Consider the following 72,089-nt stretch of genomic DNA (forward strand, 5'->3'; position numbering starts at 1 on the left):
GTCACATAATGATATTGATCAGCAAACCCAATAAGACAAATGGGTTTAATATTTGAACAACTAAATACCTCAATCTTAAGTGATTGATATTAGCATGAACTCAAAACAACACAATAACTTGAATAAAACAAGATTAAAATATTTACTTCTCTGCAATAAAATCAGCTTCTTTTTTCAGCTTGCTCCTTTTCAATTTAGGCTTGCAGGTAAATTATTGTCTATAGACACTTGACTGCACACATTTCTACATGCGCATCTAATAGGTATTTGACATAAACTGCTAATCTATAACTCTGAAGTGGTGCTTTTAAACAAGATCAATAATTTAGTATAAATTAACATTGGTGGCAGGCCATGGGGACTTGAAACAATAGAGTCACGGAAATGTTTGCTAACTGAAGAGGCTTTATGACAGACATAGATTTATGTAAAGTCAATATTACTGGTCTCAGTCATTCTGCTGCTCAGCACTATTATTACGGTGATGCCAGCTTGTTTTATTAATGCTGTAACTCATTCTGAGCCATTCTGATACAAAGTTTTGCTTTTGTTGCAGCCAATCACAACTTTTACGCCTTAGTACAAGAATTCGAGAAAAATAGAATTTTGCCATGACAGCGTCAGTTGCCTTTGACACCTTGTTGACCATTGTGAACTATGAGAGAGAAACAAAAAAATAGGTCAAGTCTTGTATTAAAACTGCAGACCATAGACCATCAATTGCTTATTTAGGTTAACAACAACAATTGTTTCTGACGTTGCTTACTCTGGCCTTCTATGGTAGAGAAAGGAGAATCAGTTCAAAATTTGTGCTATATATGTAGACTATTTTAAAATGTGTTATGTTACTTCCTGTTATAGGATCCTCATTTGGTACTTAATAACTAATTTGTACTGGCTCAGTTTTCACATGTCTACATTTATAAAGCAGAGCAAATGAAACCGTTAAGTACTTCTGTAAGAAAAAGACAAGATTCTTTTTTCCCAATCAGATCTAACATCAGTGATATACTCCATTTGTAACAATTAAATATATTATATTGTTTATCCACCTATAATTGCTTATTTTTATGCAAAGGTAAATAGGGTTCAATTTTTATGATGAGTCGGTCTTACCGCTTAGATCCCTAATTTGTGGCTGAGGTGTTTTAAAAAATTTTTATTTTCAGCCGATTTTGTATAAAATGGTAAAATAATTAAATTTCTTTCTTACTTGTAGCATAAAACATTAATTTTTATACAGCTATTTTGCAGAGTCACTCTAAAAGTAGGTGTGTCATGTTGCACCTTGATTTGATTTGATTTGATTTGATTTTTATTGCGTAATAATAACATGACAATATGAGTAAAAAAATACACAGAGTAGCAATAGGACATGCCAGATAGCCAGAGGCTAGAGTCAAGGCAGCCCCAGCAAGCAGTAGGAAAAGAAACAGAATCAGCGATAAGCGCACACTCCGGAGCACCAGAGTCAGGAAGGACAGTCCCAGGACGCCCACAGGCGCTCTTGTTTGTTGTTGATCCATAGATTAGGAAATACTGTCTCGAAAACCAAAAAAGTGTTCTCTAGAGTTTTGATCCCACCTTTTCTTGGCCTGATTTTATGCTGAAGTTGCATTCATGATATATTTAACCTTAAGCTACACTTTTATTTAAATCTCAATCGCATCCATTTATTTGTGACTGTGCCCTATTTGATAAAGACCATCTTTACAGTTGCAATTGCTCAAAATTTCTGAGCAAGTCTTTGGTGAGAGCATTGTAGTGCATTTAAAAGTTACACAAGGGCATATGATGGCAGCAGGCAACATTCTTGTGAATTCAATATTGGATGAGTTTACTGAGTTTTTCAGTTGTCTTCTCTTTTATGAATTTATTGTTAAATACGCTTACATAACAGCATGTTTGTTTGAAGGCTCGGTTCGAACTTGCTGTTGCATTCAAATCTCTCAGCTTACATCACTCTGTAATCGAGAGTTATCTTCTCTTGATGTAGTTATTTAAAATAAGGACCCAAGTTTTTCTACATTTACCAACATTATATTAGATTACACATTTTTGTTTCAAGCAGTGAAAAATTTGTAGCAAAGAAAAAATTAAAAATTTACCATCATGAGGCTTTGGTGGTAATTTTTGTGATAATTTTTTTGTTACGGTAGTTCTACTGCAAATCAAATTGTTGAAACGACCAATCGGGATTGTGAGTGGTCTGGTTTAGCCAATAGGCCTGCATTGAGGTCTATATATACAGGGAGATAAAACTTATCTAGTTTTTAAACATTGAACTATATACTACGTAATATGTTATACTGTCTCTGGTTTTGAATTTATTGCCTGTGAGAAAAAATATAGCCTAAATAACTAAAAAAACAAATATGTACTTACCTTATGCAGTTGGTCTAATTAACAAAGGAGTAAAAATAGAAGTCTTGGTTATGAATAGACACAGGAAGTGAATTTGAAGTTGTAATACTTTGTGTGAATGGAAATCTCTGCGAAATTTTAAGCTGCCAAACCGTTGCCCTCAGTCAGTTGCTATTGCAAATCATGTGATTTAAAACTTATACCCATTAAAAATGAACTTGCAGAACTTTCTATTGTTTACAACTTTTTTGATGTTTTGACTGTTCTGTCTGCCAGGATGTTAAGATTATAATCGACCAAACTACATGCGGAATGATGTCACTAGTTATTATTGTTGCTATAGTTCATTTTGGCCATCACGATCAACTTGCAGCATTACGCGTCTTTATTATTTTAGTTTTTGGCAACTATTGAAATTATAGTTGCACTTTTGGTTGATTTGAGCATTTCAGCATAATAATAATTAAATTTTTTTTTAAGTAATGATCTTGAAACATTTTAGCAGTCAAATCACCTGAACCAACGTTTTTTGAGAAAATCTACTAAAGTTTTGTGCAGGCTCATCTAAAAATATTCCATGGCGCATATAAGTTTGTTTGAAATACAAAAAAACCACATACTTATAAAATATTTTGAATGTTTATCTTTTGTTGTTTCTGATTACTCCTAACTTAATTTATATAACTTAGAAACTTGGTGTTCATTTTATTGGAATCTCTGAAAGATTGAGTATTATGTTTGCTTAGCATTTGCTAAGTTAGTAAATAATTCTAGCAGAGGTTTTAGTGTTTTTAAAAAGCTTTATTTTGCAAAAATTGACACTGTGGCTTTGGCTTGTCATTTTTGAGCTCAATGAAAAATAAACCTCAATGACTGGAGACATTGTTCTGAGCAATTTTAGGTTGGATGCCATTTCGGTCACTTTCAGTAGCCTTTATAGGATGCTGTTTTAGGTCATGCATTTTAAACCAATAAAATACAGCTTCTCTCAATTGTTTTGAGAAACAGAATAGATTACCAAAAAGGTTTGATATTATAATGGTGAAACTAAGACAGAGCATGACACAGCCAATTCCTAGATCGAAGACGCTGTTGTTCATACATACTTGTATTTTATGTATGTATAGGTGAGGGTCGGGAAACCCAAAATTGTGATCAGAAATGTTGGATTTTTTTGCAGAAAAATTAAAAACAATTATTTAAAATAGATAGCTAGTTTTTATTGCTTCTGACAAACAAAATAACATAGCAAAAATCCCGAATACTAATTATTATTTGGGTTTCAAAAATAATTTTGTTTATAGATTTAGTTATGGCTGAATATAACAAATATGGTATAAACCGCTCAAAATCATGACCAATGCATTAGCATGTTTACTAAATCTTTAAGATTAGCATTTGCTATAGACAGCCAACTACTTGTTATATAGAAAACATAGAATCATTGAAATGTGCCATTAAATATTAAAATGCTCACACTAATTAAGAATCTGAATTTTGATGTTTTCAAATTACTATAGTTTCTCTGTTAATTTTATTTTGTTGCTGAATCAGCAGGGAAAGGCCGATGAGAAAGTACTCAATCTATTCCATGAGAGTGAGAAAACTGGCTCCAGTACGGACTCCAAGGGTACCTCCAACACTCGTTGTAAGACAGTCATATTGTTTATAAGGTTTATATTTCTGAAGCCCAACTATTTCTGAAACTGTTCAGGATGACCTGATAATAGTTGTTGGTAATGTAGTACTTTATTAAACAGACCCTCAGTCAACATAACAACGGTAATTGTAAATCAAAGTAGGCACCTCTATAATAGTAGTGGGCTGAGTATAAGGGCTAATGTTAAGCCAATAGCATGATATTGTTGTTGTAGTGTAGAGTATCCGGATATCATGTTAGACTGAGGTCTTCAAGTAGAAAACAATGAATGCAAAAATCACTTCCTTTTTGCTTCCAATGGATGGAGTTATACTTGAATTTGATTTCCGTTAGTTAATTGTTTAAGTATGCGCTTATAGCACCAGTGGATTTTTGTTTTGTTTTGACCCAGCTGTTTATTTTCTAGGCTATGTTGCTACCTGGCCAGGTAGTGGAGCCATTGTGTAACCTAGCAACCAAAGCGTAAGAAGAAATCTCGATTTTGGTAGGAAAAGTGGAAGTAAAACAAACGAAAGCTTGGCAGGGTTTGTGATATTTACCAAAGTTGAAGTGTACTGTATAAGAGTCGGATTATGGAAGCTCTGGCTTGTGCTCTGAGTTTAAAGGATATTTTCTGGTATTATATTATTAAATATGTTGTATCATCTATTGGCACTGTTTTGTGACAATCGTCGACATGTGCTCTTTCATCTATAATCAGTACATGTTTCTATTATTTTACCAGCGCTATGTATTTATACTAGATAGATAACTTTATTTCAACTTGTTTGAAAATATCACGTAGCGCAATGAGTATAATCAATTGTCCAGCCACCTGCAACCACCTGAAACTTTAGTCTACTGATTATCAGCTTTCAGTTTAGTCTCTCAGATAAATTCTCAAGTCTAGAAGCACCTGCTTGTGTATTTTAAGCGCTATTCAATAACGCAAAGCCTTTCAAGTTTTTGTAAGCTATTTATACTTGCCATTGACAGCCATTTGATTCCCAGGCTACGTTGATGCCTGGTGACTCAGTTGGTAGGGATTTGTATCCACTCAGGCATGTATATGACAGGTTCATTGTTGGATGTATTAGGCATAAATTCTCTTCTTACCTCTTCTGTAGCAAGAAGTACCATTCTGTACCATTTCTGATGAGCTATTTACCGCCATTAGTAACAGACTGAAAGTTGTTTTAAAATTGAATATGTAACAATGGTGAAAAAAATTAGTTCAACTAGCAAATTCTTTGTCATAAAAAGCAGGTAATTGATCAATTTTAGAAATATTTTAAAGCGGAGAGACTATAGTGATTTGATCAAACTTTAGAGAAAAGACAACCCAAACTACTAATCCCTACTATAAGTAGGGATTTGCTCTCGTACACTGCGTTCAAATGAAGCACTGCTAATCAAAAAGCCCAAATTTTCGGCTGGTCATTGTTTGTTCATAGCTAGTCAGAGATTCAAACCAAATTTTTGTCTATCTTCAGGAAGCAAAGGCTCGAAGTATCTGAGATGCAGCATATATTAATCCTTAAAGAATGTATGTCAGTATTGTTCTAGGCAATCAAGTCAGACAAAATTAGCGAACCATTTCTTTTCATACGTTAAATGCAGCCACACACACTTAACGCAATTAACAGCTGAATAGTAATATTTACATCGCTCATCAGTACACAGGAATGCTTCGCTGAGCAATAATTATCAGTAGGTACAAACATAATTAGCTGCACTTGCAAGCACTTGTCTTATGACCTTACAGTCACGTTTTCTAAATTTCATTTTAAAACTTCAATTTTTGTATGAATAAAAACTTTAGCGATAGAGCGAACGACTTCTGGTTATTGTTGAGAATAATTGCCAAAAGCTCTGTTTTGGAGAAATTCACAATGCTTTTTTTACCTTTAGGTATTCGTTATTTCAAAATTAATCAATATAATGCATAGTCATATCAATTACTGTCAGAGTTGATCTTTTAATTAGAAGTGAATGTTTTTAGTTTTTATGAACATTTAAAACTGATTATTTTTAAAAGACGTTGTACACTTCAGTAAATAAAGCGGCAACTGGTTTGGCGGCAACTTTCTTAGTATTTCTAAAAAATGTAGGTAGAGGAATGTAAGTAAAGATGTTTTGTGTAAATAATGTATGTCTGATGAAGGAAGAGTTTGTTTGAAACTAATTACTGTAGCTGATAAGAACTCTTAATCGGTAATACCTGCGCTCTCACTCCAGTAGAATATCCTTGCTTTTGTTACAAGAAAAACTCCAGCTTCTAAGCAACACTTTAGAAAACATTTTCGCCTTTGTTGGCCTTCTGGCTCATGCTAGATTTCAGTGTGAAGACCAAATGTAGTTAGCATCAATGAGCGAACAGAAAACATGTCATGTCATAGCACCATCATTAATGAGGCTGCAGTCTATCACCACAATGTTGTGTGCAACTCATACTACACTTTCCATATCATGAAGAGCGTGGGGCAGTTGCTTTTGAAAGATTTCATAGGAAAATTTTAGACCAAAGGGTATCCTCAGCCATCCGCACCAATCAAACCAAGTATTCATGCAAGTGGGTGCAGCTGATTTATCATCAAGTTGCACACTCCAATATCCAGATTTCAAGTCTACGACTGAAAATAACCAACTATGTTTGAACTTGGGTAAAACATCATCTAACATTGGCATGAGGTAAGATTCTCTTTGCAGTGCTTTGTTCAACTGCTGCAGGTCAATGCAGATTCATAACGTGCCATTGGCTTTCTTAGCCACTACCATACTGCTTTCCCACGGTGTTGGAATGTCCACTGGCGCAATTATTCCTTTATCTATCATTTTACCCAACTCGGTCTTTGCATCAAAGCAAATAGCTTGTGGTACTCTGGGAACTGGTGATGCATGGGACTTTGCAATTGAGGGTATATGCAAATTCTGTATCCCAGGAAGTTCTCCGAGTTCGACGTCAAACACGCTAAGAAAATCGTTATTTATATCTAGAGGAGCACCGGAGGCTACTGTATTGATGTTTTCTTGATTGATAATGATCAAGCCCATAGCAATGGACACTCCCAGGCCAAGTATTTGTGTCCTGTTCTCAGATACTACGTGAAACCACACCTTGTACTTATGGTTGTTGGTGTGGTTTTGTACCATCACTTTAGCTGTGCCCATGGAGGTCTGAGAGTCATTCGTACATGATGTCAGAACTGTTCCATCCTGTACTATTCGTGTACCTCATAGTAGCATGTCATGCCTTAGAGTTTTTACAGTCAAACCACTGTCTACTTGAAACCTGATTTTCAAAGCCGATTTCACTAGTACTAAGTGGGTCATATTCTTCTTAGCACTTGTTGAAGATGTGATTTGGTCAATTGATATGTGGTCACTGTTGCCTGCAGTTATAACATGACTAGATGACTGTCGCTCTTCAGCTATCTTTTTTATACATCCTGATTCGAAATGATTCGTAGCCTTGCAGTAGTTACAGGTCTTCCCAAAAGCTTTGCAAGCTTTCTTTTATAAGGGTGGGTTTTACCACAATATTTGCAGTTCGACAACTTGGGGTTGTCACGCTTTCTTTCTGAGCTTCGTCGAGGGCCTCTGTTAGATACTGCATGTACGCTTGCTGTTTCATCTGCTTGTATTTTCTTAAATGTAGTCGTTGCCCTTTCCTCATTCTTGCACATCTTTGTGATAGCTTCAAGAATCTGTTTTGATAAAGCCAGTAACTTCCGTGTCCTCTCATTGCTTTGGATTCCGAGAACATTTTTGTTTCGGATCATGCGGTCTTTGAAGTCGCCAAAATCGCAAATTGACTCTAGGCTTCTAAGCTTTGCAAAGAAAGTATCAAAATTCTCACTTTCCTTCTGGTCAGCTGTGCCAAATACAAAATCATAATACAGTTCATTATTTGTTCCTATGCAATGAGCTTCCAGGATCTCTAAAATCTGATCTACTTTTGCATGTTCGACTCCACTAGATTTCACTATTTTCACAGCAGGCTCTTGTATTGTGTACAATAACAGCAGTGCTTGATAGACATCATTTTCTTCAGGTAGCTTTGCTACAATTGAATACTTCCCCTACTGTTTTCTGAACACAGGGAACACATATTTTCTATGTTCATCTAGTACCAGGGGACGCGGAGGGTCAAATTTATGAGCCATTCTTATTCAAAAGCAGTGTAAATGGAGTGATATAGGTCGTGATTTTTCTATCAAAGGTAGTTTCATTTAAACTTTAGTAGTCAGGATTCTATGTGTATGCTCTAGTGTTGGCTATGATCAAGTGTTTACTTCTGACACCATGTTTTGGTAGCTCACCTGTGCTATCTTAGTTTCATAGGTCAGTAGTTTATTACCTGTTGTAGCTTTAGAATATTGTTACAAAGTGTTTGCCTGGTCAGGCATAAAAGGCATGTTCTCTAATTGATTGTTCTCCTTGTAAGGATGATCATTGCATGAACTTCTTATGCACATGTGTGATAGCATATTCATAATCTATAATAAAAGTGATTAGTATCTGGCATGATATTGTGTATGTCAAAATAATAAAGAAACCAAAATTCTGTTGGCCAAAATATATTTTCGCAATGAAAAGAGACACAATGACTGATTTCTTTCAGTTTGACAATTCTCGTGTGTAAAATGGTAATATTTTTCATTCAAAACCAGTATCAAAGTGGGAAATGCGATCCCTGCATACAGGTGGTGAGACAACTTCCCTTAATCTGCTAACAAAAATACGCTTGATTATGAAAACAGCATCATTTGGGTTTTTTTGCCAAATTAGGTTAACAATGTTTAAAGTAGACCCGCTAAAGGTTATAGCGAATCCGAAGACCAACACTGCAAGTGATAACAAGTTGAAATTGAGTAAAATAGTTAAAAATACATTTTAAAATTAGGTTATAAATGAGTTTCTTTAGTAAAGTAAATTTATTTGAAGATGAATTCAAAGTTTTTGTTTTAGGTACGTTTGTCTTTAATATAAGAACTGTCTACGGTAGTAGTACTGCTCATAGAAATTGTAACGTTACCTTTTAATGTAAGTCATAACCAATAAATCCACTAAATTTATTAAAGTTACTGTAAGTAACTATAATTACTAAGTTTAACATACTATTTTGTAACTATTTTTTCAATATGTACAGCACTTATTTAAAATTTTGATGATTTTTACCAGGTATGGTTTTTATAATATAAATGCTATGGCTTCTATACTCTTACATATGATTTTTCACCATACGATGCCAACCCTGGAACGGATCAACATTGTATCTTGAGCGAGCACTGTACTTTGAGACTGTATTAAAAATGAAATTACACATTTTGGTAGATTTTATCAAAAAGTACCGACTTTTTTCTATCTTTGTGATAATTTTTGATGCTCACGATGATCCGATTGCCAGGACATTTCAATATATTTCCTTAATCGCTGTTAAAACGCTCAGAAAGAAAACATGTCTGAAATGATTTCACTAGTTGTTATCATTGCTATAGTTGATATCGGTTATTGTGTTCAAGTTGCACAGTTACGTATCTCTACTCTGTCAATCTATTTAGTTGCAACTAAAGGTGTCATAATCACACTTTCACTTTATCTGAGTGCTTCAGCCTTGATCAAGTTTTATCGATTTTAATCTTCAATCAGATCACTTCAAACAATGAAAATAATATCAAATGATAGAGAAACATCAATACTCTTTAATAAAATGTGTTAAACCCTGTGTAAGACCTTTGTTATCACTTTCAACCTCCATCGCTCACATTACAATAATATTGCTGTTTCTATTAGATACTCTTCAATTTTCAAGTCATTTTAAGTGCCTGGTTCATGCATGGAGCATCTGACTATCATAATTGTACTCAACTATTTAAATTGTATTTGATCAGGAATGTTATCGTCATTAAATTCTTTGCTGAACCAGAAATAATTACTGATATCATGTGCACATCGTTGTCGTAATCATTGTGTGAGAGGAGTGTGCTAGCTTTCGTTTGAACAATAAGAGTAAAATCAATATTTCTCTTGAGAAACGAGAAGTTTAGTTACATACAAGTATTCCCTAAGTGGTCCCACCTTTTCTAATGAATAAATGTGACTAAGGAAACCATTTCTAATCTAGTATGTTAGCTGGTGAAACTATAGATTTCATACTCGCGCTTTAACTTGCTCTGAGTGTTTTAGGTGTGATCAAGTTATATCGATTTTAATATTTAATGAGATTCTTACACGAAGTGCTAAACTCAAACTGCGGCTATCGAAAGTAGTTAAGTTAGCGTCTCAATATTATTTTTGTTACACGACTCGCTCTAGTCTTGTTGCCATCTAAAAAACGTATGTGATGAGGGCAGCCATCGCCTGGTCATCTAGAACGCATGGTCTGCATTCAACAGGTTTGGGTTCAATTTCCAAAAAAAAACACTGATTGTGACGGGAATGACATCCAACCTTAAATTGCTTTAGGTATGTCTCCAGCCATTGAGGTTCCCTTGCCACTGGACTCATACATGTACGAGTTCAGCTAAAATCAGGGAGCCATAGTTTGTGCAACAATGCTCTTAAAAACGCACAGTCTCTGTTTGCAGTAAGCTAAGCAGACGCACTTGATCTTCAAGAACTAGCTACCATGTTGTGATCACAATACATCAACTTTCATATAAAATTTGTTGAAATATTATTAATTCTCTTGGCTCAAAATTTGCAGGCCAGTATTTCCAATATTAAAATTAAACCTGCCATTAGATCAATTCAGTGACATTGTATAAAAATCACAATAGCATGCCTTTTATTTTCCATCGTGATGCAGTAAAAGTAGGTAGAAATCTTAGATAGATATCTAAAACAGGATTCAATGTCATATCACATTCCTTAGTCGCACAATATTAGTACTTTTACTATAATAAATCAAAATTACTCATTCATGTGGTTAAGGTGAATGGTTTGCCGGAGAGTTATGGTCATATTAGGAAGACATTACAAGTTATGTGTTTAATGAGAGAATTATGGCCTGAAAATATATTACATTTTTATTCAGATATTTATTTCCTACACAAAAATTTGTAAAAAACGGCAACAATCTACTAAAATGAGAGCTGTGTCCGTCTACCCAAAGCCACGGTTGGAGGTTTAAAAAAGGATTGCATCAAAGAGGATTTGAACTCTCCACATCCAGCTTGGTAGACCGTCACTCTAAAATCTCCGCCCATGTTTGGAATAATTGTGCGCATATGGATTCTTCAAGTTTTATGAACACACTTGATGATTACTTTTTATTGGATGTTTAAAAATTAAGCTAACATATTTATTGTAGATTTGACGGCGTTTCGACTCGAAGATAGAGACTCTTAGATCAGTTAAACATTCCTCGATTCCTCTGAAGTAGATTTGATAATATAATTATTAGATATTAGATGATATTAGATCGCCAATGATACACAAGTATGTTTTTTCTGATTTTCATTCAATGTATATCTTGTTGTTATTATTGTCATTCTGCAACTGTATTTGAAGGGTTGTTGTAGGATAGCCTCAAATGTTTACTAGAAAACACGCTGTCATTGAACGAGCAGGCAACATATATCCAACTTCCTAAAAAATGGCGAACAGAGATGTAGTAACTTGGCATGAGTTCACACAAGAGACATCAATGCACGGAATAAGATATGTCAAGATGCAAAATATATCTTTAGTGAGAAGGTGAGATGTTATTCAGTTCAGGCTCAGTAGAGAATGATGTGTTGAGATTAAGTTTAAAGATGCTCTTGCACAAAATTTTAGTAGATTTTATCGAAAAGTAGAGGAATTTTTTTATCATTTGGAATTATTTTGGATGTTTGCAGTGTCAGGACTGCCAGCATGTTTCACCATTAAATTTGACAAAACTTGATGGCGGTTAAAACGCTCAGGTCAAGTGAAAGTCAGATTATGACATCTATAGCTGCAAAGAGACCAACAATAAAGACGTATAATGCTGCAACTTAAAAGCAATAGCCAATATCAATAACGATAGATACAGGCAGCTGTACAATGAGGAACATTATTTTAGCATGTATTTGTCTTCGCAATATTTTAATCTAAGAACATCCTGGCAGTCAAATCACCGCACACATCAAAAACAAGCATAAAAGATAGAAATACTGACACTCTTTAGTAAAATCTAATATACTTTTGTACAAGTTCATATTCAACTGCTTTTCCACCATACAACCATGGTATGCAGAAAATGAGGGGCGAGACTAAAAGTTTGGATACTATTGACAAGTAACAGCTATTCCATTTTCTCTTCTACTGTATGTGATAACCAGTTGGGATTTACCGCTTCTGGGCTATTTGGTTGCAAGATTGAACACCTACCTACTGCTGAAAATGCACTTTGGTCTCTAATAATGTTTATAACCAAAATAAAGATTATTGTATTTTTTTATTGTTTATTTTTTAAGTGAGTATCTCGTTTAACTTCCCTTAATCTACTTTTTGCCCAATATAATTCTTAAATACTGCTGACTAAAGATTTCTGCTCTCATATAACCGTTTACATCCAAAGTAGTAAAACTTAACTTTAACGGCTGAATTTTAAATGATGTCATGGCATGATAACACCAATAGTAAAGATGGTAACCAGATGGAGTAGACTTACATTGAAATTCATCTTTAGCAAAATGCTTGCTGCCAACAAACTTGGAGGTCATTGTGTTGTTATACGAGCCATACACTTTTTTGAGTGAGCTCACACCCGGTGTAGGCTGGGCAGCATAATATAATTATTTGCTGCTCAAGGTCAAAGAAGTTTAAAAAGAAATTAAGCAGTACAGACTCGGTCTATGGTTTTATCAGAAGAAATAAAATTGGCTTCTGACAAAATGTTATTGAATGCAGTAAGATTCATTCATTGTTCATCATAATTGAGAAGCTATAAAAAATTATTCAACAGGGTTTATTGAAATATCACCTCGTCAGCAATTTTGATTTTTTTTTAGCCGAGAAGTTGAGGGGCTTCTCTGTCAATGATTTTACTTAAGTATTAAACTCATGCAGGCGTACAGATATCTGTTTTGGCCTATTTCAAATGCTAACTTTTTTGTTTCTTCAAAGTTTTGTTTGTTCCAACTTTTGTTACTTTCAAGGCTTAAGCCAATGATTTATGGATAAACCTGTAAATTTAAATAAGGTTATCATTACTTGAGGCTTTTAGTATAAATAGTATTCAAAACAGGTACAACAAATTAATTTGAGCATCAGACTTTTTTGCTAAGACATGATACTAGTAGCCTGTTATAAACGCTCTCAGAAATGTTTTCCTTTTATATCAAACTAGCTGAATTACCCGTGTTCGAGAACAGATTTACTTAAAGCAATAGTTTTGTTGAGAGTTGTCTTTCATACTGTAAAACAACTCCAAATACGCAAACTACTGAAATTGTTGTGCAGATCAGACTGCATACACATATGCAGACATACATGTCAATAATGTTGGAGAGACCAATGGAAATATGCAATGTGTTCTACAGCTAGTCTACAATGCATCAGTCTCGAACCACTCAAATCGGAGTTGTCCTAATTTTGTACACAGAACAGATAATAAAATTGACATTGCTAGGCAAACTGAAATTGTTCAAACTGGCAGTATTGAAAAATTGTTCATGTTTTAAGAAATTCTACAAAATATTTGCTATTGCACTGCTGAGCTATTGCCAGCATTTATTGAATGGAGACATCTACATGCACTATACATGACTTCTACAGTTCTACATCGAATGTATACTTCTAACACTAATCATGGTTCACCAGTTCTTCGCCTATAGCCTGTGTTTTGACATGGTATATACAAACAGTGCTGCAGTAATGTGGTTGTGTTAATAAAATTTATCAGTAAAATTTACATGTGCAACAGGACAGACAGTACGATGTCAAGGCAGATACAGCATTAGCACCTTACAATAATAAAACATAACGCCAACACAATAGCCTTTTTATGAGACACAATAAGCAAAACAAATGCATGAAAATATATATATATATATACTGAAAAATATGCTAGAAAATGCTGCATGTGGATAATAGGTAGGTATAGCAGTACATGAAGAACATAGCATGACATAATAATAACATAATGTTAATTTAATGCAAGCATGACATAACAATAAGACAATGTTAATCAACGCAAAACTTGTGGATAGACAACATTTTTTGTTTTTCTGTCGGGTGTATGAACATACAGTTTTCGGCTTGTGCCTACTCTTGAGCAGGCAACATACAGCTGGCCATGGCTAAAGCAAGGGGACAGTAAGTCGATACCAGCTACTTTGAGGGATTGACCTTGCGACTTGTTGATTGTCATAGCAAAGCAGACTCTGATGGGGAACTGAATCCTTTTAAATTCAAATGGTAGATCGGTTGGAATAATTGGGATCCTTGGAATAAAAACGTATTTTCCTCTACCAGATGCTGAAATGATTTTGGCCTGAATTACGTGCAAAAACATTTGCGTAACAATTAGCCGAGTGCCATTACATAACTTTGGAGGATTGAGGTTGCAAAGAAGCATGATCGCTGTTCCTATCTTTAGCTGCAATTTATGAGCAGGAAGTCCGGGCAAGTCCAGTGAATTTAAGAATTCCACAGGATATTCTACATTAGCGTCATCAGTCAACGATGTATCAACAGAAGTGAAGGTTTTTGAATTGCCAGGTAGTTGGGCTAAAAGCCGTGAGTTTATGGCAGCAGCTGCATCATTCCGGGGGCAAAGAATAGCTCGCTCAGATAACCAATCAACATCTTGGAACCTCTGTCGCAGATTTGGGTAAACGTTCTCCTGAAGTTGCTCGGTTGAATCCACAAAAGTGCTGTAGCCATCAAGTGACACCAAACCATCCTCAGCACTGACTGGCAAACGCCCTTCACCAATACACAGTAGTCCAGCAGCAAAATGTGCACTTGTTTCGTCACCAAGAATAGCGGCACGCTTGTTTCGTGTCAAATGCAGCTGCACAACAGACGGCCACAAAAATGATGATTTGATACATGCATTTATCTCATCAGCAGGTGTGCCTCTTTGTATGACAGGCAATTTTTGGCAAAAATCTCCAGAAAGTAAAAGAGTTATCCCACCGAAAAGTCTATTATTTTCACGCAAGTCCTTTAGGGTAAGGTTTAGAGCTTCAAATGCGAGCTTGTGCGACATTGTGCACTCATCCCACACAATAAGAACGCATCGTTGCAGAAGTTGGGCAGTTCCGCTGTTCTTTTTGATATTGCACACAGGATTCTCAGTTCTGGCCAAATTAAGAGGCAGTTTCAGTGCTGAATGCGCAGTGCGGCCACCAGGGAGTAAGGTAGCTGCAATGCCAGATGAAGCTACAGCTAAAGCAATTTTTCCAGACTCTCGTACTTTCGCCAATATAAGATTAGTGACAAAGGTTTTGCCGGTCCCACTTGGTGCGTGAAGAAACACCATACCGCCACTGTTTTGTTCAATTTTCTCAAAAACTGTGTTATATGCAGCTCTTTGCTCTTCCAGCAGCAGTGGTTCATTGGTTTCAACATGGCGACGGAGCTCTTCACGGTCATATGCTGTTTCGCGTAATATTTCCCTGCAAACAACAGGTTGCTCCACCCTAACAGGCCTGGGAATTCCAAAAACTGAGAGGTTGTGGTTTGTGACCTCAAGCACTTGGTCCTCAATAAATATAAGAGCAATATTGAACATTCTATCTGTGAACTGCAGTTGTTGATCCTGAAGCAATTGTCGCTCATGAAACAAGATGTCTTCAGCCAAATGTTCCTTAAACTCTTGCCACAGCTGAAGAGGGTGAGAAAGCTGGCAGGTGCTCAACATAATAGCAAACAACTTGCGCAGTTGGGCAGGTGACCGTACAGTTGCAGCTTCTTCCAAGGCCTCCCTCCACTGTGTATCATCTTCCAATAGCCCCAAACGTCTGCATGCTTCATGGAAAGTGGCACAGACATGATCTTCAACAGTTCTCAAATGCTGAAAGGACATTCGGCTGACTACGTGGTGCAGCATGATTCGAAGAAAGAAACATTCACGATTGTTGGGGTGAACAGTGTATACCCGTGCTAGGGCATCAGTTTGATATATGCCAGAATGATCACGCACAGCAGCTCCATGAACTCATCTCTTCCAGCATTTTGTGGATGTGTCAAAGGTGTAATAGGCTGGCAATTGGCAGTAGAGAAGCGTCTTGGCAAAATCATCAAGTGTACAAAGCTTGAAAAAGGCGGTAAGGGTAGTGTCACGTGGTTCTTGAAGTTGTTGCTGAAGATTTGCTTCAGTGAAATACACTCTCTGGCCATTCTCAAGATGGACACTCAGATGCTGGACAGTCGGGTGTCGTGCATGAATAGGGAGACTGAAGATGCGCCACATTGCTTCACTTGCACTGATGTACCGGCCACTCTCATAGCGAGCTACTTCATCTACCTGTGCTCCATCTCTTTCCAAGCCGAACACTGCTTGATCACTACCCTTATTGACATATTTGCAAATGTATTTGATAAATTTCACTGAGTTGCAAAATTCGACATTGATGTGTGCATTGAATACTTTGGACAGCAAAGGGAAGTAAGGCACTATCCTTCTATTGTCCAAAGTGATGTCGTAGGCCTCTCCAACAGCTCGCAATGTGTGTTGTTTGGTGAAACCTCCATCATCAGCGGAACGACGATGATACAATGGATACCCATTTATGCCAGTAACTGTGTCTTTAATGAGAGCCTTAAGGTACTTCTTGGTACATGTGCCATCCTTCATGCAGGGTGAACCGGGGTTTAGCTGGCCACATGGACCATGTACCATGTGCTCGGTGACAATTTCGAACAGCTCAGGGTCTTCCACTCGATTTGGTATTTCTGCAGAAATGACACAATCAACCTGTGCTAGCCTGATGCGATTGCATAACCAAATTAGAATGTGTGCATGAGGGAGTCCGCGTTTTTGCCATTCAATGGTGTACATATGGCATCGCACAGCGCCAAATATTGCACCAGTGGTGATGTAATCCATTAGTTGCTTTAGTTTTAGGTGAAACACTCTTGCAACCACATCATGTTTGTCATAGCTTTGCTGACCAGGCAGCAATTCATTGGAAATCTCATCCCATTTGCTGTTGCAGGTAAATGTGATGAAGAGGTCTGGTCTGCCGTAATGTCGCACATATGTCATGGCATCCTGTGTACGCTCATGCATGTAGCGCGGGTCACCAGTAAAAGATGAAGGTAAAATCACCATGTTACCTAGTTGGTTTGCATTGCGATCATCAGCCACTGCATCACGCAGGTGGATGTAGTCATCAGCTCTTAGCCGTGTCTGATGGTGGCGGATAAAGCTAAGTCTTTCAGTTTCAATTTTAGCGTACATATCAACTGCAAACTGCAAAAACAGCTTTCGGCACCTGTGAATGTAGTTAAAGCTACCATCATGAACCATCAGTCTGCTAGCATAAAAATCCATAGCAGAAACCTTTCGTGTACCTGGCTCTCCTGTGCGAATGTCAGTCTGTCACAGCTGAAAGTTGTAGCCATCGTCACCTCGCCAGAAAATGAGTGGATACTGCAGGGCGTCATATGCTCTGTGCGCCTCAGATATCCTCTGCAGTTCATTGCTACGTAACTGCAGAATAATATCCCGCCTTTCAAACTGCTGTCCAACTATTTGAATGGCAACTTCATCTATGACAGGAGCATTGAATCTCCTTTCATGCTCTTCAACAGGGTGTTTGTCAGCATGAATGACAATTCGCAAGTCATCCGTGTTTTCAGGCAGCCTCTCCCGAGCAGTTTTGAAATCACGCACATATTTATTTTGCTCGTGTAGAACATCCTGCAGCTCACGTATTACGTTTAATCGCACTCCTTCAACAATACCACGCCGACGTTCTGCCTCTGCCTGCTGGTCACCCATGAAATAGATTTGCAGGAACTGTGGTTGCTCACCCGGTATCGGAAGCAAGGATCATCCAATCAGATGCTAGACTTGACCGTGAACCTTGAAATTCGGGTTAAATCCAAGCTCATCAATGGTTTTAGCTCCAAATGATGTCATTTGAAAACAGCTGTTATATTTTCGTATATTCCCCAAAAAATGTTCAGAATCAGGATTTGCGCCTTGGAATAGGTGAGTCAATACAGGTAGAATATCCTCAGAGAGTGGTCGTAGGCGAACTTTCCCATTGTTGCAACAAATGCCTGGCCTCTCGTCTTTCCAACTTAAGGCATTACATCTGGAACATTTTTTAGACATTCGTCCCATAAAAAATTTCTGATGGGCCCTATACTGCGTTGCAGGATTGTAGTCAAGTGCAAAGTTTTCTGCCCATGCCCGGCGCCTGGTAGGTTGTGGCGGCCAAGCAGCTGCTGTAGTTAGTGTATCTTGCCGTGGGAGTCGCTGCTGGGTCGGCTCAACCGTCTCTGCACTTCTAGCAGCTGCAGCATTTATTCTAGCATGCTCTCGATGTACCTGTGTTTGTTCAGCGGTTTCTGCTCTTCTAGCAGCTACTATTCTGTTTCATTGTAGGCGTAGCTGTGTTTACTCTGCAGTTTCTGCACTTCTAGCAGATGCAGTAGCTATTATGTCTCGTTGTAGGCGTAGCTGTGTTTGCTCTGCAGTTTCTGCACTTCTAGCAGATGCAGTAGCTATCCTGTCTCGTTGTAGGCGTAGCTGTGTTTACTCTGCAGTTTCTGCACTTCTAGCAGATGCAGTAGCTATTCTGTCTTGTTGTAGGCGTAGCTGTGTTTGCTCTGCAGTTTCTGCACTTCTAGCAGATGCAGTAGCTATTCTTTCTCGTTGTAGGCGTAGCTGTGTTTGCTCTGCAGTTTCTGCACTTCTAGCAGATGCAGTAGCTATTCTGTCTCATTGTAGGCGTAGCTGTGTTTGCTCTGCAGTTTCTGCACTTCTAGCAGATGCAGTAGCTATTCTGTCTCGTTGTAGGCGTAGCTGTGTTTGCTCTGCAGTTTCTGCACTTCTAGCAGATGCAGTAGCTATTCTGTCTCGTTGTAGGCGTAGCTGTGTTTGCTCTGCAGTTTCTGCACTTCTAGCAGATGCAGTAGCTATTCTGTCTCATTGTAGGCGTAGCTGTGTTTGCTCTGCAGTTTCTGCACTTCTAGCAGATGCAGTAGCTATTCTGTCTCGTTGTAGGCGTAGCTGTGTTTGCTCTGCAGTTTCTGCTCGTCTAGCTGCTGCTTTGCAAACTCGGTCTCTTTCTCTACGGAAATCAATCTGTTCTTGCAATTGAGCGGTAGGCTTTTTGGGAGACATTGTACTGATTCAACCGTTTCTAAAAGTGAATAAGATGGTGTGATTTTTTGTAATATATGCTGCTCGCTTTCTTCTCACCGTCGCCTATCGCAACGCTCGGAGTACCCGTGCAAGTTCTGCAGTAGCTGTAGTACTCCTAGCTGAAAAAAAGTAAAAGTAAGTCAGCTGCGGAAGGTAATGAACATGTTTACTATCACAAACAGTGGCAAATCCAACGTTTTCAAGTAGTGGATGTGTGGTAATTCATAGACAATACAACATTGAATGAGAAGTGTTTACCTTTTTGAAGTAGAAATTTAGTAGGTAAAACACAGTTGCAGTACCCGTGCAAGTTCTGTAGTTCTGTGGTAATCGTAGCTGGAAAAAAAAGTAAAAATAACTCAGCTGCGGAAGAAAATGAACATGTTTACTATCAGGAACAGTGGCAAATCCAACGTTCTTAAGTAGTGGATGTGTGGCAATTCACAGACAATACAACATTGAATAAGACGTACTAACCTTTTCGCTGTAGAAATTTAGTAGGTAAAACGCAGTAGCTGTACCCGTGCAAATTCTGTAGTAGCTGGAGTTCTGCAGTACTTGTAGCTGGAAAATAAGTAAAGGTAACTCAGCTGCGGAAGGAAATGTATATGTTTACTATCACAAACAGTGACAAATCCAACGTTTTTAACCCTTTCCCTGAAGTAGACTCATTTATGCGTTTTCTATGGTCGACCGCCATAGACGCTTATTTGCGACTTTCCCAGCAATTGCTAGTAACTGAATTTTATTATTCGTTGATAACATAAACAACGATCTTTAGGACGTTTTATAGTAGTGACAGTGTTGTCCAAAGACTTCTCTATAAAATTAGCCTAAAATTTAATTTTAATATTTTGGTTGAGCACTTACAACTTAAAAGCAAACAGTTTAATTACAGTTTAAAACAAATAATTACTTATGTTGATGTTATTATAGCCGATTCAGATTTTTGTGATTACGCAGAAATAGCAATTAGCAATAGCAATAAAATATCAATAGCAGCACTGACTCTGATGGTGGTGAAAGTATTGGTTTTGTAAGAATAAGGAACATAGTAGGGGGTCGCTTCGTAGCCTCACATCGCTTTATCAATGCACAGAGTATAGATACAATGAATCTTTTGAATAGCAGTGTTTTGTTAACATGTTGGCAAAATCTATGATATTGTTATAGCTCTTTTTACTGCTTTTATAACTAAGGCAATGCTATAACAACACTATATCAAACCTAGCGTAGCTATCTCAATCAATCACATTACTGATAAATGCAATCAATGTAATAATTCAAAGTACCTTGAGTTCAAATTTCCTATAATTCAAATAGCGTTATTGAGTTGATCTCAATCCCAGTGCGTCCACCGCATTGGAAGTCCGAACTCCAAAAGAATACCTTTTTGTCCTCCGAATCTCCCACATCAGGTTAGTTAGAGACGCCCTGCCAGCGTGTAACAATCTTATTGGATCTTTCCTTAAACGCGGAAGTTCTAGCCTGAGACGCAATAGTAGAAAAGATGTTGAGTTAGACTGACGATGTCGTTTGGTAGAATATCAAGATTCTAGACTACCTCCGCTTTCTAACTATAGCTTAGTTCATGTTGACGTGGTTGCAGCCCATAAATCAATGTTATTGACGGTTCCTCTTCCTATGAATGTTGTGAGTCAACCTCCGCAACATTCTATTGTTCAGAGTATATAGACTCTGTCTTATGTTCAATTTCAACTATCTACTATATAGAGAACAGCATTTTTCTAGTGGTTGCAAGAAACAAATGTTCACATGACCTTCCCGGTACACATTGGCAGTAAATATTAATTAGATGTAATTTACTACTCATTAATTTATTTAAAGAGTAGTAAATTTTATTTAATTCACAACTAATATTTACTACTAATTTAATTTTACTACTTTCTCATATTAATTAAGTTTGCTTCGTACGATCGAATTGAAAAAAAAAGACCGCCATATGATTTATTTATATTACTCATATTTAGGAGTTGTCGGTAACTCAATATATCGAGAGGACAACTCATACTATTAGCTTATCAGTATTTATCGTCCATCCCTACGATGAATAGGAGGTTACGTATTATAATAGAGGCGTGTACTAACCGGAGATTCTCTTTAATGCGCCCTAGCGGTGAAAAAAAAACCACAGAATAGACACGCCCTTATATAAAAGTAGCGGCTAATAGTCCGAAAAGTACGGTACTCTATAAAGCGGACAGACAGATAGACAGACAGACAACGATTGTCGTTTATATAGTAGATAACCACACAGTGCGGGATGCATTCTTTCGAGTGCTTTTCTCGCAGCTCAATGAACCCCAATAATCGCATTTCCTTTACCGCTACTTAGTGCTGTATTTTATTTAACTGTTACTATGTACTGTATTGTATTTGACTGTTACTATGTAGTTTACTGTATTTAATTGCTACTGTGTGTTGTATTTTATTTAACTGCTACTATGTACTGTATTGTATTTGACTGTTACTACATGTATGTAGTTTATTGTATTTAATTGCTACTGTGTGTTGTATTTTATTTAACTGTTTCTATGTACCGTATTTTATTTAACTGTTACTATGTGTTGCACTGTATTTAATGGCTTTGGTAGGTTTGACTGCGTAATATATAAATAGAATAGTTTAGTTTATGTATTACTTAAACAGCTGCAGATCTACTGATGCTTCAGTTTTTGCTCTTCAAAAAAAGGTATCTTTCACAGCAATTTATCCCACTTTACTATTCCAACTACCATATTTTTCGCACCATAAGGTGCACTTACATGCCTAAAAAAGTGTTTTTAAATTGAATGTACACACCTTGTATGCTTTTGATAAGTACACTACGGTCCCGTTTGTGGGCCATTTTCTAATAAAACAACAAGAGCTCCCGAGTAAACAGCTGAAGTGCACTGCTAAACGGTATTTACTTGTTAAGACATGTCCCTAAAATGGCATCGGCAAAGTGAGATGCTCATCAGGCATCATTTACACTGGGAGGCAGTAGGGTCAAGTTACACTACTGTATGCAGGTAGCTTGCCAGAGTTTTCAAGAAAGCCAGTGTCGATATAAACCGCAAACAGCCGGCAGGTTTGACTCAGACTCTGATGAGGAGGAACCTGGCATGTTGAACAGAGTGTTAAAAGAAGAGTAAACATTTTATCCATTCGATTTGATTAAGTTCACTGTTTTGCATTTGTTGTCACTTATTTCCGTATTTTTTAAAATGCATATATAGACCACAGAATTGAGACTGATCCCTAATAAGGTGCACCATATATATATTTATATATATATATATTTATATATATTTATATATATATTTATATATATGTATATACAGTAAATACAAAGATGGAAATTTTGTTAACAATAGCCCAAATTTTCCATATTTGTATTTATACAGGTAACTCTTCATTTTGGTGTTCTTAGTGTATTCTTGGTTTAGTGCTTGTGTCCTGCAACTCTTTATTTGACGATTGGTGTAAACTTAACATCCTTTTGCATCATGACATTTTAGGTAATAAACTACCGCTAAAAAATTTTTCCATCTTTGTATTTATACAGGCTCGGTGAACAACTTTGAGCACTATATCAGTGTAGTCTCAACTATCAACTGTGTATATATACATATATGTACATATATATAAATATATATATATACAGGTTCATGTATGCAATTTTGTAAGTAACTGAAATGTTAATTTTGGCAGGCGAAACAAGTTATATGTAAATGTTTGACTATACTGCTGCACTGTTCTGTTGAAGGTTTCTGTGGCGGAACTTTTGTCAGAAGAACTTCTGACATTCACATTAAGAGAATACAAATGTTTTGCTGCCAAAATTTGTAACATACCAGAAGGCTGAGTCTATATGGAACCATATTATAAAGCCATGGCTAACTGGCCTGGAACACCTGACCTGCAAACAACAGGTTAGGGTTTAATTCCCAATAAACCTACTGGTGGTGACAGGGATGACATCCAACCATAAATTGCTCCAGAATTGAGGTTCCCCTGCCACTGGACCCAGACATGTCCAGTTAAGATTACAGACGCATTATTTGTATAACAATGCTCTTACAAACAGCCACATCCTCTGCCTGCACTAAGTTAAGCAGACATCATAATTGATCTTCAAGGAATTTCTCACACAATCGCTCTAAACCTTTGTACCTGTAGGGTGATTTGGAGCCTGTTCATAGGCGGCTGCTTTACCTACTTTGTGATAGCCACCTACCTTTTCCTCAGAGACTATGACAAAAAGTTCCTTAATACAAAGATCACGGTGAAGAATACTTTGAAATTAAAGGTATATTTTAAAGCTTAATCTTTATGGGTTACCAGCTGACCTTGACATTTAGCGCAGCCGTTTGATACTATATAAAGGAAAGAAAGGAAAGCCATCAGTTGTTAGTAGTGTTTATAAAGTTATAACTAGCATGTGCATAACTATTATGTGCCTGTCTATGACTCTCAGACCCTTAGATCTTTTGAATCCATGGCACTGTGCAGGGACCTCCCGGAACCCTCCAGCCACTCTAGTTTTTTAAAAAAGTTTTGGATTCAATATAGAGATGCATTGTTACGTTCTGTTGTTAGGGTTTGATATTTAAATCGACTTGTTTCTCTTATAGGATTGTTTAGATTTCTGTACAAGAAAATAGAAAAGCTCACAACTAATTTATGCAAGGAATAGGAAACATTGTTTCTATTTGCCTAATAAACAAGGGTGCGCAAACAAACGTGTCAAGGTTAGACAACTCCAAAATGCAAACCATGCATTGCAGGTTTCTGCTTACAAATTTGCCAAACTAACTTACATTAAAAGCATGTATCACATTATTATTCATCTTGTTTGTCAAAACTCGATGATATTCATTTGAATATTTCCTGTTACGCTGCTTAGTTTTATTCCTAACATGCAGCACATGAAAGCCGTGATTCAAGGATACATGACTAAATACAGTTACATCAAACACCTTTTTGTATGAAGTGAAAAGTTAACAGGTTGCTGTTTATATGAAGTAGATATATAGCAGGTGCTTGTTTATATGAAGTACATAGCTAGCAGGTGCTTGTTTGTATGACATACATAGATAACAGGTTCTTGTTTGTATGAAGTACATAATTAGCAGGTGCTTGTTTGTATGAAGTACATACATAGATAGCAGGTACTTGTTTATATGAAGTACATAGATAGCAGGTGCTTGTTTGAAAGAAGTGCGTATATAGCAAGAGCTCGTTTGTGTGAAGTACATAAATAGTAAGTACTTGTTTGTATGAAGTACATAGATAGCAGGTGCTTGTCTATATGAAGTACATAGATAGCAGGTGCTTTTTTGTATGAAGTACATAAATAGCAAGTGCTTGTTTGTTTGAAGTGCAGTTATAACAGGTACCTGTTTGTATGAAGTACCTAGATAGCAATACTTGTTTTTATAAAGTACATAGATAGCAGGTACTTGTTTATATGAAGTACATAGACAGCAGGCGATTGTTTGTATAAAGAACATAGAAAGCACTTGTATCTAGGATATGTGTACAAGTAAATGTTTAGATAGATCTTGCGTACAGATAGATCTTTGTATTTAAGAGCTTTTTGTCGCAGTCTCTGAGGAAGAGGTGGGTGGCTATCACAAAGTAGGTAAGGCAGCGGCCTATGAACACGCTCCATATCACCTTACAGGTACAAAGGTTTACAGCTATAATGTGAGCAATTCCTTTAGGATCGATTATGATGCCTGCTTAACTTAGTGCAGGCAGGGGATGTGCCTGTTTGTAAGTGTTGCACAAACAATGGCTTTGTGATATTATCTAGACATGTCTGGGTCCAGTGGCAGGAGAACCTCCATGACTCGAGCAACTTAGGGTTGGATGTCACTCCTGTCACGCCAGTAGGTTCATTGGAAATTAAACCCCAACATGTTGTTTGTAGGTGTTTTAGACCATTAGGCCACTGCTATATAATACGGTTCTATAAGGGTTCCGCCTTCTGGTATGTTACAAATTTTGGCAGAAAAAAATTTGTAACTTTTTAATCTGCATGTTAGAAGTTCTTCTGACAAACGCTTTGTCATAGAAACCTTCAATAGAAAAGTGCAGCAGTATAGTCAAACCTTTACATGTAACTTGCTTCGTTTGCCAAAATTAACATTTCAGTTACTTCAAAAATTGCATATATGAACCTGTATATATTTGTGTGTATTTATTTGGCACCTGTATATATTTGGTGCTTGTTTGTATGAAGTACATAGATAGCAGTTACTTGTTTGAAGTACGATGATAACAGGTACTTGTTTGTTTGAAGTACGATTATAACAAGTACATGTTTGTTTGAAGTACGATGATAATAGGTACCTGTTTGTGTTGAACAATGTTTTTATTATCATCGTGCTCATCTCCTCAATCTTAAAATAGCTACCTTTGTAAATGGGAATACTTAGGAGTTATCTTTCATTCCCCTTCAGTCATCATTTCTCTGTAATTTTACCGATTACTTATTGTAGTTGTTTTTATATCAGTGACAAATAATCAAGGCTCTGAGATCTTCTTTAAAGTACATTGAGATTCGGTTAGCACATTTCCTGTTTATACTAAATTCGATATTAAATGATGTATGAGCAAATCTACGTTCACAGGTAAAATAGTTCAGGCTTGGCGAATGAACATAACATTGGTCTAGATTGTCTTAGATAATTTTTAAAAATTATCTATGGCTGCGTTATTATGGCTGCATTCAGGCATCTTGTTTTTCACAGGAAGTAATTTCTCCTATGTCTATGTGTAAAATTTGATTAATATTCACAAATTAAAGGAGCCGCCAGTTTTTAAAAAGATCAGTTGAAAGATTTGTTTAAATTTTATGGAATATGACTCCAAAGTTTCCCACAGTGACCATCTGTAACCAGAACTACTGGAGGAAGAAGTATAGCACTTCCCCAGACATGCCTGAGGCTCAAGTTTCTATGTTTAGAAAAATTCTCTCTGATCTCTACCTTGGTTATGTGCCTTCTCCAGCTTGAAATGACAAGTGAGTCATAGCCTGCTTCGCTTAATTACATTTCATTCTAGAACATTCTTAGATTGTAAACAGCTCACAATAATATACTATCAGGGAGTTCTATTCTATCTCTCGCCAGTCGCTTTCAGCCTTCAATCATAATATCACTGTCTTATATTTATCAGATTTGACTTCTATCAAATCTTTGAAATCATTCTAAGCAAAACATATTGTAAACCTCAAACAAAACTCATCATCTCTGATACTCCAAAAATTATTTAATTGTAGAAATTGACGATACAGACAATCCTCATTTGTGCAGACTGCACCATGTCTGAACATTGCAAAATGTTCGGACATCTCAAAAAGTCTTGACATTGAAAGTTAAGTACTGTACAGTACTGTGCATTACACACCCTGTATTGCCTCTGTACACATACTCCTAGGCTACAATATACACATACAGTATACATGAGAGTGAAACATGGTTTTACTTGCATTAGGATGCGGTGCAAAATTTATATCAGCAATAACAAACAAAAATTACAATACAACACTGGCGGCGAACTCACATATGGCGCTAGGGCTACCAATTAGTCAAATTTGTCATTCGTTGAATGGACGCGACTGCATCAGACAATGGCTCGAACATCGAATTTTGACAACATAATCGTAGGTCTTGGGAAGTGAAGTATGAAAAAGTGTGAATCGACTGTAATTGTGCATGGAGTCAACTATATTTTAATGTTTTCAAATGCTGAATTCCCGCTAAGGAGATATCTGGTTGACACTGAAGATGGTCAGCAGTCAGCATGGTTTAAACCCCTGAAGATAAACTTACACAAAACTTTAGTAAATTTTATCAAAAACTATTGGCATTTTTCTATCATTTGTGATTGTTTTTGATGCTTGAGGCGATCTGACCATCAGGATGTTTTAAGAATAAAATCAATAAAACTTGAGCGCGGATAAAATGCTCAGAAGTTTTATACACGTGAAATGATGTCACTAGTTGCTATCACTGCTATAGTTGATATCGACTATTGCGCTCAAGTGGCTGTATTACGTGTATTTTTTCTGTTGGTCTGTTTCCAACTATAGATGTCATAATCATGTTTTCATTTGACCCTAGCGTTTTAACCGCTATCAAGTTTTTGGCGATTTTAATCTTGCAACATTCTGGCCATCAAATCACCTCAAACATCAAAAGTGATTGCAAAGGATAAGAAATACCGATACTTTATGCCCAAATCAGCTAAAACTTTGTGTGAGCTCATCTTAATTTGACTCACCAAGCATAATTTGGAATTTTTGGTTTTGAACTATTGGCCTATCGATGAAATATAAACGAATTTTTTACCAAGTGAAAATAAAACTACCATGATAGGTTTTGACATTTTCCACATTTCAAATCAAACAAACTTTAGATACCTTAAGCTAAAACAAAACTAATTCCGCATTACCAACAATTGGAAAAAAATTTCATGTTCTTAAAATACTGATCTTGTTTCCTATTAAGTGATATTTCTCTGTAACAACTGCATAAACTATGTAATTTGCTTAAATTGTGATCATTTCCCGTATCAAAAAACTAAGTCCTCTATGTGGATTAATATAACCTATCAAAAGCCAAGTGTTGAACCAGAGAAACCAATGAGTGATTGCCATCAGTATTGGCAATCAATATTATACACATTTGTAAATAGCTGTAAAAGCAGATTGTCAGTATGTGCTCAACACCACATTACCTGACAAGTATGTTTATAGTTGGCATGGCCAACTATAAACATACTTGTCACCTTTTTGGTAAACAATATTTTACCAAAAAGGTGGTTCTATTGCATAATAAACATGTATGTTTGCTTTTGTGAGTATCATTTCTATGGAGTACCAACCCCAGCTTCAGTAATCTGCTTTCAACGCCCTGGAGATCCAGGAATAGCTGACGAAGTGCTTTTATTAAAATGCATGTTTTAGTTAAAGAGATTGCGATTTGACAAGTTTTAATTTTCTTGGTAAAACTTAGACTAAATACCAAAGAATATCATTTTTATATTTTTGTGTTTAAACGTGTTTATCCCTTTTGCTGCCAAAGACGGAATTATGCGTTTTGTAAGGTCAAGTGCCACAGACACATTTTGCGACTTTCCCAGCAGTTGCATAGTAACTTCATTTTATTATTCGTTGACAACATTGCCCACGGCCTTTAAGACTTTTATGATATTGACAGCGCCGTTTAAAAATATCTCTATAAAACTAGCCTAAAATAACGAAGCAATTTTAAAGTTTTGTTCGAAAACTACTAAACTAAAAACAAACAAACAAATTTTTGTGTAAGTTTTGCTAAGCACCGCAGGTCAGAAAACAGGTCATTACTTATGTTGATGATGTTACAGATAATTCAGATTTAGATTTTTGTGATTATACAGACAATTAAAATAGCAAAAGTGACTCTGATAGTGGTGAAAGTAATAGTTTTGTAAGAATAAGGAAACATTGTGGAGGATTGTCTTAGCTTCGTAGCGATCACTTCAAATAGCTTTATCATTGCACAAATTATAGACACATTGAATTTTTTGCATAGCAGAGTTAGTGAAAATGTTGGCAAAATAAAATATCTTACAAAAATGTTCTAGATTGAGTTTTAAATTGAAAAAATATTGTATACATATCCTGAAGCGATATCGGCAACATTCAGTAAAATGGCTGGCACTTGGCCAATAGCCGAATTCGTACATGGTTGGCAGTGAAAGGGTTATATTTGATTTTCAATGACATAATAGTACCCGGCAGTTTATTGGGCCGTCAGAGAGATTGTCATGTGTAATAACTATACACACAATTATTCTGGAATGCTAATAGGTGGTTTGGTTGGCACTGTTGCTAGAGAGTTGGTTATGAGGCTAACATTCAAAAGTTTGAATCCCCTTTGCAGTCTTTATTTCAGCATTTATTCAGAGCAGAGAAACCAATCCTCCAATAGGATAATTCCTTGTGGTGATAGGTTTTTAAATAAAGTGTTTATTCCAATAACTATTTGAGTATGATTCAATGATTGTGTGCTAAAAAATTGACATCATTAGCTTTAGTCTTGACATTATGAGACTCTTACTACATGACTTAAAACCAGAATTTAGTGTTTTAGTAGGATAACTCCAAAATCACTGACAATTTCGTAGCTCATAGCTCATAAGATTTGTGATAAATATGGTCTTAACCAATCCGCTTTCAACTGCCAGATATCCAAGAATAGCTGACGAATTGCTTTTATTTACAAATATGTTTTAGTTGAAGAGATTGTGATTTTTCTAGCATTTGTCATCTTGGTAAAACTTAGACTAACTACCAAAGATAACATCTTTTTTATATTCATGAGTTTATACATGTTTATATTTGATTTGCTCTGACATGTTAGTACCTGGCAGTCTAGTAGGCAGTGAGAGAGATTGTCATGTGTAATAACTATACATACAATTATTCTGGAATGCTAATAAGTGGTTGATTGACACTGTTGCTAGAGAGTTGGTTATGAGGCTAAAATTTAAGAGTTTGAATCTCGTTTGCAGTCTTTATTTCAACATTCAATCAGAACAAGACACTGATCATTCCATAGGATATTTTCTTGTGGTGATAGGTTTTTAAATAAAGTGTTTATTTCTATAATTATTTGTGTACGATTTAATGATTATGTGCTGAAACAAGTTTAACTTCAATAACTTTTGTCTTGACATTATGAGACTCTTACTAGATGACTTCAAACCAGCAAGAAAGAATTTAGTGTTTTAGTAGGATAACTTCAAAATTACTGATAACTACGTAGCTCATAGCTCATAAAATTTGTGATAATTACGGTATCCCAATAGGAAAAACGATTTGTCTGTTAACTATTGAGGAGTAGAAAAGCCATTGAGGAACTCTTCGACATATAGGCCGGTAACTTATGGCAGGTACAACTGGAGCGATCCATATTTGATGAGTATTGTGAACATGTCTCGGAATGGCATATACAAAATGCTGAGGTCATCAACTCACCATCAATGATGAATGAGACCTTCTTTACCTGCTTCATAAAGGGACAGACAACTCCTTGTCATACAGTATTAAATCAAATAAGAACTGTTGTTGGTAGGTTATATTACATATATGTTCTCAAGCACTTCCAATGGATTGCCGTGATTTGTCTTCCTTGTAACATGGTTCACTAATTGCTTGGAATGTCATTTTAGGCTATTGCTTCCAGTTTAACGGGAAAGGCACCTTCGAGTCAAACTCAGCAGGCAGAACTGGAGGCATTTCATTTATGCTTGACGCTATTACTTGAGAGTATTATATTGGGCTTTTCTCCTCTTCGGAGGGGTTTTCTGTAAGTTTCTTGAAAATCCAGTTTTTAAAAAGTTATAATTACACCTGAAGATGTGACGATGCAAGGAAAACAGTCGCTGCTAATGCAAGAAGAAGAACTAGTGCAAGAAATAACAATTGGTAATGCAGGCACTGATTACTGCACGCAGATATTGGTTGTAATGCATGCACTGATTGTAATGTAGGCACTGATTGTAATGCAGGCACTGATTTTAATGCCAGCACTGACTGTAATGCAGGCACTGATTGTAAGGCAGGCACTGATTTTAATGCAGGCACTGATTGTCAATTATAGTGTGAAATTATAAATGATAGTAGACAGTAATAGAGACAGCAGGGAGCTAATAAAACAAGCACAAGTAGATTGTTTTCACACAACTAAGCAATGCATGATATCAAGCCTGACCAGGTCTCTGCGATACAAACTATTGATTTAGTGTGTGGTATTTGGGATATAACCGATCAGCATGTGATACACATGTGGTCAAATGTGATTACAAAAGGAATACAAACAACATGTATGTGATACACTTCTGGTAAAATTTGATCACAAAAGTGATGCAAAACACATGCAATCACAAATTTACAGGCAAATACCTGTTTGCCAAATAATGCTAGCAAATAGCCTTTAGCAAACTCGCAGAACATCAAAGTTGTCGATGTTATTGCTAAATACTGTTGCTGTATTCTCCAGGTTCTTTTGCATGACTACACAACGGTTCCTTTAATGGCTGAGCTCGTTTACGGCATTCCGACAGGTATAGAAATTATCATGAACATCCAAAAAACTGAAGTGAGTGACTTTTGAGGAATTGTCTTCTATCGAATATCTAATTAGCCTTACTAAAAAATTGTTAAAGAACTCTCGACAACAATTGCCATGATGTTTTATTATCTTGCAATATTCTAAATTATGTCTATGCGCAGGTAATTCATGTTCTCATAGACAATTCGTGGGTCGCCACCGGTAGATGATAACCAGTCAGACTGCTTTGACACAATGAGTAGAGAGAATTCTCTGCACTTCTTTGAAAACTACACCTACCAGGGGTGTTTTCAGGAGTGCAAGGCTGCTTTTGTTATAAACCTCCGTGAATGCCGTGACCTTTTACAACCGCTTAAGCATCTTTTGGTTTAAAATCTAGAGAGTCATTTTGTCAAATATAAAGCTTTTCAATATTTTTATAATGTAAAGCTGAACTTGCACAAAATTATGGATATTATCAGAAAGTAGCAGCATTTTAGTATCATTTATGATCATTTTTAATATTTGAGTTCATTTGTCTGCCAGGATGTTGCAGTATCAGCGTGTCGCGTTTACCATTTTAAGAAAGCACCATTATGACATCTATAGTTTCAAAGAGACCAACAGAATAGAGACACAAGCGACGATAGCAAGTAGCGTCATCATTTTGACACTTTTTTCTGAGCATTTTTAACCGCAATCAATTTTATTGATTTTAATCCTGAAACATTCTGGCAGTCATATCACCTCAAACATAGAAAAAATCACAAAAGTTAGAAAAATACTGAGACTTTCTGTTAAAATCTACTAAAACCTTGTGTAGGTTCATACTTGACCTCGTAAACAGAAGATCAAAATTTTTTTAAGTTGGTTCATTTTTTATTTTTATAAATGAAGCAATTTTTCTCCTCCGTTTACAGTGATACCTCGACATAAGAATTAGCTGACATATAATAAAGTTTGAGATATGATAAAAATTTGAGCAAAATCTTTGCCTTGAGATACAAACCCATTAGACAGTTCTCGATGCATTCGCTAGGCCGCCGAGAATGCAAGAGGCAACCGCTTACAGAAACGGCGTCGCTTGATCACTCTCATCTGATCAGTTTGAAAAGAGATGCTTGAAGCAAAACAAAAAGACCAAGATGAAAAAATATAATGAAAAGAGTACTTTGAAGAGAAAATTATAATCAATCCAAGTTTGAGATTCCAACTCATTTTATGTGTGTGTTGTAAGCTGAATTAATTTAAGTTAATAAGTTTATATTATGCTAGCACCACCAAAATTTAGTGCACCAATTATAATGCAGCAAATTCTCTCACTCCTCGTGAGCTGCTACTATCTGTCACAGAAGAATAAAATGCACACAGTACTCTACATAAAAATGTTATATTTAACTGCAGTTAATAACCACTGAATGGGTATTTGTTAATCTTTGTAGAGTAGGTAGCGTAATAAAACAAAAGCACACATTGGCTGCAGTAGTATCCTGTTTTAGGCGGTTTGGAAAAAGTGGGTAGCCGATTAATTTCTATTTAGTTATTTTAAATAAGAATAATTGTTTTGAGATACAAGATAATTGATGTACAAGCTCAGTCTCGGAATGTGATAAGCTCACATGTTGAAGTATGATTATGTTGTAAGGCTACCACATGCATACCCCTTGTTTAGTGCCCTAAATTCTACCAACCAAAATTTGCAATTTATATGAGCCTATGAGGTGAAAAGGTTTTTTTAGATTAGTGTAAAGTTGAATACTCCATTGGCTCGGGTTTGCACAACAGTGCTCAAAGTTGTTTTACTTAGCATTGTAGTAATGGTTGGTCACTATCACCAAGTTTTGCCTAGCCTGTGCTCTTAATGTTGTCCCTAGATGGCATTTAATTCTTAATATTGAAAATCATTTACCATCTTATTCATTTTGTTCTCTAGGACAGAGTTGCCTCCACTAACACCGAGTATCTATTCTTCATTTTTATGACACTTGTCTGAAGGTCACACATTTTGTCGCATCATAATTAGTTCTAACTATGCAGTAATTGCGTTACATAGTCTAGCTCTTATGTCTAGATCTAGATCTAGTCTAGATCTTATGAAACTATATGACTTGCACAAACTATAACAACAGTAATGACCATTATTGTGGGCACGTACATAATTTTTAAATAATATTGAAACTGTATATGGTAAATATATTATTATGTTATATATAATTAAATTATTATATATTTTTAATTTATGGTAAATTGATACAACGAGTATAATTAATATATATATAATAATATATATTAATTCTTATATAATATAAATATTATTTTATATGTAATTATGTTATTGTATAGTTTTGATAATATGTAATAGTTATTATATATTAATCATTATAAAAATTATATTATATATAGTTATAATATTATCCGTTTTAATATACTTGATGTATAGAAAAATTAATGTATATGCTAATAAATAAATCTTAATTATTATATATATTAAATTGTTATAGTTTTTAGGTCATGATGCAACATTTTTTATAGATATCTGTTCAACTTCTAAAAACATGTTTTAAGAACAATGTTTTATAGCTTAAAGTGACCTTATGCTGCAACAGGTTAGCCCCTAATCTCAAACAGCTGTCATTCTAGTTGAGTCACAGGAATAATATAACACCATCAATTAATTTAATTACTCTCCATCCTTCTGTATCCTTTAGCTGTTAGGCAATGAATGTTGTTTATGCTATAGATCAACAATGTTGTTGTTATTTTATTTAAAACAATTAACAAGTTTTTTGACTGAGGCTGCTATTATTGTTGTAATTTTTGTTGAAAATTTCAGCTCTGAGCAATACACGAACATGTGACATGTATGAAATGCTCTATTGCTCCACCCCTGCACTGCGAAAGAACTCTCAATCTAACTGTTTTTGAGATAAATTAGCCTGTGGTCATGGCCCTAAAATCAGCAAAATACAACCAACTTCGGATTGACGTAACCCATTGTTATAAGGAAAGGTCTGGTAATGGGAGTGATTTACTTTGATTGTAAATAAATTCACTTCAGATGTAAGCTATGCTGGTTTGATGTGCGTTGTAGGAGTGTTATTTCACTACTGTTGGAAGTGATGCTGGTTTCAATTTTGTTATAATTTATGTTGGTTTAACTTCTGTAGTAAGTAATTTGGGTTTCACTAGACTGTGGTCAATAGTAATAAACTGTAGTAATAACCTGTAGTAATAAATTAGTCTTTGGTTCTGGTGAGCTCTACGACAATATAAGCTTTGAGACCAATGATCCTTATCCATTCCTTGTGAGTAATATAGGTCATACTAGCGGAATGCCTGACACTGCAAAGTCATTAAAAACCAGCTTATAATGTAGTTGCCTGTCACTTTCCATTAGTCTGGCCTATTGCCAATGGTTAATTCAGGTCAGCTAGTTATCTATGGCTCTTATTAATACATAAAATGATGTTGCGCTGTAACGGAGATCGGTAGCATATATCCACTTACATAGCTACATGTATTGCCTAAAGAAACCATCAAGCTTGCATAGATAAATTGGTACAACATTTGCCTGGTGAACTGGAGGTTCCAAGATCAAATCTTCAGCAATACAGATTCTTCCTATCAATATTTTAACAACTATAGCTGGCAAACTGAACTACAGACTTTGAGATTTATATATGTACGAGCTGCACTATCTGGTGTCGCCCAGGTAATAAAAAAGTCTTTGGACAGAAAATTTATTTTTATTTAACATGTAACAACATTTGCCAGTCTAACTTTCAAACTGCATATCATGAGAGAAGTGTTTTGTGTAGTTGAAATAAATTAAGAGAGAAAATAAAAACAATGGTAAAAGTTTTCAAACTTTGTCAAGCAACTGCAAGTTTTAAACTTCATATCATGAGGAAAAGCTTTGTGCAGGACAACTAAATTAAAAATAAATGAAACAATTGTAAAAGTTTTCAAACAACTGTAAATTTAAAATTTCATATCTCAAAACAAGTGTTTCGTAGAAATAAATTAGAAGGAAAAATAAACAGGTAAAGGTGTTTAAAAGTAAATGTGAAGTCATTAGCAAGTAATAGCTAAATATAGTCTATTTCGTTATGATTACGATTAAAAATTATTTGGTGTCCAATTATATGATTCGAGTTCGTTTCAGCATTGGTATGCAAAAATTAGCGTGAACACTAATATCGTAGACTATAGACATACATAGAGTGGTATAAAAACCCATAGTCATTATCTAATGCGATCACCTCCGGATAAAAATTTTCACCATTAAAAATAGGATAAAAATGCTATGTTAACCTTAGTAACTATAGGTGCCTACAATGATTTCAGTGCATTTTGTGGTTATAATCGGCGGGCCAAAGATAATATAACATTACAATGTACTACGTGGAAAGTTTTTACCTTTGAGATAGAGGTGTAACATAAACACTGAATCTAACTTAAATGAACACAGTTTAATAAACACATACTTGAAAAGGTTTTAGTGTGTGTTTTAGTAAACCTTAAACTTTTAACATTAATTTTATCATTGCAAAACCTTTTTATTTTAGCGGAGACCAGATGTACCGTATAACAGATACGGATAACTCACCATGGCAAGTTCAGTGACGTATATATTTTAATAATGTATATAATCAGTACAGAATTCGTCAAGTTTTAAGTTCGAGATAAATTATTGTCAGGCAAAGAAGCATCGTATCGCATAAAATTAGGTATCAAAGTATTTGTCAAGGCCAAAATAATTAGCATGCTCGTGCGATATGCGGTATAAAAAACAGCTTCTATCAATATGCCATTTTAGCTCAGTGGTTGAGCCATTGGATAAAAAAACTAATCGATGAGTTGATTATGAGTTCAAATTCATCAGTAAGCGGAATTTTAATATTAATATTTTAATAGTTATAGCTGGACAAACCAAAAACAGAAAACAGACTTTGAGAAATATACACATGTAGATATAAATTGTATTAGGCAGTCTATTTAAGCATCAAGCTTCAACCTGAGATCAGCTAAAATCACTAAAATTGGACTCACTGCAGATTGGTTTAGCCCTGCGCTGTAAGTGGAAAAGTTTTAGTAACGAAAGCAGTTGTCAGTCAGGAGAGGGTTATCATGGCTTTTGATATTTACAATGGTCAGTAATTTTTATAACACATACGCTGACGCTGCCCTTTTTGATAAATTGTCAATCTAGTTATCAGATTGTTTCTCTGCTGTGAATAGTGTGTGCAATAAATCCTGGAGATTTTGGGGAATATCACTTTTTTGTCATTCATTTTTGGTTCTGGTTTAGAAGCATTTCCCTCCTGCTGCGGAAATTTTCATTCTAGTTATAAGGACAATATAGTCTTCCTTTGAGAGTTATTTGCTCAGGGTGTTAAGAGTTTCACTTCTGTTGTCAGTAATATGGTTTCACTTCTGTTGGAAGTAATGTTGGTTTCACTTTTGTTAGAAGTTCTGTTGGTTTCACTGTTATTGCAAGGAGTGCTGGTCTCAATTCTGTCATTATTAATGTTGGTTTCACTTCTGTTTTAGGTCAGTTTCATGCCCAGTCATCTCACCTCAATGCCTGTAACTGCAAATCTGTACGTCGAGAAATTCAATACTAAGCTAAGGTATCTGCTCTGACTTTTCCAAGTGTTGGATATGCACAAAGCCCTTTGAACTCTACTCTTGGTAAGCTCAAGAGCATTGCACAGAGAACAGTCCTGGCTTAGTGGTTTACAGCGCAAAACTTGTAAACAACGGGTTGGGTTCAATACCTGAACAAGCCGCCAACTAAACAAACTTTCTTTGTATACTTTTCATTATGGGTCTATTTTTTATTCACACCAGCATCTTTACATTTACTTAACAGAACAAAAATAATTAGAGAAACTTTTAACATCATAAGCTAGCAATTACTTTGATGTTCTGTCGAGTAATTGCTGAAGTTATCAACCGTAATCGGGTAGTAGAGATCAGCTTAAGTTTGCTATTAGGGTACAAAATTGCTCAAAAAATTGCAGCCTAGCATAAAAACCTTGTAATACGAGTAAAATAATTTATTTCTTTGTAGGTCTAATCGAAACTGATTTTAGTCTGGGAGATCTTTTTTACAGTCAAACCTTTTTTTTAGATTACCTCACCATATGAATTTACCAACAAATGATAGGTTGTAAAAATGTGTATCTCTGCACTAGGGATGATTAGAAAATCAGAAGCTACTAAAAATTGAAAAGAAAATGCAAAATAATAAGACTGAACAAAGCTAAGTTAGTTTAAACTGTAACATTTCCAACGTTAAAGAAAGTTACATCAACTGTCTCTTTCACCACCTCTACCTCATGATTTACACATTACCTATGTATCTCTACCACGCCTTCACCTCAGGACTTACTCATCACTTATCATTATCACGACTTCTACCCCAGTACTTACACATTATCTATCTATATAACCACCTCTATCTCAGCACTTACACATCACCTATCTCTAGCACCCCTCTACCTCAGGACTTGCACATTACCAATCTCTATCACCATCTCTACTTCAGGACTTACACATTATCTACCTCTATAATCACCTCTATCTCAGCACTTACACATCACCTATCTCTAGCACTACCTCCACCTCAGGATTTGCACATCACCTATCGCTTTGACGACTTCTACCTCAAGACTCACACATCACTTATCTCTGTAACCACCTCTACATAAATATTTTTAAATTACCTATCTTTTTCTTTTTCACCAACTCTACCTAAGGACTTACACATTATCTATCTCTATCACCACATCTACCTCAGGACTTATGCATCACCTACCTCTATCACCTTCCACCTTAAGACTTCATATTTTTACGCCTCCTATTAAGCCCTTCATTGATGGAAACTCACAAGTAATGCATTTAGTGACATTTTCAGGGAAGCATTTCTTGTAAAAAAATAGGCACAAAAATAGCATTTTATCATTGGTCATAACTATGGATGTAGAAGACAAGTGGGATGAAGACTTCCTATGTTTTAAACAACATTGTTCATAAAAACAGGAACACAAATATTACTACCTTAGCATCGGTCATGACTATGAAGGAGGGATATTATTTAAGTAAGTATGTAAGTAATTTAAGTAGTAAGTCCTGGTATGAAAGGTATAGCCTACATGAGTTGTGAATCTTGGTATAGAAGGTATAGCCCACAGTAACTGTGGACATACATAGTCAGCAACGCTGGAGGTTTGAAATTATAAGCAATGTATTTTATTCATCAAACAATATTGTTGTTTTTGCAACTCCTGGTGCAGTTTTATATCTCGAGTTCAAGCCAAGCCAAAAGATTTGTTGCTGCACAATTTATATACTAGGACTAATTTTGTAGTCTCTTATTTGTTAAATTTTTAGTTGCTAGCAAACAGTAGCTTTAAAGGTGACAAAGTTAACCACTAAAAGCAATGATCATTTTTAAGCACAGTGTTTGGCAGCTCTGTCAGTGTTGAGAACATTTTTTCTCATGTATAAAAGTACTGGAAATGATGTCTATGTTGCCATAATTTTTAAATATACACAAAATCATGGGTGTTGCTCTTTACTTTTCTATTCAAAGGTTTTGGTCACCTAATGTATTTTTTGAAAAATTCTTAGTAACTAAAAGTAAATTGAAAAAACATCAGCCCAGCAACTCAAAGAGTTGTTGTAGAATTAATGCCTATATCATGACAATGACATATCTGTCTGTTTGTCTAACCTTAATCTTCAAGCAACCATTTTTAGTATTAGTTATTTCATTTTATTAAAATTGGCCCTTTCATAATTTTAGAAGAAATTGATTACATGAAAAAAAACTATGTGGCCCTCACTATTTACCACGGTCAGATGTCATATGAGAGACTAGGGAAAAAGATTGCTTTCACTCCCTACGACCTGATTGGTAAGGTCCAACTCACAACCTGTTTGCTTTAGTTTTGTGTCGGCGCTTCAGGGAGTAAATAGGTAGCCATCCCTATTGTAGAAGATGTAAGGTGGTTGTTGCAATGGTACAAAATAATGTATGTAATAGACGAGGCATGGAAGTGGATAAGCATATGGTTCTGTTAGCTCTGTAGAATGCTGAAGCCTGAGATCTTTGTGAATAGTTAAGGGTTAAGATTATTATAACTAATTGAAAAGTTCAGCAAATACTGAAACATTTTCAAATTGTGTTTTCCTCAGGTATTTTGTTCACCCTTTAATGCCAAGCTTTGAACTGTGGGTTTTAGTAAAAAGCTTATTTTTTCCTTATAAAATGCTATCTAAAAAATAATTGAAACTGGTTTTAAGCCTCAAGCATGGTAAAAACAGTTGATAAACTTTTTAGGTGAATATTTTGCATCTCTTAAAAATGAACTTAAACAAAATTTTAGTAGATTTTATCAAAAAGCACCAATATTTTTTATCATTTATGATTGTCTTAACTGTTTGAGGGATTTGGCTGTCAAAATGTTTCAAGATTAAAATTGACCAAACTTGATTAAACTCAAAACTTAAAAAAATTGAAACTTGTTAAAATGCTCAGAAAAAATATATGCTGAAATGAAATCACTAGGTTTGTAATTGTCTCTCTTTCGTTATTAATATCGGCTATTGCCTTGAAGTTAAAGTGTTATGTATCTATAATTTTAGACTCTTTGCAACTATTGAAGTCAGAATCGCATTCTCACTTGATCCGAGTATTTTAACATCAATGAAGTTTTGTCACTTTAAATCTTGCAACATCCAGGCTGTTAGAGCACCTAAAGCATTAAAAGAATTTTCAAATGATAGAAAAATATCATTATTATCTGATAAAATTAACTGCAATTTTGTGTAAGTTCATCTTTTACTGCATGTCAGCCTGACCCTCTCTAGGTGTGTGACCTGATAGCTGTGTTAGCTGAAAACCATTGAAAGAAGATAACTCCAAATGTATTTTTTTGATTAGGTGTCACCTATTGTTTATTATACAATCTCATTCAATGGTAGCCATTGCTGTGTGTATGTCTTGTAGGAGACTTGAAAACGTTTGTCTTTCTATTGTCCGCACTTGAACTTGTCAGATAGTATGTACATCAGCATGAGCCTGGTCTTCAAATCGTTAACCCGAATGTCAAATGTGTTTTAAAATTACATCCAACCGTAGTTGGTATCGCAGTCAATCCTTCATCATATCAGGTGTATATATTCACAAATATGTCATTACATTTTAAATCTATATATATATATATATATATTCAAATGTATCCTACTTGAAACTAAAATCAGAGTGCTCAACATAGGATGGAGCAGTATAAATTGGAAAGTCAAATATTTTACTTATCTTTCAGCTACTGTCAGTTTCCTGCTGGCGCATTCTTCAGGCTGCAAGCTTCCTGAAGCTTACAGCCTGAAGAATCCTTCCAGCCTGAAGAAAGCTTCCTGGCGCATTCTTCAGGCTGGAAGCTTACAGCCTGAAGAATACGCCAGCAGGAAACTGACAGTAGCTGAAAGATAAGTAAACTATTTGACTTTCCAATTTATATATATATATATATATGTATACCATGAATATCGTTAAAGGTGTTTGAGAGGAACAAAAGCCGGCAACACCTTTACCGGTAAATACACAGGAAGTTAGCAGTGTGAGTCCTGTTCCAACAACTATGCTGATAAGCAGATTAATTATTGTAAATTTACCAATGTTTGTTACTACCTTGGAAGTCTGGTAATCAGATGGCTTGTAGACCGGGTAGTATCGGTCAACACAAGCTAGCAGAACTTGCCAGTATCAGAATTGAGTCTCGCCTACCTTTAGGCTTCCGAACGCTACCCAAGTCTTTACATTTGGCTGTAAAGCTGGTGTGCCACTAGTGGCTAATGAACAAACAGTGTTGGCAATATTTGAAAAGTCATAAAAAATATCAGCCGGTGCCAGATATACTAGAATCCACAAGTAATTTAGCTTTCGGATCTCAGGCACTCCACACAAAACTCTTATGAGTAAAAGGTTTAGGATAACTGAAAAGATGTTGATAAATGTTAAACAGATTCCAAGTGTTTTAGCCTGCTCTCAACTTTCATCTGCGCTCGTTCTATAGTTTTGATCACTAGAACCCAAATAAATGAAGTCTGTGTGTCTGCATTTTTTAGTGTGTTTACAAGTTTGCATTTCCTGAAAGTGTTGATCCCTAAATAAGGGTTAACAAACTTCCAAGTAAATAATAATCGTCAATAGAAATGCTAAGTTGTTGATAAAAACGACCATAGACATAAAACTGTACAAACAGCATCTCAATCTAGATCTTACTATATACTGGCTAGTGCCTACTGACATCACTCTAGCTTTGTCTTAGGTTAGTATGAAAAGTTCATTTTATAATATAAAAGTTCATCATCATTACTCTAATGCTATTGTTTGTTGCTATTATCTGACATTTGTCTTTATAGTTTTATACACTTTTCTACTAAAACTATTTATAGAGAAAAAAACAGAGTTAAAGATCTATTGTCACCAAAACTGTATTCTCGCTATAGTTAAAATTCCATACAGTATAACCACAGAAACCCTTAAAAACTAAGCAGTTTTCTTCTACAGTTAAAATAGTACTGAACCAATAAAATTATTTTCTCTTTCTGTTATTTTTAGCTAAATATTACATAACGCAGTTCATTTCTTATGTCAGGTTACATCATCAGGGCTAATTTTCCAACTAACTGTTCACTTTTTGTGCATTGTACTTTTCAAATAAAAAAATTTCAGCTTCATCTTGAGCAGTGCCACCCTTATTAATCAATTATTTTTTCTATGTGCCTAATAACTCAGTAGGTTATTGATCTTCGAGTGTAAGCAAGAGGAAATAAGAAGCCTATTTATTAAAAAAATCATTTGAAGTGACACTGACTAATTTCTCTTTTCATAAATAAGCTATATACGATGCTGTACTGATGGCCATGTCACCTGTTTTGTTGGTATTCATCATGATAATAGATGACAACCATACTTTTCTGCCAAGTTTATCCTGAACTGTAGCAACAACTTTCTCAATTTGTTTTGTAAATTAAGGGATTGCAGTTAAAGCTGAAAACAGATTTTGAAACTTTGTTGTGCATATTAAAAGGTGTGCTAAAATTGTAGTGTTAGCGCATGAAATCCTTGCAGATAGGCCAGTTAGAGTGGAAAATAGTATTAACAGAATTTTTGATGCTATAATGATGACTTGGAAGTGTTTTTCTCCATAAAGTGCATTTTTGCTGATAATTTTAGTTTGGCCTCTTTAGCAAACTGGATCTTGAAAGTTCTACGCGGAAGTTATTGATTTCATTTTATCATAGACAAGACATCATCAAGACTAAAATAACATAATTTAACAATATCCAAGTGAGCAGTTTATATGGGTAAAATACAAAAAGAAAAAAGTGACTAAGGAAAGAAGAATAAAATAAGGTTTTTAACTATCAGTGATCGCAAATCGGATCACTAGAAACAAAGCAAATGTGATGCATTCTCGCAAAGGCTTAATGCAAACTGGGCAGCAATCCTTTGTTCGCTAACAAAAACGTTGCTTCTTACATAGTGATAAATGACAGTATGTTCAAGCTACAGCTGTATTTTAGCTAACACGTGTTATGTGTACAATAATAAATATTATATGGTTTTAATTTCACTAGAGCATCAATAGAAAGAAAATGAGTAACAGTTCTGTGCTCTAATAATTGTAAGTGATCTATGAACAGAATAAGACTGTTATTTTGGGACTTTTTTACAGTTGTAAGTCATGAGCTTGAATTTAGCTCAAATGACTCAACTTATAAAACTCTTCTTCAAATAAAACTGTTCAACAGTTATTATAATTTAAAAGGAGAATGATCTTTTTCCTATTAAAAACTGTAATTTAATCTGTGACGTCCGAAAGAGTGATATTGCACCAACTCGTAATGTGACAAAGAGCGGGATGGGAAAACCCCCAGACAGTGTAGTGAGGGTGATTAAAAACACAAGCACTGGCTAGTGGGAGTATGGAAAAACATATTATACAAGATCTGGAAGGAGCTTGATGGCACCTTCTCTCTTGAACCTGTAGTGATAGACACTCTACTTTGTTATTATTTTATCAAAATGAATACCATCCTTATTGACGAATTTTTGGTTCATAAGATAATGAATCTATTAAATTGGAAAGCTTCTCTGCTATCAACTTTAAGATACGATTGAGCTTTTACCTGTTTAATTGACAACACAGAGAGCTTAGATAAGTCGACTATATTTGTACATGTCTTGTAGAATTTAGCAGAGAGTTTAAAGGTTGACTTGCAACAAAATTCACATTACCGTTATTTGATATGAAATGATTCACCATGTCTTACTCTGTTGTGTTGTAAGTGCAAAATATGTGGAAAGGTGATTACAAGCACTTAAAAGCTGAAAAACAAAAAGAAAATTGCAGCCACATGAGACCGCCGTAGTTTGGATTCCCTTTCCAGAACGACTCAAATGTGATGTAGTTGTGAGAGATGGTTTCTGTTTACACTTTCTTGCAACCTTATTCGTCAAAATATTTTCACAAATATACTTCACGCATTCAATAAAACTATGTCTATTGTTCTTACGCGTCTGTTTTATCGTCATTGTAATGCTGTCACTTTTAGCACTGATATCTTATAACTTACCGTAAAAAATTGTTAAACTTTTTTAACCTTAGCTCGAAGGAGTACATATCATTGTATGATAATCATGATGAGCCTGTTGGTCACCTGTGATAATCGAAAAGTGCTGCAAAAATTATTTGCAAAGTATTGGGTCACATGATCAAAGAACGACTTGATGATTGAATAATGCCGAAACAAAACTGTAAAGTAGTGAGCATATATATTTGATACGGGGTATTCGGTAAAACCCGAAGTGTTTGTCATAAACTAGTACTACGATAAGTTTTATATTGAGCTTTGTATTGGCCTTTCAATTTACGTGAGAACATACGTGACAAGACGATAACCAAATTTCGTGGTTATGTCATCGAAATAAAGAGATTCTAATCTACGGCCGCTTTTCGTTTTTGAGCTTCTAAGAACTTGTAATCACATTTCCACATATTCGGCACTTACAACACAATAGAGTAAGACATGGTGAATTTTTTGATACCAAATAACTGTAATGTGAATTTTGTTGCAAGTCAACCTCTAAGGCCTGAAAAATTGAATAATATGTGCCGAGCCAACTGGAAGTAGACCTACATGAAGAACTATTATTTAGCGTTTGCTTGAATGCTATCTTGTCATAAAATATATTTGTGTTTTTGTGTACAGTAAACCCTATGATCTTTGCAACATATAACACTAAGTTATGTCAATGACAACTATCAGCATGATGAAAAGCTGATTACGAACTATTGGACCAGGATTGGGTGCCATATGTAATTTTGTTGAACCAGAGGATAACAAAGTTCAAAAGAAAACGCAACATGACGTTACTATTTCTACGTTTCCAAATCGAGATACGACGGAAAAGCAGGTACTGTTTTGATAGTTATTCCTTAGAAGATGGCTTACACTCTACCAGGTATGCTATCAGAGAATAAAATTGATACTTGACTATACAGTCAACATCAACAATGCAGAAGTGGTTAAAAAATTAAAGCTGTGATCCATTCAGGTGTAGGAGCACAGCGCTACTACCGGTACTTTTGTATAGACATTAGGTTTTGCTATATGCTATGTTAATTGCACTTTGCTAAAACCATTGTGTTTTGTGGCTTAATGTCTCTTTGTAAATATGTTATATTAACGCTGTAAGTAGTTTATGTAAACTTGGTTACTGGCAGAGCATTTGGAGGTTTATTTCAGGTATATTCATACCGTGAATAGGGTGTACCTGCACCCAGAAAGAAAGTGCTCTAACATTTCAGAATTCAGAGAGTGGAGTGATTGCGCATTGTATAAAAAACTTAGTGTAAAAAGATGTAGCGAATGCAAAACATTAAAATTATTAATAAATGTTTCTCTATATTGCGTGAGAAAGAATGATAGCAATAAAACTGTAAATTTTAGTCTTATCACAGCAGATGTTTTGTAATCCATTTGAACAAATAAATGTAGCAAACCTTCTTTAGAATTTTCTAAAGAACCTAATTGTTACCACTGACACTGTAAACAGATGAAGGAAATTAGATTTACAAAGGACAGAAAACCCCCAAGCTAACTATTAAGTGTTCATGTATAACCAGGTTGCCTAGAAGAAAAATTTTGTTCAAAAAAAGCTGTTTTGCCTAACTGAATATTTTACCCGAAATATTCTGTTCCGTGAATAATTATGTTTTAATTGCTCTTTTTCACCAGTTAGATCAATTTCTGGATCAAATTATTCATTAATGATCTGAGCATCAACTTTATATAGAAACACCATTTTCTTAAGAGAATAGATTCCAATAAAATGGAAAAATTTAAAATTTATGGCGTCTTAACATTATGGCGTCTTAACATTAACATTTATGGCGTGGTACGTAGGTACGTAGGTACGTAGGTACGTAGGTACGTAGGTACGTAGGTACGTAGGTACGTAGGTACGTAGGTACGTAGGTGTGTAGGTACGTAGGTACGTAGGTATGTGCGTATGTAGGTATGTGCGTATGTAGGTATGTGCGTATGTAGGTTTGTGCGTATGTAGGTATGTGCGTATGTAGGTATGTGCGTATGTAGGTATGTGCGTATGTAGGTATGTGCGTATGTATGTATGTGCGTATGTATGTATCTGCGTATGTATGTATGTGCGTATGTATGTGCGTATGTATGTGCGTGTGTGCATATGCGCGTACGCGCGTACGTGCGTATGCGCTTATTCGCGTATGGGTGTATGTATGTGTGCGTGTGAATGCGCGTGTGAATGTGCGTGTGTGTATGTGCGCGTGTGTATGCGCGTGTGTATGCGCGTGTGTATGCGCGTATGTGTGTGTGTATGTGCGTATGTGTGTGCGTATGTGTGTATGTGCGTATGTGTGTGCGTATGTGTGTGTGTATGTGCGTATGTGTGTGTGTATGTGCGTATGTGTGTATGTATGTGCGTATGTGTGTATGTATGTGCGTATGTGTGTATGTATGCGCGTATGTGTGTTTGTATGTGTGTATGTGTGTGTGTATGTGTGTATGTATGTGTGTATGTGTGTATGTATGCGTGTATGTGTGTATGTATGTGTGTATGTTTGTATGTAAAGGGGATGACTTTCCCTACTTATATTACTTTTACTTTATGTTGCTATGAAGTGACATTAGTTATATTTTGTGGAAAGTTTGCATATATTACTAGAACTCTGTCTTGACATAAAAGCAGAGGTCAAGGTCTTTTGCCATCAAAACTGTGCTTTCACTGTAGGTAAGATAGCGCATGATGTAAGCAACAAAAACTTATAGAAACAAAGCACTGTTCCTTTCTACTAGATACATCTTGTTGAACATAACATGAGAGGTTAGGTTTCTCTTTTATTCTAAGCTAATGATAACGCAACATAATTTGTTACTAATTGCATGTTACAGCATCGGCACTAATGGCCCAACTGACTGTTATGTTTGCGCAACACGCTTTTCAAATAAAGTTTTTGCTTCTTATTGTGCAGTGCCACTCTTATTAATCAATGATGTTATCCATGTATGTAACAACTCGACAGGTTAGTGATCTTCAAGTGTCAGCAAGATGAAATAAATAGCCTCCTTATTACAAAAAATCATTTGCAGTGACACTGACTAACTTCTCTTTTCATAAATAAACTTTTTATGATCCTGTGCTGATGACCATGTAACCTGTTTTGTTTGTATTCATCAGGAGCATAAATGACAGCTTCACCTCGCTGCCAGGTTTATCCTAAACTGTAATAACAACTCTCTCAGTTTGTTCTGTAAATTAAGGAACTGCGTCTGAAGCTAAAAAAAGATCTGAAACTAATGATATGCATATCAAAAGATGTGCTAGAAGTGTATTGCTAGGACATCAAATCTTTGTAGATAGTCCAGTAAGGATTGAAAATAGCACTAATAAACTTTTTGGTGCTATGAAAATGCTTTTTAAGTGCTTTCTACACCATAAAGTTGCTTTCTGCTAATTATTATGACTTACCCTGTTTAAGGAACTGGACCAGTTAAGGTCTTCAATAATGTTATTTATTTTATTTTAGGCAAGACATCATCAAGGCTAAAATTACCCTATTTAATAATTTCCAATTGTGCAATTTATATGAAAAAAGATTAAAAAAACAAACTAGTGACAAAGCAAAGCAGAATAAAATGTAACATACATACTAGTTTTCTCAAATCAGATCACTAGTCAAAAAGCAAAGCCTCACTCATTCTCGCTATATGGCTTAATGTATAATGGGCTGCAATTCATTGTCTGCTTAAAAAATGTTGCGTCTAAAATATGATGAGTGCTGGTGGCTGCAAGCTACAGCGGTACTTTAGCTAACACTAGCTGTGCTACCCGGCATTGATCGAGTAATAAAAAATTCTTTGGACAGAAAATTTATTGGCATTTAACATATAGCAACATTTGCCATACTAACTTTCAAACTACATATCATGAGAGAAGTGTTTTGTGTAGTCGGAATAAAAGTTCACTAAATCTCATTAGAATGAAAATTAATTATTCCACGACCAAACACAAGTAAAGCGAGTGATTGGGAGCTTTATGATAAATGCATATGCGCACAGAACTCCCGAAAAATTATCCTTCAACAGCTGTAACCAAACCCTTGTACTGAAATCCTATCACAAAATTTAACCATTTTTGTGTAGGGTCGAAGGTTTCTGTAATTAACGTAGAAGTACTGAAAGGTAATCGTTTCTTTTGTGCCGATTCGATTTAATTATTCGATTTTATAAGATTATTATATGATTTAATTATAAGAATAATTATTCGAATTTACCAGATCGAAGAATATAGTGACCGATGTTGTGCAATATGTTACTGAAATCTGTTTAGATTTTTAAATTTAGCATAATTTTTTTAATATAAATTCAGAAATCTAAATAAATATCACAACTTATTAATATTCTATGGCATTGTCCAATTGCCGAAGGTTTCTGTAATTAACATAGACCGTTTGAGGCATAGACCGATTTACAGGTACGAAAATGTGGTACACAGTTTATTAGCCTTTGTTTTTTTCCAATTACTGTAGGTTTTATTAAATTATCTAGAACATTAGCCAAATCTCTTTACATCTTATGTACAAGCTAGGGCCAAACTACAATGCCCCTTTGTGACAAGAATATTTCTTTATTTTACTACAGTTTGCAGAGAACTTCCAAACCCGTGAATGCTAATGCTTGCTTTCTGTTACAGATCGCTGTCAAAACCATTCTACATTCAACACAACCAACTTTCAAACTGTGTATATTACACAGCAGTTTGCCATTTTACTTTTAATATTGCATTTCAGAGATATAATAAACATATTTCATTATTGCTGTTGTTAGTTAAATTACGTACAGTAGGTTAGGCCTACAGATTTAATTAATATTAATTTTATTTTTGTCAAACATAAAATTGAGATACTAGTAGAACAGGTGTGATTTTTATACAACCTTTTGTTCTGCATAATTGACTTTTAGAATTTCATTTCAAAACAACTTGACAACTACTATGGACATACAACCTCCCAGAGCACCACGTCGTCACAGTGGCTGTCCACGTGTCTCACAATTTTTACGTAGAAGGAAAAATATAAGGTCCTCACAGCAACCATCAACATCAAATGCTAATGTTCAACAACACGCTACTCAAAATAATAACAACTCATCTGATTCAGAGAATTCTTTGCTACATGATGTAGGTAATGTAACTGATATGAGCTTGGCAGCCGCTTTGTTTCCAGATGATGATCATGATTTTATGGACATCATTGGCCATGAAAATATTGCACCAAATATTGCACAAAACAATATTGCTCCTCCCAATGCTGCCCCCTCCATCACATTCCTCATTCTCAATCTTTAGATTTTCCCGATTTTCAAGAATTGTGTAACAACTTTCTAGGCAAACTTGACAACAACATATCACAGCTCACATGTACTAGACTAAATGAAAAACATCTCATCACATACAATGCTCAAATACAACTATGTCATACATGCCAACAAGTTAGACCTGACACTGTTAATAAATTTAGTGCAGTCAACAATATGGACTCAAGTCCATCTGTTGAATTGTTATGAATTGTCACTTTGGTCATGGGCTGTATGACAGGGGAATTTCTAGTTTTATAATAAAAACTGTCTTTGAACTATTATCAGTGGAGAAGTAACAGTTCCGCGCTAAGATGTGCATAGGTGCTCTATTAACAGAATGAGGCTGTTATTTTGTGACTTTTAATACTTTCATAAGTTATGAGAGCGGATATAGCTCATATGACTCAACCTATGAAATTCTTTCACATAAAACTGTTCAATAGTTATTTTAGTTTAAAAATATGCAAAAAAACACTTTGAATAAATAAAGTTTTTTGCAAGTCCCAGAGAGATGGCCTGACTTACTTGAAGTGTTAAACTTTAAAATCAATTAACAGTTAAGGTTTTATGTAGAACTTAAAAGAAATTTATATAAAGTATAAACATCTTAATTGAAGGATAATAAAGATGTGCAAATGCTAAGTAAATATTATAAAAGGTCTACCAATGCTAATCATGCTTATTTGCACAATTACAACTCAACTAAGAACAACCCTTGAGAAGTTGAACAAAAGTTTTCAGAAAACTGTAAAAAAGGTTACAGTGCTAAAATTTTGTCAAATAATTGTAATTTTGCTAAAGATCTTATTTGTGTAAATAAGATATAAACCATCACTCTGTTTTTGCCAACTTTGTTTAATAAAACTGCTAAAATATGAGTAATAAAATTAACACTAGCAAATTCTTACATGTTATCCACCTATATAAGGAAAAAGGTTTTTCTTGTGTATTTTTTGGCTTTTCTCAACTAAATATTACATACATGTAATACAGTTTAGTTCTCATGTCAGGTTACAGCCTTAGCACAACACACTTTCAAATGTAAAACTTTAGCTCAATCTTGAGCCGTGCCACCCTTATTAATCAATGATTTTTTTTATGTGTGTAACAACTCAACAAGTTAGTGATCTTCAAGTGTCAGCAAGAGGAAATAAATAGCCTTCTTATTACAAAAACTCATTTGCAGTGACACTGACTAATTTCCCTTGTATATAATTAACTCTATATGATGCTGTGCTTATGACCATGTCACCTGTTCTGTTGCTATTCATCACAAGCATATATGACAACCATACCTCACTGCCAAGTTTATCCTGAGCTGTAATAACAGCTCTCTCAATTTGTGCTGTAAATTAAGGAACTGCATTTGAAGCTAAAAACAAATTAGAAACTAATGATATGCATATTAAAGCTTGTGCTAAAAGTGTAGAGCTAGGGCATGAAATCTTCACAAATTTTTCAGTTAGATTTAAAAATAGTAATAATAAAATTTTTGATGATCTGAAAAAAGTTTCTAAGTGTTTTCTATGCGGTAAAGTTGCTTCTTGCTAATTATTATGACTTAACCTCTTCAGAGAACTGGACCACCGAAGGTCTTCACTGATGTTATTGATTTTATTTTATCATAGACAAAACATCATCAAGACTGAAATAATATTATTTAACAGTTTCCAAGTGTGCAATTTCTATAATAAACTACAAAAACAAACTAAGGACAAAGCGGAGAAATGTAAAATATAAAATACATCAGATCACTAGCCAAAAGGGAAACTGTGACTCATTCTTGCTCAGGCTTAGTATAAACTGGACTGCAATCCATCATCGGCTAACGAAAATGTTGTGTTTAACTTAATGAAGAAGGCTGGTGATTGGAAGTGACAGTTTTACTTTAGCTAGTATATCTTAGGTGCACATTACTAAGCATATATGACTGCTATTTTCTTACAGTCACATCAGAGTGAAAATTAATCAATTTATAATAAATACTGTTTGTGAATCTATATACATGTATATATAATTATCAAAGTTTATTGTATGTCCTTCGGTATGTTCAGCTATGGCTACCAACATCTTGGAATTAAAATTATGTGCTATGGTGAATTTGAACGGACCAAAATTGCTTCCGCAAATTCTCTATCCACAAGCTTTACCACTGAGCTATGCAAAGCATATTGATTGATGACATTATCATATAGCGTATTCACACACTAAATAGTGTATTATTTGAAACTAAATGAAATCTATTAACTCTATGAAACACGATGCTTTGTTGCATTTTCATGAACTTCATTTTCGGCTTTTCATAAGATTCAATTGTTAAATCGCGAGGGAGGTCAATACTTTTTGCCAGAACAACTATTTTATCTTGAGTAGTAATGGCCTCTATATTCTCTCACCATTCGGTAAGACAAAGAATATCCAATATCCCATTTTTACTTTTGTAATAGGGTGGAGAGGTAGGTACCAGTAACGTCGTATTCAAAATTTTGATGGATAGTTTCTGCTGGAACTGGAATTCTTTTTATGCACGCACGCACCCACACACAAACACACACTTCTATGCACAAATTGTTAATAATAATTCTACATATTCAGGTTTTTTATTTCATCTTTTTCAGTTAGTATTTATTGTATCCTTACAGAATGATGTTTTATTGTAATTGTAGCAAAGCAAACGTAATTTAACTATCACTTGCTAATTATTCAACATTCACATCAAACTTCTTTTTTTCGTAGCTGTTTTAAGTTTTTTTTACTTTATTTGACCTACATAAAAGGTTTTCCTCATGATCTGAAGTTTGAAAGTTCATGTGGTTTACCAAAGTTTGAAAGTCCTTACCGTTGTTTTTTTCACAATTAAACAAAACACTTTTTTCATGATATGTAGGTTAAAAGTAAATGTCAAGGACAAGTCAACTTTCTGTCCAAGGACCTTGTTATTACTCAGGCAACGCCAGGTACTGCAGCTAGTTATTATCTATAGAGAAGTAATATTTTCACGGTCTAATAAGTTTAAGTATTTTATTAAAAGAGCGAGACTTTTATTTTGTAAATTTTTAATTTAATTTAAATTAATCTTGGTGGGATTAATTTCGGCTTAAAAAATTTTCTGTTTAGAAACAGAATGGCATTCGTGAGGAAGGTTCAAGTTTTGTCAATTTGCATTACACTTCTAAAGCAGAGTGGTTTTCAGGCTTTCAACTTAGTCGGTTTTTAGACTTTGACTTGTAGGAGGGGTAACATCGGTTCACGAAAACACAAACAGAGTTTGCACTTTTGAAAATCCTGAAGTTGGTTAATCTCTAAATGGAGATTACCAAACTTTGGAGTAATTTAAGTAGCGCTAAATGTCCTTACAGTAAGCACTTACGATGTACAAGCAGCATTTAAATATAAAGCATACTACATCTATATACTGGCTGATGCCTACTGACATTTCCCATACTTATTCTTGTGATAGCATGAGAGACACGTTTTAATATATATTTATAACAGCTGATTTTCCCTACTACTATTACTTCTACTGAGTCGTCAACTGACTGTTGACTTCTTTGTGCAACATTGTTTTCAAATAAAATAACTTTATTTCCATCTTGAGCAGTAACACCCTTATCAATCAATTATTCTATCTATGTGCTTACCAGCTCAACAGGCTAGTGATCTTCATGTGGCAGCAAAAGGAAATAAATAGCCTCCTTATTACAAAAAAATAATTTGCAGTGACACTGGCTAATTTCCGTTTTTGTAAATAAACTATACAATACTGTGCTGATGACCATGTTACCTGTTTTTTTAGTAATCATTATGATCGTAAATAACACCTATACCCCGCTGGCAAGTTGATGCTGAACTGTGATAATGACTCTTTGAAATTGTTTCGTAAAGTAGGGCACTGCAACTGAAGCTAACACGGACTTTAAAATCTTATATGCATATTCAAAGGTGTACCAAAATTGAAATGCTAGAAGACAACCTTTGAAAATTATGCAGTTAGATTGGCAAATAGAATTATTAAACTTTTTACTCTGTGAAAATGGCTTCGAATTGTTTTCTACAATATAGTCTTGATCTTTGCTAATTATTACCACTTATCTTTTTTAGCGAAATAGACTACTGAGGGTTTTCACTGATGTTATTGATTTCATTTTATCATAGACAAGACATTATCAAGATTGAAATAACATAAATTCACAGTTTCCAAGTGTGTGATTCATATGGATAAAATACAAAAACAAATGAGTGGCAAAGTAAAAAAGAATTAAATAAAGCACGCCTATCAATTTCCTCAAATAAAATCACTAGTCAGAAAACAAATCTTAGCTCATCCGGTTCACTGTTAGTATTGATTAATATTCAAAAGTGTACATCTAGCGTGTGCAATGGCGGAGAGGGTATAGCGTATATGGTAAGAGCAATGGGTGCGATAAGAATGGCTTAGCCTTGTGGTTGTGCAACCTTATTAGTAGACTTGCAATTTGAATGCTGTCAGTTCAAATCAGGTACGAGGGTGATTTTGCGTTTCTAAAACTTTATTGCTGCAAGAAGACAGACGAACAACAGGCGCACAAACACTGAGTTTTATGTATATACAGTATATACTGTATATATATGGTGTATACAGTATGCTGCTTTTGTATATATACTGTACATATGCACACCAAAAAGTTGTAAGCAGAATGAAGCTAGTAAGGAACTTCCACGTTAAACAGCTGAGAGTTGATGAAGGAACTCTATCAAGTTTCTTTTTCTGATGGTAAGCAATGATTGCTATGGCTACTACTATGCGGCTGACTCCTACGGACGTTGAGGCTCCAGCTAAAATTAATAAGAATTCTGATGTGATTGCTATAAAGTTTAGATGGCAGTGAAATGCTACTAGGTTGTAGGTAGTCAACCTTAATTTTAGAGTTTATTATTTTTAAACTTGAAAATTCAATTCAAGAGCACTAACTGTCCATGTCTTTATCCCTACTATTGTTTGTAATAATAGTTTGTATTTTATTCTTACAAGCTTGTTTTTAGCCACCTAGGCTGCGTGATTTTTCTCCACTACTGTCTTTGCACCAACAACTTGAGTTATCGATTTGTGGCTCTGAGACCTCTGCGTCATTTCCTGCTTGTTGTAATTATATTAATTCCAGTGGTAGTAGGTCTATTTGTAGCGTATGCTCTAAAAGTAGACTGATGATTAGTTGCGCAAGTCAAGAATGTAGTAGTGGAATTCATTGCAATGATTCTATTAGCCTCTGTTCTATGGGTAGACAGTTAGCTAACTGTCGATGTCCAGACTTAACAAGGTTTTAGTAGTTGAATTTATCCTAATAGTTCTAGTAGCCTCTGTTTTACGAGTCAACTTGTAGCTGGTAATAGAGGCGCTAGTGCGCGGCACAATGTGAGTGGTGGATGGGTTAGTTCTTTTATTCAGATGTGTGGAGAAAGTTAGTCTATTAATATTATAGCACCTTGAGTTAACACACATTTGGTTAGCCCTATTAACCCTTAGCCGTGTTAAGTCTATTTGGAAATGGTCTCAGGTCAAATTTATACTGTTCTGCATTTATAAGGAGAGAGAATTAAATGGACCATGCAGGCTAAGTCACTAATTTAAAAGAGAGGCAGCAATTAGTTTTAAGGATTTATCTTTGTCCAAACTGTTCAGGCACACACTAAACTTTTAGAATATGTGATATACATGTATGCTTTTGCATTGCAAATTAGCTACTGTTAATATTAGTAGAATTTGACAGACTGAGCGTCGTTATAAGTATTATAGTTGCTTAAATGAAAGTGTACAAGAGAGAGGGAGAATTTGCACGGATTGCATATCTGGACCACTAACTCTGTATAAAAGCGACTATGAGTGAGCTGCAAATAATAGTGTACATTACACCGCTATGTGTAGAATCTTTTGCTTTGAATCATTTCAAGGTAAGACTTTGCCTTTTTTCTGTAACAAGTTCATTTTTTATTTACGTATTATTTGAACAGGGTTAGTGAATAAGAATATTAAAGATTTTCAGGCAGTTTGTTGTCTAGATGATCTGAAGCTCACTTACCCAGCTTATGAGACACAGCCTAGTTGTTAGATCGGTGTTTCACAGATTGCTGATACGCCAGCTATCAAGGCTGTTTTACAACTAGATTCCACCATCACAATGCAGTAGTTATCTACTTCTGACACAAAAGTGGGACAACTCTAATGATAATAGTAAGCGAGAACTGCAGCAAATTCCCAGATATAGTTCATTTATATAAAAACTAAAACTGGAATTTGATTTTTCTCTGAGGCTAAAGCTGCTAATTACATACTTTTGAAAAAAGAAAGTTTTTAGACGGAGTTCTTAGAAGCCTATCTTTTTAGTTCACAAGTCAGGGAGTAACATTTTCACTACTACACTTACTACAAAGTGTATTGTGTTTACATTTATTTATAACAGAACCATCACACTCTTAACAATTGTTAGCAATAGATGGATATTAGCAGAATAGCGGAGGAGCTTTTTGCAACCAAAATAATCATGATGCAAACTGATAACTCTAGTGTGAAGACATCCTTTGGCAAAGTCAATTGCATCACTTATCTCTATCACCTTCTGCCTTAAGACTTCACAATTTTTAAGCCTTTTAATATGCCCTCGCTTGATGGAAACTCATAAGTGATGCATTTGGTGACATTTTTAGGGAAAAATTTCTCGCAAAAAACAGGCACAAAAATAACATTGTATCATTGGTCATGCCAATAAATGTAGCAGGCAACTAAGATGAAGACTTTCTATATTTTGAACAACATTGCTCATAAAAACAAGGGCACAAATATTATTACCTTAGCATCGGTCATGACAATGAATGAGGTATATAATTTAGATGAAGATTAAACTTCATGAGTAATAAATCCTGGTATGGAAGGTATAGCTTACATGAGTTGTGAATCCTGGTATAGAAGGTATAGCCCACAGTAACTGTGGACATACATGATCAGCGATGCGGGAGGTTTAAAATTATAAGCAATGTATTTTATTCATCAAACAATATTGCTGCTTTTTCCTATTTCTGGTGCAGTTTTATATCTCAAGTTCAAGCCAAGCCCTAGGATTTGTTGCAGAATAATTTATATACTAGGACTAATTTTATAGTTTCTTATCCGTTAAGTTCTTAGTTGCTAGCCAAAAATAGCTGTAAAGGTGAGAAAGTTGCCACTGAAAGCAATGACTGTTTCTAGGCATAGTGTTTGGCAGCTCTGTCAATGCTGAGAACACTTTTTCATGTATAAAAATAAAGAAAATGATGTTTAAGTTGTCACATTTTTTAAATATACAAAAAAATCGTGAGTGTAGCTTTTTACTTTTCTACCCAAAGGTTTCGTTCAGCTAATATACTTTTTGAAATATTCTTAGTAACTAAAAATAAATTGAAAAACATCAGCCTAGCAACCCAAAGAGTTGTTGTGGCATTGATGCCCATATCGTTACGATGAGGTATCTGTCTGTGTGTCTAACCTTACTCTTTATGCAGCCATTGTTACCATAAATTATTTCATTTTATTAAAACTGACTTGTTCATAATTTTAGAAGAAGTTGATTACATGAAACAAAAACTATGTGGCCCTCACTATCTACTACGGTCAGATGTCACATGAGAGACTGGAGGAAAAGGCTGCTTTCACTCCCTACCACCTGATTGGTAAGATCAAACTCACAAGCTGTTTGCTTTAGTTTGTGTGCCAGTGCTTCAGGGGGTAATTAGGTAGCCATCGTTATTGTAAAAGATGTAAGGTGGTTGTTGCAATGATACAAAGGGATGTATGTGATAGACGAGGCATGGAAAAGTTCAGCAAATACTAAAACTTTTTCAAATGGGTTTTTTTAAGCATTTTGTTCACCCTTTAATGCCGAGCCTTGAACTGTGGGTTTTAGTAAAAAGCTGAATTGTTCTGTAGAAGATGCTATCTAAAAAGTCATTGAAACTGGATTTAATCCTCAGCCATTGTAGAAATAGTTGACAAACTTTCTAAGTGAATATTTTGCATCTCTTAACAATGAACTTACCCAAAACTTTAGTAGATTTTTATCAAAAGTACCAATATCTTTTATCATTTATGATTGTCTTTAATGTTTGAGGGATCTGGCTGCCAGTACAGTTCAAGATTAAAATTGACAAAACTTGATCGCCGTTAAAACGCTCAGAAAAATAAATGCTGAAATGAGATCACTAGGTTTGTAATTGTCTCTCTTTCGTTATTGATATTGGCTATTGACTTGATGTTGAAGCGATTTGTATCTCTATTTTGTCATATTCTTCGCAACTACAAATGTCCTAATCGCATTTTCCCTTGATCCGAGTATTTTAGCAACGATAAAGTTTTGTCACTGTAAACCTTGCAACATCCAGGCTGTCAGAGCACTTCAAGCATTAAAATAAATTGCAAATAATAGAAAAGTACCAATAATCAATAATATCCCAAATAATCAGCTAAAACTGAGTGTAAGCTCATCTTTTACTGCATGTCGGCCTGACCCTCTCTAGATGTGTGACCTGAGAGCTGTGTTAGCTGAAAACCATTGAAAGAAGATAACTCCAACTATGTTTGCTTGAATAGGTGTTACCTATTGTTTATTATATAATCTCATTCAACGGTAGCCATTGTTGTGTGTATGTCTTGTAGGAAACTTGAAAACACTGGCCTTTTTTTGTCCACCTTTGAACTTGTCAGATAATCTGCACATCAGAATGAGTCTAGTCTTCAAATCATTTACCTGAATGTCAAATGTGTTTTAAAATCACCTTCAAGAGTAGTTGGTATCACAGCCACTCCTCCATCATGTCAGGTGTATATATTAACAAATACGCCTTTACATTTTCAATTTATATATAAATAAACTAAGTGTTTGTTTGTGTTTGTCTGTTGTATGTCCAGTTTATAGCGGTTGGTTAAAATACGCAAACTAGCAGTTCTTGAACTACTAATAAAAAAAGTGTGATTGAACTTTCTCAAAAACAATTCCCTTCCGGTCTGATGTGCTATGAGAGAGCGTAAAAATTATAAGCGCAATTGATTCAAGTTGTTGCAAGTGGCTGCGTGTTGTAGTTGTAGTTTGCTTGGCTTGACATCTGTGCATCCAAATTGACGGATTCAATTCCTGCGGCATGCAATTTTTTTTAACACCTAAACAGAAGGACAGACACAGATCTTATTATAGTAAATATTCAGACCAGCTTAAATTAATCAAATTCATACAATTCATATTCACGAATTCCAACCAATTCACAATTTAATAAAAACCATTTTGTTACCCGTGCAGCACTGAGCATTCATTTACTCAATTATATGGTCAGATAATCAAGTGTGGAGTTATATGATTCACATCAAAACTCAAATAGTTCCTTTGATATTAAGAAATGAATAGCATTTATATTAATAATTAGTTCTATTAAACTATTTATGGTACTTCTGGTGATCTTGCATAAAATATTTGTATGAAAAACTTGATTTTGCTTGGTATTGTATCTTAAATGAATTAATGTTTATTTTTACAAATAACTTGTTATGTAATTTGGTTGTGTCGGTAATGATTATAGTTTTAAGTGGCTCAGCAAACACTTCAGTGAGATCATATTTACCTGTTCTTCTCATTAGGTAATCATACCTCCTATAATCAAACAATTGAGAAACTGTGATATGGAAAACTCTTTTATTAATGATTTCAGTATATTTCAAAACTATTTAGCTTTTTCTGGCATGATTTCAACAGTTCTGCAGTAATTAAATGTAGGTTTGGCTTTCTTTTATTGTGAAGCTATTACTTAGTCTATTTATTTGTTGGTTATGATAGTCTTGTATTTTCTTAGAAGTTAATATTAAAAAACAAGTAACAAAGTATAATGTTACAGTCAACTTTCATTTTGGTGGTACCCAAATACTATATAAACTAATGATTTTACTTGCGCTAAGGTTAGTCAGTTAATACCATGATTGTATTATGTATAGGTACATGCATCGTGACAAAAAGATTGTTTTCAATAATTTGAATTTAAACTATTTATATCGAGTTTTTTAGTCACGTCTCATAACAAAGTTGTAATACAATAGAAAGAGACTAAAATTGTTGCTAGTTTAAAAAAAACTATTTTTGGCAGTTGGTTGTAGTTTACAAACTTGCTCCAGCAATCATTTTTGCAACAGTTTTATCAAAGTATTTATACTTTCAAACCATTCAGTCGTCTGAATGAGTAAGATAAAAATATGTTACACATAGCTAACGATCGAGTGAAGTAGGTTATACTATTTAAAGGTTTAGTAACAGATATCAACTCAATTCCTTGCAGCCAATCTTGGAGGAACCTTGGGTGTGTGTATAGGAGGCAGCCTTCTCACGTTGTTTGAGTTTGCAGAGTTTGGCATCATCTCTCTCACAAACCTTCTAAGAAAGAGACAGTCAAAACTGAAGTCTCTTGTGTAACCATTTTCTGGTACTGACCTTTACCTTAGTAACAATGCATGTCAGTAGGATGAGCACACGGTTTAGTTAGGCCGCTCTTACTGGAGAAGATAGTATTTTTAAATGAAATTCTGCTATTCCACTTGCCAGCATCCCGTTTTATTACTAATATTTTTACTTATCAGAATATTGGTAAAAATATTTACAGAAAGTTCTAGTGCCAATATTTATTTTAGAATAAAGAGTAACATGGTTTAGCTTTAAATAGTGAAGATAGAGGTATTCATTTGTGTCACACGGCGGAGAAACAATAGAGCCATTCAATTATGTCTCACATCAGAGAAGCAATAGAGGTATTCATTTTTGTCACACATCAGAAAAGCAATAAAGACATTCAATTGTGTCACACGTCAGAGAAGCAATAGAGGAATTCATTGTCACACATCAGTGATTTAACAGAGTTATTCATCAGTATCACATATCAGAAATCTAATAGAGATATTCATTTGTATCACCCATAAGAAGTAAAATAGAGTTAATCATTGTACCACATATCAGAGAAACGTTCAGCTAGCTAACAGTTCTATTGCCTGTTGACACTGTAAACAATGAAAATACATGATTTTATATCTAAAAGTGAAAAAATGTTATCATACATACGTATATATTATGAGGCAAATAGCGTGTAAAAATTGAAAAGTTGAGGCTTTAAAAAGGATACCAGCGGCAACTAACTTCAGCACACATTTACTCGGGACATCGGTTAGATAGGTTACCAAATTTGTTACACGAGCTTATAGAACAATATGTGTGCTTTTAGATGTGCTCACTGGCGTGAATGTTTGCATGATCCTTATGTCATGTGGACTTCTAAAAGCTGTAACAGTGTTGCTTGTAAACTAGATCATAGACAACTGATCTGTCGGTGACATAACAGGAATTAATTTTTCTAAAATCATTTTTTTGGTGTGATAAACTTTTTATATTTCCACAGGTAATATAAATAAATAGAGTGTTCTCGTGAAGACTTCAATAAAACATAACTAAGAATCACAAAGTCAAAATGTTGTTTTCAAATGCTGTATTTTTGCTGCGTGATTGCGATAAAACATTACTGGTGTAGCCCTTTCTTAATAAAGCTAGACACTAACTAAGGCATATTGTAATATGTTGGTTATATGTTGCTCAAGTAAGGAATATTGCTTGGAGAATTGAAACACAGTTTATTGTTCCCAGGTCTAGACCAGAAAGAAGGTTTAAGTACCAGGCACGCAGTTATGAACAAAGCTGATAAAGCAAAGCTGATACAGCTAACACATAGTATAATACAAAGCTGATAAAGCTAACTCATAATATTATACAAAGCTGATAAAGCTAACACATAATATTATAATGAGAGCCACAAGATTAGTAGAGTTAGAAGGCACGAATGCATAGAATATACATATAATGTTGCATCCTTCCCTAGTCGCGATACCGAACTGGTTTAACAATTGCACGCCTCGATCTAGTCACTGTGACAGGAGTGTCAGTTGCGGCGGCGGAGTCGGCGGGTGTCGAGCGAGCTGGCGAGTCACCCTGCTTGTCATTTGAGGTGATAGACATAGTAGGTGGTGGCGGAACCACAGTATCAGCGAGACCAGGAGTCGGTAGGTGTAGCGGGTGGCGACGGTTACGTCTGTATGTTTTGCTGTTCTGCTGCGCAAGATACGATCGGGAGTTAGCTGTTCCGACAATAGTGGCGGTGGTGTCACAGAAGCCTTTGTCGCTCTGCATACGCACGGTATTACTGGTGTGAGTGTTAGGAGTGTAACAGCAAAGTGATCAGCCTATGACTTCTGACGAGCACTCTCTTGTGATAGCGTATGTTGCACTGCCTCAGAGTCCATGATTGTGGGTCGTAAGAGCGTCCCGGCAGTCGGTATCGGTGTGCGAGTTTGGCGTGATATGTTTCTCTGAGCTGGCAAGCCCATATCCTTTCTCGACGTGTTGTGATGGCTAAGTAGAGCCATGTAGATGTCTCCACCCTCCTTGAACGTCTTGTCAAGCAGGCGTTTGGCTGTCTGAACAGATTTCTCTGCCAGTCCATTGCTGGATCGGTGGTAAGGGCTAGATCTTATGTGTTTGATATTCCATGCTAGCATGAACTTTCTGAACTCTCCTGAGCTGTACGGCTGACCACAATTTGATATTAGAGTCACTGGTTTACCAAATCTTGTAAAATAGGCTTTCAGTTTTTTAATCACGATTGCTGCAGAGGTGTCGCAAAGTGTGTCAATTTCATACCAGCCTGAGAATGAGTCTACAGTCACCAAATACATAATCGATCTCCAGTAGAACATGTCAGTGGCCACGATGTTCCACGGTTGCGATGGTGCAGGATACGTTAGTAACGGTTCTCTCGGCTGGTGATTTCTGGATGTCTGACACATACTGCAGAGAGCTAGTGCTTTGTCGATGTCACTACTCATGCCTGGCCAGAATACTATTTCATTGGCACGTCACTGGGTTGCTTCGATGCCAATATGTCCTCGATAGAGCTGCTGGATATAGTCGTCTTTAAGCGACTGAGGTACGATAGAACGCTCAACTCTGTAGACTACACCATTCTCAACAGTGAGTTCATCACGAAATGCAAAATACAGCTTGATATCTTTTGCTACACTGGCCTCCTTTCTGCGCCATCCAGTCAGTAGGAGTTTATTCATCTTACTGAGTACAGGATCACTGGTTGTGGCGCGCTGTAGCTCTAGATACTTCTGGTCGGTTATCGGTGTTACGGCGAGTACGTCAAAATCTATGTGTTCGTTATTGTCATTGCCCGGTAGATAGGCGCGAGACATTGTATCAGCGAGGTATAGTGTCTTGCCCTTTTTGTATATGATGTTTAGACAATATGGCTTCAGCTGTAGTAAAGTACTCTGAAGTCTCCTAGGCGCTGCGGATAACGGCTTATTCATAATTGATACAAGCGGCTGGTGGTCGGTTTCTACGGTAAAGTCTCTGAGCACATAATCTCTGAATCGGTTGCAGGCGAATCTTACGGCTAGCAGTTCTTTTTCTATCTGAGAGTAGCGTTTCTCAGTATCCGTCATAGCTTGAGAGGCAAAACTGACAACTCTGTTGTCCTCAAAGCAGGCTGCCCCTAGCCAGGATTGCGAGGCATCGCAAGTAAGTGTTACTGGCTTTTTGACGTCGTAGTACTGTAGGTAAGAGTCGTTGCGTTAGCGATCTCGTCTTTTATGGCTTTCAGCGCTTGTGCCTTCTGTGAATCCCAAGTTCACGCTGTGTCTTTACGGAGTAGGTCATTTTGTACGACGGTCTTCTCACTCAGGTGCGGTATAAACTTGACGAGATACTTGACCATGCCCATGAATCTCTGTAGTTCTTCTACATTAGTTGGGCCTAGCATGTCGGTGATTGCCTTGACCTTCGCAGGGTCAGGTTTCAGTCTCTAATCAGTTAGTATGTGCCCTACATATCGGACTTCTGTCATTTTATACTTGCATTTACACGGCGAAAGTTTGAGGTTTATCTCCTGCAGTCGTTTCATTACTCTCCTGACGTTGGAGTCGTGTTCATCCTCAGTCTTACCAGCTATAACAATATCATCCGTTATTATTTGGCACGGATAGTCGGTCAGCAGCTGTTCCATAGCGCGCTGATATACGTCTGAGGATGAGCAGAGTCCCATCGGCATACGTAGATATCGGTATCTGCCAAACGGTGTACCAAACGTGGTAAGGTATGACGAGCTCTCTTCTAGTGGTATATGGTAGAAACCTTCTTTCGTGTCAACTACCGTAAAATGCTTATCTCCAGGTATGTTTGCTGCTACCTGTTTAATCATTGTAAGTGGGTGATGAGGTCGTTTGATAGCCTTGTTTAGGTCACCCGGGTCGATACAGATACGTACGTCATTATTGTCCTTTTTGGAGGTTACTATAAGTGCGAATACCCAGTCGGTAGTTTCAGTTACCTTGGTGATTATACCATGATCCTCTAGTCGGTTTAGAGCTGTTTCTATTTTGTCATGTAAAAACGATGGTAGAGAGCGGACTGGTCGAATGACTGGTGCTACCTCTGAATCTATCGTTATTTTGCAGTTACATGGCAGTGTGCCTAGTTTGCCATCAAACAACTCTGGATAGTCTTCTAGTAGCTTGGCAGGAGCCTGTGGCTTTTGCTCTACTTCGAATACTTCCTGACTAAGTGTTGCAAGTCCTAATCGTATACTATCCCTAAGTCCTAGTAGGCATCTGGCATCACTATCGACTACTTCGAATCGCAATTTCGACAGAAGGTGCGGTATAACTACGGATCCTACTGTCGCTGTCTGAGCACCTTCAAAGCCTAGTAGCGTGCTAGTACGTGATCGGTCGATTTTACTGTGTAGTCCTATATGGCGTTCTTAAACGAGCGAGATTACATTTACTTTTGCACCTGTGTCAATCTTAACCTTTAGCGTGGTGTCATTGACAGTAAAATGAGTTCGTAAATCTCCACAATTGTTACACGGCAATGATACTGTTTTGATGCGGAACTCTTCGTGATACGATTCTGTGAGTTCATCTACAGTTCCTGGCTGCTTTGCACCTGACCTGCACAGGTTTACATAGTGATTGAGTTTACCACAATGGTTAGTATTACGACCATACGCTGGACACTGTTTCGGTGGCTGCCGTTTGTCACAGTTACGACATGACGAAGTGCTATGACTACTTGCAGTTCTGGGTCGCGTTGACGATTTAGCGTGATTACTACTACAGTTAGTGTTACTGTTACTCAGGTGTTGCGTATACGATTTGCGTTTTACTATGTCTTCGATCGGTTTACTGAACTCGGCTGCATTTTGCTCTGAAGACTTGTATATCTGACAAGTTTGTATAGCTTTGGCTAGTGTTAGGTCACTGTTGCTAAGTAGTTGCTTGCGTGCATTATCATTACGGATACTGGATACAGTTCTGTCACATAACAGCTCATCTTGCAAGTCTCCGAAAACACATTGCGCAGCTTTAGTTCTAATGTCTGCTGAAAACGTTTGGAACAGCTCACCTTCCTTTTGGCTGCGTGCATTAAATCAATGGCGTTCTAGAGTGACATTGGTGGTCTGCCTGCAGATCTCTCTGAACTTCCGCTTTAAAGTTGCTACCTGCTCTCTGGTTTTTTGAGGTACAGCTACAATGCCATGCTCCTCATCTTCTGTTATAGCTTCATTGTATGTGAACGACCGTTCTCTCTCTATCGATTCTGGCCCTGCCAGGTTAAGCAGCATATACGCCCTGGCAGCCTCTAGTTTGTCACTATATACGGCATTGACATAAATGTCATATTCCTGCTCAAATATCCTCCAGTTTTCAGATACATTTCCCTCAAACGATAGCGGCTGTGGCCTCCTCAGTCCACTGTCCACGATTAATTAGTAGGCAAACTCCTGACACCATGTAATATGTTGGTTACAAGTTGCTCAAGTAAGGAATATTGCTTGGAGAATTGAAATGCAGTTTATTGTTCGCAGGTCTAGACCAGAAAGAAGGTTTTAGTACCAGACACATAGTTATGAAGAAAGCTGATAAAGCAAAGCTGATAAAGCTAACACATAGTATAATACAAAGTTGATAAAGCTAACTCATAATATTATACAAAGCTGATAAAGCTAACACATAATATTACAATGAGAGCCACGTGATTAGTAGAGTTAGAAGGCAGGGATGCGTAGAATATACATAGAATGTTACACATATACAAACATGAATAACTATCTGCATTATAAACATTAATAAAAACAGTCAAAAAGGTAAATGAAGTCTATTCCCACCTTGGGAAGAAGCACTATTAACTATACAAAATTAAATATAACATTTGTTGATTAAAACACCAAGCCTGAATTTGGTGGTATCATGTATCTTTATGCAGCTCCTTTTAAAAAGAGTACAAAACGTGAAAGCTCATGTAATTTTTAATGCAATCGAGGTTGGTTCACAAAAGTCTTTTTAGTCCTATGCAATAGATAAATTCTCAGCTTTTGAAAACTGCTTTCACACTTGAAATCAATGCAGTTTAACCTGAGATATAGCTTATTATCGAAGGTGGTGTTGGTCAATATGTTCAACACAACAAACTGAGAAATTTGTTTTTAAGATTGATCGATTGGATTTTAAACAGTAAAATATTTTTTGATGTTCAGGAAGGTCATGGCAACCACTTTGCTACCAACATTACATCTTCATGATTGTTGGAAATAGCTTGGCTTCACAAAATTCTAAGCTGCCTGGAAAAGTTTCACTTTAGGAGCCCAATCTGCACTCTATAAAATGCCTCATTTGTATTGAAAATCATACGACTTTTCACAAACATCCATATAGCATTAATTAATAAAAAACAGTAGAGAAGTAAACAAACTTGGTGAACACCATTAGATTGTGAAAACACCATCTTATTTCAGGGGGTCTGTGAGCAGTTTGACCTCAGTTTGCTGGAACTTTCTGAACCGTATCTTTGATAATGCTACGTCAAGGAAGAGAATTCCTTGCTCAACGATATCACAGACAGTGAGCAGGCTTGCTCCAATACAAAATCCAAGAGTGCCTCCAAGATTATCCAAAAGAAAATATTAATTGATTTTATGTTGCAAAACTTTTTTAATCAGTGTGTACATTAATCGATAATAATAATCTTAATTTATAATAACCTTAATAATATAATCTATTTCAATGTTTGTCTGTTTTCCCTCCAGTTATAACAATATTGTTTAAAGAATGATAAATCTGCTTCGAAATGAAGTTGAACTCACAACCTCTAGTTCTGCTGACTAGTACCTATAAAATACACTACACTGACCAACTGGCTATACCACAGAATAAGTTGGGCGCATCTTTAGTATACACGCTAAATTTCCATGGCTCAAGCTCAAAAGTTTCAGCTGAAAAATGCACAAAGCAATCAAAGAAGAAAAAGCAAAAGCACATGCATGAAAAAAATGGGTGAACTCACATGGCCAACAAGATTTGCAATCAATTTAAAGATGTCTAAAGAGCAGAAGCCAGTGCTGTGTAAACTACTTGTACATAAACACCGTATACAGAAGGAAACTATAGCCCTTCACTTGAAAGTTAGAATGGTAAATTTTATATATGTTGATTCAACGTAAATTGTGTTTGCAAAAACCGTTTTTATCACTTTAAGATTTTTAAGCTAGTAAAGAAGCAGAAAATTAAGTTACACATAAAGTATTTACTATACAAAAGAGTGTAGCTTAGTTTGACTGAAGTTGTTGCTTGTAGTTTCTGCTCTTGTTATACATGTAAGTGAGCTCTAAGTTTCCTCGTTTACCGCATAAAATTTAGTGAGGTTGCAAAATGAGTGTTGCCTCTGAATGGCTAAGCAAAAGTACACGATTTGAATACATTCTTACAATGTGGTTAAATGCAAAATATTTGTAGGCAATAAACATATCCCCATAAAATCTTGATCAATATCACTTTTTCCTGCAGCGCATAACAAAAATAATACCTGCATTTTTGTAAAGCCCTCAATTGTGATCTTTGTGCTGACAATCTGACTGCTCTAGTCTCTGAGAAAAAGAAATGCGGCCCAGGTGAAGTATCCTCCTCCAATGACAATTCTCCTGTTCCAGAGTATTCTAAAAATACACATCAAAGTGTAAACCAAAAGTTATGAGATGACACAAGTTACGATGGTAAATGTTACAAATGTTAAAATATTTCACTGCAATGGTTTGTTGCCGTAGATATTGAGTTTGATGCTTAATAATCCAAACCATTCCTTATCAAATAAAATTAATTTGCTTTGTCAGGTCTCTAGAAGGTGATACCATTGTTATTTTTAGAGGTATTTGTTGTGACATAACAAGCTTAATTATTGGTTCTGTTAAAACTTTTCAAATGACGGCAATTTGCTTCATTGCTAGTGTTTAATTTTTATTATCGGATGGCTTTACTTATGTTTATCAAAAAGCTCTCAGATGGTTGTCCTATTATGAACATATTCACTATTTGCATTAGCTCTGAAAATAATATCTCATCCTTTACGAATAATTCTAGCAGAGCAAACCACACCAGGTTTAGAAAACAGCAGCAAAAAGCAAAGCTAGTTTAAAACCTTCAACTGCACTAGAGATGCTATAAACAACTCTCACTCCCTCTTTAGAAAAGATTATTTGGTGGTATACTGGACTCCATGCAGAGTCGTTTCTTCAGTAAATGCCCTTCCATTTATTTACATTACTTTCTCAATTTTTTCACTTGACATTTTTACTGTCCGACTTTTTAAAAATGCAATTTGGACCTTCCGAAATGAGAGCTAAGCTGTTTTTATCTGCGCACTAATGTAAGATCATCAGAATCTTTTTTTAGTGTTTGAAAAATGCCTTCCAAACTTTTCATTTATCGACAAAAGAAATATATCTCTTCTGCTTTACACACATTTTGCATTTTCATTAATAACTTTAAACTTCAATTTTAGCCTCTAAAGTCAAAATTGAGTTTTTCCTTGAAACAAATTATAAGATAACCGTTCAGTTTTTTTTTCAAAAGAAACTGAACTTTTTTTTCAAATTGTCATGTTTAAAATTACAGCAATGCAATAAACTCATAGCTAAGCCCCGATATCTATTAGATCAACAATACAAAATGATATTAATATGACCCAACAGCTAAATAAATCGTGATTAACCATGTTAGTATTCAGAGGCATGCGGCAAAAACAACTTATTTGTGAAGTTAGTACTTAGGTGCTAAATGATGTTTTTACATTTTTGTTGCAATTTTTAACTAATATAATCAGAAAAGTCATATGGGTCAGAAAATTCAATCAAAAATATGGGCTTAACATTAACATAAATAAATACCTTGTATAAATAGTGCTTAGTTTTAGCATGCCCTCCAACACAACTCAATAACATAAATAAAACAACATAAAAACTTTTACCCCAGTCTGTATTAAAATTAGATTTTCTTTAGTTAGCGGTTTGTCAATATGCGCTTGCGAGTAAGTTCTTGCCTACAGACATGGCTGCGCAAACTTTGATATGTAGATCTCAGCAATTAACATCAACAGACCACTCAAACGTCTAAAGTGTTGCTCTTTAACAAGATTAATACTTTAGCATAAATCATCATTTGTGGCCATGGTGACTTTCAATAGTATAAACATGTAATTGTTTGATAGCAGACACAGGTTTATGATATTCATATCCGAGTCAATAGCTAAGAAAATCTGTCTGACAGCAATGCAATAATAATAAATTAACTCTCGCTTGTTTCATCAAGTCAGATGTTTCATCAAAGATGAAACCTCTGACTTGTCATCCAGACTAAGTCAGATGTTTTTTCTCTGACTTACTATGGACTGTACGGATGCGTTACTGCTATTTTTTCAGTCTATCAAATTTCATCTTTCCATGGAATGCGAACTGCAAAAATACAAAATGTATTTTTATGGCTTAACAACAATAATTAGTGTTTGCACAGTGTTTAACATTATTAACTAGGATAGAAAAATAACAAGTACATGTATGTCAAAAATTGGGCTAACACTGTAGATTATTTTCCATTGAAAATGCCACTTTTTGATATAGGATAGATTCTAACGGTGAGTTTATGTGTGTATCACAATGCAATATTAAAATAATAGTATAATAATCATAGATGTTCCAAATTCTTTTGATCTAATTGACAAACCATACACCTCCATAACACTTTAACATATTATTCTGATTATTCATAAACAAGGAGTGTTCATGAGCATAGTTCAAAATGCTTCAATTTTTATGGCAAGTTTGTTAAAGTGCGCAGAAAATCAAAATTTAAATGATATGTTTTAAAATAGAGAGAGATATTTAAAAGATATGTTTTAGAAATTTTAGCAGAATTTGTATGAAATGACGGGATAATAAAGTTATTACAGCGATTGTGTATATAACCTCTATATGTACAGTCATTTTACCAAGCTGCACTAAGATAAAATTCCAAACAAAGAAGTTTGTTATGTAGGAGTGGGTTAGCTGTTTATCTATGAAGGTGTATAGATAAACTGCAAAAGCATCTCCATTCTACTTTTAGTGTCACAAGTAAAAACTGCTGTGTCTAAACTCACAAAATATCATGCGCTAGTTTTCAACCGCACAGTCTGTCGCTATATGTTACTTTAACATGTTTGCTTTAGAATAATAGTAAATATTACTAATCTCAATTGTTTAATATGTATGTATAAGTATATCTATATATACATATCTCTATAAATATATATATATATATATATATACATATACATATATATATATATTGAAATGTGTCATACTTAGAACTAAAATCAGAGTGCTCAACATAAGATGGAGCAGTATAAATTGGAAAGTTAAATAGTTCACGTATCTTTTTTTCAGCTACCGACAGTTTCCTGCTAGTGCATTCTTCAGGCTGTAGACTTCAACTGGAACAAGATGGGGACTTTTCAAAAATCCCACTCTTTCACGTAATTGGTGGGTTTTGTCGCGCTCTGATTAACTTGTTACTAACATTGCAGAGAAGATAACTTTTAGAATGAAGACAAGTTGAATCAATTTCTGTTCTTTTATTAAGGGTTGACATGTCAGGTTTTTTAATAATGTAATATTTTTCAGAAATGCATAAATTGCACTTTTTCCTTAAGTTACTGTAGGATTTAGCGTGTTTTAGTATATTTTGATTTACTTTATTTTGATTTAACAGTCTGATTTTGTTCTGTAGTTGCAGTTTAACTGTCCACTTAACCAAAACTGCCTTCAGAAGAGCATAGTGTACCGAGCACAAGTGACAAGACTAGACAGCAACACTGCTGAGACCTACGTCGAACTTTGTGAAACTGATTTCAAACTAGATACCGTTACCATAAAAACAGTATAAATAATAGCTCAAAAAATAATGCTATAGAACTGAGCAAACACATATGGGCACTAAAGGACCGAGACATTAACTTCAAACTTGACTGGACTATACTAAAACACGCTAAATCCTACAGTAACTTAAGGAAAAAGTGCAATTTATGCATTTCTGAAAAATATTACATTATTAAAAAACCTGACATGTCAACCCTTAATAAAAGAACAGAAATTGATTCAACTTGTCTTCATTCTAAAAGTTATCTTCTCTGCAATTGTCAGCAATTTTAGTAACAAGTTAATCAGAGCGCGACAAAATTCACTAATCACGTGAAAAAGTTGGATGTTTGAAAAGCCACCATCTTGTTCTAGTTGAAGTCTACAGCCTGAAGAATGCACTAGAAGGAAACTGTCAGTAGCTGAAAAAAAGATCAGTGAACTATTTAATTTTTCAATTTATATATATATATAAACATATATATATATATATATATATATATATATATATATATATATATATATATATTACAGTCATATTCTTTAGAGCTAGACAACACATGTAGGCTGTTTGATGTCATCTCAATCTCTTCACTTAGTTTCGCTTTGACTTTTACTTACATTTTATTTGCTAGTGTCTCTGAATGCTATTACTCTGAAGGCCTCATCTCTTTTTGGTCAATTTTTTCAATCTTTGTTCTCAATCTAAACCTTTTTGACCATGTATCTATCTGATCTGATTTTGCTCTGACACAACTTTTTTTTTCATAACATTTGCCCCCACTTTTATTTAGGCCTAATATCAATTTACACATCGGTTTTTGCCTTAATAGTTTATGGAGATAACTTGTACAATTGCATTTGTTTATTATTTGCAAACATTTCTATGATGAGAACATTGCGGGGCATTTAAAATTTACATTCACCAAAACATACGATGAAACTGTAGAAAATTGTTGTAAAATTTGATACTTCCCACTATCCAACAACGCTATGAAACGACGCATTGATGATATTGCAGCAGTTATTGAAGAGAAGGTAGTTGCTAAGATTAAAGCATCCCCATTTTGGGCCATACAACTTGATGAGTCAACTGATGTTGCCAGTCTTTCCCATCTATTAGTGTATGGTAGATATGTGCATGACATATTCATTGAAGAAGAGTTTCTATTTTGTCAGCCCTTGCTGACCAATAATACAATATTAAATATTTGTAGCATACATATAATTTTGGTATATAATGTATACTTGTTTAACATTTTATGAACCAATGCACAGTTTAACCATCAGTTTCAACTACTAATAAACTGAAGATACACAAAAATTGAGTTTACAACCTTTAAACAAACTTAGAAAAGACAGCCTGCCCGAGACACCAAAGACATTTAAA

The 72,089-nt window shown here is 35.3% G+C and overlaps 1 pseudogene; it reads left to right on the forward strand.

Moving 5' to 3' along the window:
• The first annotated feature begins 11,603 nt into the window (after positions 1–11,603).
• Positions 11,604–38,130, forward strand: LOC137402734 (acid-sensing ion channel 2-like; annotated as a pseudogene).
• Positions 38,131–72,089: the final 33,959 nt, after the last annotated feature.

Source organism: Watersipora subatra, chromosome 8 (assembly GCF_963576615.1).
Source record: "Watersipora subatra chromosome 8, tzWatSuba1.1, whole genome shotgun sequence".
Classification (NCBI taxonomy): Eukaryota; Metazoa; Bryozoa; class Gymnolaemata; order Cheilostomatida; family Watersiporidae; genus Watersipora; species Watersipora subatra.